This window comes from Salmo salar, chromosome 19, assembly GCF_965601325.2.
Source record: "Salmo salar chromosome 19, fSalSal1, whole genome shotgun sequence".
Classification (NCBI taxonomy): domain Eukaryota; kingdom Metazoa; phylum Chordata; class Actinopteri; order Salmoniformes; family Salmonidae; genus Salmo; species Salmo salar.
In genome coordinates, this window is record NC_138309.1 from 50176747 (window position 1) to 50248112 (window position 71366).

Genomic DNA, 71366 nt, shown 5'->3' on the forward strand with positions numbered 1-71366 from the left:
AGCGTCTCAGTATGCCTGCGTCTCAGTATGCCTGCATCTCAGTTTGCCTGCGTCTCAGTATGCCTGCGTCTCAGTTTGCCTGCGTCTCAGTTTGCCTGCGTCTCAGTATGCATGTGTCTCAGTATACCTGCGTCTCAGTATGCAATCGTCTCAGTATACGTGCGTCTCAGTATACCTGCGTCTCAGTATGCCTGCGTCTCAGTAGTCTGCCTGCGTCTCAGTATACCTGCGTCTCAGTATACCTGCGTCTCAGTATGCTGCCTGCGTCTCAGTATACCTGTGCCTCAGTATACCTGCGTCTCAGTTTGCCTGCATCTCAGTATTCTGCCTGTGTCTCAGTATGCCAGCGTCTCAGTTTGCCTGCATCTCAGTATGCCTATGTCTCAGTATGCCTGTGTCTCAGTATGCCTGCGTCTCAGTATGCCTACGTCTCAGTATGCAAGCGTCTCAGTATGCCTGCGTCTCAGTATGCCTGCGTCTCAGTTTGCCTGCGTCTCAGTATGCCTGCGTCACAGTTTGCCTGCGTCTCAGTTTGCCTGCGTCTCAGTATGCATGTGTCTCAGTATACCTGCGTCTCAGTATGCAAGCGTCTCAGTATACATGCGTCTCACTATACCTGCGTCTCAGTATGCCTGCGTCTCAGTATCCTGCCTGCGTCTCAGTATACCTGCGTCTCAGTATGCTGCCTGCGTCTCAGTATACCTGCGTCTCAGTATACCTGCATCTCAGTATGCTGCCTGCGTCTCAGTATACCTGCGTCTCAGTATACCTGCGTCTCAGTTTGCCTGCGTCTCAATATGCTGCCTGTGTCTCAGTATGTCTGCGTCTCAGTTTGCCTGCGTCTCAGTATGCCTATGTCTCAGTATGCCTGTGTCTCAGTATGCCTGCGTCTCAGTATGCCTACGTCTCACTATGCAAGCGTCTCAGTATGCCTGCGTCTCAGTATGCCTGCGTCTCAGTTTGCCTGCGTCTCAGTATGCCTGCGTCTCAGTTTGCCTGCGTCTCAGTATGCATGTGTCTCAGTATACCTGCGTCTCAGTATGCAAGCGTCTCAGTATATGTGCGTCTCAGTATACCTGCGTCTCAGTATGCCTGCGTCTCAGTATCCTGCCTGCGTCTCAGTATACCTGCGTCTCAGTATACCTGCGTCTCAGTTTGCCTATGTCTCAGTATGCTGCCTGCGTCTCAGTATGCTGCCTGCGTCTCAGTATACCTGCGTCTCAGTATACCTGCGTCTCAGTTTGCCTGCGTCTCAGTATGCTGCCTGCGTCTCAGTATGCTGCCTGCGTCTCAGTATGCCTGCGTCTCAGTATGCATGTGTCTCAGTATGCATGTGTCTCAGTATACCTGCATCTCAGTATGCTGCCTGCGTCTCAGTATGCCTGCATCTCAGTATACCTACGTCTCAGTATGCATGCGTCTCAGTTTGCCTGCGTCTCAGTATGCCTGCGTCTCAGTTTGCCTGCGTCTCAGTATGCCTGCGTCTCAGTATGCCTGCGTCTCAGTATGCTGCCTGCGTCTCAGTATACCTGCGTCTCAGTATACCTGCGTCTCAGTATGCCTGCGTCTCAGTTTGCCTGTGTCTCAGTATGCCTGCGTCTCAGTTTGCCTGCGTCTCAGTATGCATGTGTCTCAGTTTGCCTTCGTCTCTGTATGCCTGTGTCTCAGTATGCCTGCGTCTCAGTATGTCTACGTCTCAGTATGCCTGCGTGTCAGTATGCCTGCGTCTCAGTTTGCCTGCGTCTCAGTATGCCTGCGTCTCAGTTTGCCTGCGTCTCAGTTTGCCTGCGACTCAGTATGCATGTGTCTCAGTATACCTGCGTCTCAGTATGCAATCGTCTCAGTATACGTGCGTCTCAGTATACCTGCGTCTCAGTATGCCTGCGTCTCAGTAGTCTGCCTGCGTCTCAGTATACCTGCATCTCAGTATACCTGCGTCTCAGTATTCTGCCTGTGTCTCATTATACCTGCGCCTCAGTATACCTGCGTCTCAGTTTGCCTGCGTCTCAGTATGCTGCCTGTGTCTCAGTACGCCTGCGTCTCAGTATGCATGTGTCTCAGTATGCATGTGTCTCAGTATACCTGCGTTTCAGTATGCTGCCTGCGTCTCAGTATGCCTGCATCTCAGTATACCTGCGTCTCAGTATGCCTGCGTCTCAGTTTGCCTGCGTCTCAGTATGCCTGCGTTTCAGTTTGCCTGCGTCTCAGTATGCCTGCGTCTCAGTATACCTGCGTCTCAGTATGCCTGCGTCTCAGTATGCCTGTGTCTCAGTATGCCTGCGTCTCAGTATGCCTACGTCTCACTATGCAAGCGTCTCAGTATGCCTGCGTCTCAGTATGCCTGCGTCTCAGTTTGCCTGCGTCTCAGTATGCCTGCGTCTCAGTTTGCCTGCGTCTCAGTTTGCCTGCGTCTCAGTATGCATGTGTCTCAGTATACCTGCGTCTCAGTATGCAAGCGTCTCAGTATACGTGCGTCTCAGTATACCTGCGTCTCAGTATGCCTGCGTCTCAGTATCCTGCCTGCGTCTCAGTATACCTGCGTCTCAGTATACCTGCGTCTCAGTTTGCCTATGTCTCAGTATGCTGCCTGCGTCTCAGTATGCTGCCTGCGTCTCAGTATACCTGCGTCTCAGTATACCTGCGTCTCAGTATGCCTGCGTCTCAGTATCCTGCCTGCGTCTCAGTATACCTGCGTCTCAGTATGCTGCCTGCGTCTCAGTATACCTGCGTCTCAGTATACCTGCATCTCAGTATGCTGCCTGCGTCTCAGTATACCTGCGTCTCAGTATGCAAGCGTCTCAGTATACATGCGTCTCACTATACCTGCGTCTCAGTATGCCTGCGTCTCAGTATCCTGCCTGCGTCTCAGTATACCTGCGTCTCAGTATGCTGCCTGCGTCTCAGTATACCTGCGTCTCAGTATACCTGCATCTCAGTATGCTGCCTGCGTCTCAGTATACCTGCGTCTCAGTATACCTGCGTCTCAGTTTGCCTGCGTCTCAATATGCTGCCTGTGTCTCAGTATGTCTGCGTCTCAGTTTGCCTGCGTCTCAGTATGCCTATGTCTCAGTATGCCTGTGTCTCAGTATGCCTGCGTCTCAGTATGCCTACGTCTCACTATGCAAGCGTCTCAGTATGCCTGCGTCTCAGTATGCCTGCGTCTCAGTTTGCCTGCGTCTCAGTATGCCTGCGTCTCAGTTTGCCTGCGTCTCAGTATGCTTGTGTCTCAGTATACCTGCGTCTCAGTATGCAAGCGTCTCAGTATATGTGCGTCTCAGTATACCTGCGTCTCAGTATGCCTGCGTCTCAGTATCCTGCCTGCGTCTCAGTATACCTGCGTCTCAGTATACCTGCGTCTCAGTTTGCCTATGTCTCAGTATGCTGCCTGCGTCTCAGTATGCTGCCTGCGTCTCAGTATACCTGCGTCTCAGTATACCTGCGTCTCAGTTTGCCTGCGTCTCAGTATGCTGCCTGCGTCTCAGTATGCTGCCTGCGTCTCAGTATGCCTGCGTCTCAGTATGCATGTGTCTCAGTATGCATGTGTCTCAGTATACCTGCATCTCAGTATGCTGCCTGCGTCTCAGTATGCCTGCATCTCAGTATACCTGCGTCTCAGTATGCCTGCGTCTCAGTTTGCCTGCGTCTCAGTATGCCTGCGTCTCAGTTTGCCTGCGTCTCAGTATGCCTGCGTCTCAGTATGCCTGCGTCTCAGTATGCTGCCTGCGTCTCAGTATACCTGCGTCTCAGTATACCTGCGTCTCAGTATGCCTGCGTCTCAGTTTGCCTGTGTCTCAGTATGCCTGCGTCTCAGTTTGCCTGCGTCTCAGTATGCATGTGTCTCAGTTTGCCTTCGTCTCTGTATGCCTGTGTCTCAGTATGCCTGCGTCTCAGTATGTCTACGTCTCAGTATGCAAGCGTCTCAGTATGCCTGCGTCTCAGTTTGCCTGCGTCTCAGTATGCCTGCGTCTGTTTTCCTGCGTCTCAGTATACGTGCGTCTCAGTATACCTGCGTCTCAGTATGCCTACGTCTCAGTATGCCTGTGTCTCAGTATGCCTGCGTCTCAGTATGCCTACGTCTCAGTATGCAAGCGTCTCAGTATGCCTGCGTGTCAGTATGCCTGCGTCTCAGTTTGCCTGCGTCTCAGTATGCCTGCGTCTCAGTTTGCCTGCGTCTCACTTTGCCTGCGACTCAGTATGCATGTGTCTCAGTATACCTGCGTCTCAGTATGCAATCGTCTCAGTATACGTGCGTCTCAGTATACCTGCGTCTCAGTATGCCTGCGTCTCAGTAGTCTGCCTGCGTCTCAGTATACCTGCATCTCAGTATACCTGCGTCTCAGTATTCTGCCTGCGTCTCAGTATACCTGCGCCTCAGTATACCTGCGTCTCAGTTTGCCTGCGTCTCAGTATGCTGCCTGTGTCTCAGTACGCCTGCGTCTCAGTATGCATGTGTCTCAGTATGCATGTGTCTCAGTATACCTGCGTTTCAGTATGCTGCCTGCGTCTCAGTATGCCTGCATCTCAGTATACCTGCGTCTCAGTATGCCTGCGTCTCAGTTTGCCTGCGTCTCAGTATGCCTGCGTTTCAGTTTGCCTGCGTCTCAGTATGCCTGCGTCTCAGTATACCTGCGTCTCAGTATGCCTGCGTCTCAGTATGCCTGTGTCTCAGTATGCCTGCGTCTCAGTATGCCTACGTCTCACTATGCAAGCGTCTCAGTATGCCTGCGTCTCAGTATGCCTGCGTCTCAGTTTGCCTGCGTCTCAGTATGCCTGCGTCTCAGTTTGCCTGCGTCTCAGTTTGCCTGCGTCTCAGTATGCATGTGTCTCAGTATACCTGCGTCTCAGTATGCAAGCGTCTCAGTATACGTGCGTCTCAGTATACCTGCGTCTCAGTATGCCTGCGTCTCAGTATCCTGCCTGCGTCTCAGTATACCTGCGTCTCAGTATACCTGCGTCTCAGTTTGCCTATGTCTCAGTATGCTGCCTGCGTCTCAGTATGCTGCCTGCGTCTCAGTATACCTGCGTCTCAGTATACCTGCGTCTCAGTATGCCTGCGTCTCAGTATCCTGCCTGCGTCTCAGTATACCTGCGTCTCAGTATGCTGCCTGCGTCTCAGTATACCTGTGTCTCAGTATACCTGCATCTCAGTATGCTGCCTGCGTCTCAGTATACCTGCGTCTCAGTATGCAAGCGTCTCAGTATACATGAGTCTCACTATACCTGCGTCTCAGTATGCCTGCGTCTCAGTATCCTGCCTGCGTCTCAGTATACCTGCGTCTCAGTATGCTGCCTGCGTCTCAGTATACCTGCGTCTCAGTATACCTGCATCTCAGTATGCTGCCTGCGTCTCAGTATACCTGCGTCTCAGTATACCTGCGTCTCAGTTTGCCTGCGTCTCAATATGCTGCCTGTGTCTCAGTATGTCTGCGTCTCAGTTTGCCTGCGTCTCAGTATGCCTATGTCTCAGTATGCCTGTGTCTCAGTATGCCTGCGTCTCAGTATGCCTACGTCTCACTATGCAAGCGTCTCAGTATGCCTGCGTCTCAGTATGCCTGCGTCTCAGTTTTCCTGCGTCTCAGTATACGTGCGTCTCAGTATACCTGCGTCTCAGTATGCCTACGTCTCAGTATGCCTGTGTCTCAGTATGCCTGCGTCTCAGTATGCCTACGTCTCAGTATGCAAGCGTCTCAGTATGCCTGCGTCTCAGTATGCCTGCATCTCAGTTTGCCTGCGTCTCAGTATGCCTGCGTCTCAGTTTGCCTGCGTCTCAGTTTGCCTGCGTCTCAGTATACATGTGTCTCAGTATACCTGCGTCTCAGTATGCAATCGTCTCAGTATACGTGCGTCTCAGTATACCTGCGTCTCAGTATGCCTGCGTCTCAGTAGTCTGCCTGCGTCTCAGTATACCTGCGTCTCAGTATACCTGCGTCTCAGTATGCTGCCTGCGTCTCAGTATACCTGTGCCTTAGTATACCTGCGTCTCAGTTTGCCTGCATCTCAGTATTCTGCCTGTGTCTCAGTATGCCAGCGTCTCAGTTTGCCTGCATCTCAGTATGCCTATGTCTCAGTATGCCTGTGTCTCAGTATGCCTGCGTCTCAGTATGCCTACGTCTCAGTATGCAAGCGTCTCAGTATGCCTGCGTCTCAGTATGCCTGCGTCTCAGTTTGCCTGCGTCTCAGTATGCCTGCGTCACAGTTTGCCTGCGTCTCAGTTTGCCTGCGTCTCAGTATGCATGTGTCTCAGTATACCTGCGTCTCAGTATGCAAGCGTCTCAGTATACATGCGTCTCACTATACCTGCGTCTCAGTATGCCTGCGTCTCAGTATCCTGCCTGCGTCTCAGTATACCTGCGTCTCAGTATGCTGCCTGCGTCTCAGTATACCTGCGTCTCAGTATACCTGCATCTCAGTATGCTGCCTGCGTCTCAGTATACCTGCGTCTCAGTATACCTGCGTCTCAGTTTGCCTGCGTCTCAATATGCTGCCTGTGTCTCAGTATGTCTGCGTCTCAGTTTGCCTGCGTCTCAGTATGCCTATGTCTCAGTATGCCTGTGTCTCAGTATGCCTGCGTCTCAGTATGCCTACGTCTCACTATGCAAGCGTCTCAGTATGCCTGCGTCTCAGTATGCCTGCGTCTCAGTTTGCCTGCGTCTCAGTATGCCTGCGTCTCAGTTTGCCTGCGTCTCAGTATGCATGTGTCTCAGTATACCTGCGTCTCAGTATGCAAGCGTCTCAGTATATGTGCGTCTCAGTATACCTGCGTCTCAGTATGCCTGCGTCTCAGTATCCTGCCTGCGTCTCAGTATACCTGCGTCTCAGTATACCTGCGTCTCAGTTTGCCTATGTCTCAGTATGCTGCCTGCGTCTCAGTATGCTGCCTGCGTCTCAGTATACCTGCGTCTCAGTATACCTGCGTCTCAGTTTGCCTGCGTCTCAGTATGCTGCCTGCGTCTCAGTATGCTGCCTGCGTCTCAGTATGCCTGCGTCTCAGTATGCATGTGTCTCAGTATACCTGCGTTTCAGTATGCTGCCTGCGTCTCAGTATGCCTGCATCTCAGTATACCTGCGTCTCAGTATGCCTGCGTCTCAGTTTGCCTGCGTCTCAGTATGCCTGCGTTTCAGTTTGCATGCGTCTCAGTATGCCTGCGTCTCAGTATACCTGCGTCTCAGTATGCCTGCGTCTCAGTATGCCTGTGTCTCAGTATGCCTGCGTCTCAGTATGCCTACGTCTCACTATGCAAGCGTCTCAGTATGCCTGCGTCTCAGTATGCCTGCGTCTCAGTTTGCCTGCGTCTCAGTATGCCTGCGTCTCAGTTTGCCTGCGTCTCAGTTTGCCTGCGTCTCAGTATGCATGTGTCTCAGTATACCTGCGTCTCAGTATGCAAGCGTCTCAGTATACGTGCGTCTCAGTATACCTGCGTCTCAGTATGCCTGCGTCTCAGTATCCTGCCTGCGTCTCAGTATACCTGCGTCTCAGTATACCTGCGTCTCAGTTTGCCTATGTCTCAGTATGCTGCCTGCGTCTCAGTATGCTGCCTGCGTCTCAGTATACCTGCGTCTCAGTATACCTGCGTCTCAGTATGCCTGCGTCTCAGTATCCTGCCTGCGTCTCAGTATACCTGCGTCTCAGTATGCTGCCTGCGTCTCAGTATACCTGCGTCTCAGTATACCTGCATCTCAGTATGCTGCCTGCGTCTCAGTATACCTGCGTCTCAGTATGCAAGCGTCTCAGTATACATGAGTCTCACTATACCTGCGTCTCAGTATGCCTGCGTCTCAGTATCCTGCCTGCGTCTCAGTATACCTGCGTCTCAGTATGCTGCCTGCGTCTCAGTATACCTGCGTCTCAGTATACCTGCATCTCAGTATGCTGCCTGCGTCTCAGTATACCTGCGTCTCAGTATACCTGCGTCTCAGTTTGCCTGCGTCTCAATATGCTGCCTGTGTCTCAGTATGTCTGCGTCTCAGTTTGCCTGCGTCTCAGTATGCCTATGTCTCAGTATGCCTGTGTCTCAGTATGCCTGCGTCTCAGTATGCCTACGTCTCACTATGCAAGCGTCTCAGTATGCCTGCGTCTCAGTATGCCTGCGTCTCAGTTTTCCTGCGTCTCAGTATACGTGCGTCTCAGTATACCTGCGTCTCAGTATGCCTACGTCTCAGTATGCCTGTGTCTCAGTATGCCTGCGTCTCAGTATGCCTACGTCTCAGTATGCAAGCGTCTCAGTATGCCTGCGTCTCAGTATGCCTGCATCTCAGTTTGCCTGCGTCTCAGTATGCCTGCGTCTCAGTTTGCCTGCGTCTCAGTTTGCCTGCGTCTCAGTATACATGTGTCTCAGTATACCTGCGTCTCAGTATGCAATCGTCTCAGTATACGTGCGTCTCAGTATACCTGCGTCTCAGTATGCCTGCGTCTCAGTAGTCTGCCTGCGTCTCAGTATACCTGCGTCTCAGTATACCTGCGTCTCAGTATGCTGCCTGCGTCTCAGTATACCTGTGCCTTAGTATACCTGCGTCTCAGTTTGCCTGCATCTCAGTATTCTGCCTGTGTCTCAGTATACCTGCGTCTCAGTATGCAAGCGTCTCAGTATACATGCGTCTCACTATACCTGCGTCTCAGTATGCCTGCGTCTCAGTATCCTGCCTGCGTCTCAGTATACCTGCGTCTCAGTATGCTGCCTGCGTCTCAGTATACCTGCGTCTCAGTATACCTGCATCTCAGTATGCTGCCTGCGTCTCAGTATACCTGCGTCTCAGTATACCTGCGTCTCAGTTTGCCTGCGTCTCAATATGCTGCCTGTGTCTCAGTATGTCTGCGTCTCAGTTTGCCTGCGTCTCAGTATGCCTATGTCTCAGTATGCCTGTGTCTCAGTATGCCTGCGTCTCAGTATGCCTACGTCTCACTATGCAAGCGTCTCAGTATGCCTGCGTCTCAGTATGCCTGCGTCTCAGTTTGCCTGCGTCTCAGTATGCCTGCGTCTCAGTTTGCCTGCGTCTCAGTATGCATGTGTCTCAGTATACCTGCGTCTCAGTATGCAAGCGTCTCAGTATATGTGCGTCTCAGTATACCTGCGTCTCAGTATGCCTGCGTCTCAGTATCCTGCCTGCGTCTCAGTATACCTGCGTCTCAGTATACCTGCGTCTCAGTTTGCCTATGTCTCAGTATGCTGCCTGCGTCTCAGTATGCTGCCTGCGTCTCAGTATACCTGCGTCTCAGTATACCTGCGTCTCAGTTTGCCTGCGTCTCAGTATGCTGCCTGCGTCTCAGTATGCTGCCTGCGTCTCAGTATGCCTGCGTCTCAGTATGCATGTGTCTCAGTATGCATGTGTCTCAGTATACCTGCATCTCAGTATGCTGCCTGCGTCTCAGTATGCCTGCATCTCAGTATACCTACGTCTCAGTATGCATGCGTCTCAGTTTGCCTGCGTCTCAGTATGCCTGCGTCTCAGTTTGCCTGCGTCTCAGTATGCCTGCGTCTCAGTATGCCTGCGTCTCAGTATGCTGCCTGCGTCTCAGTATACCTGCGTCTCAGTATACCTGCGTCTCAGTATGCCTGCGTCTCAGTTTGCCTGTGTCTCAGTATGCCTGCGTCTCAGTTTGCCTGCGTCTCAGTATGCATGTGTCTCAGTTTGCCTTCGTCTCTGTATGCCTGTGTCTCAGTATGCCTGCGTCTCAGTATGTCTACGTCTCAGTATGCCTGCGTGTCAGTATGCCTGCGTCTCAGTTTGCCTGCGTCTCAGTATGCCTGCGTCTCAGTTTGCCTGCGTCTCAGTTTGCCTGCGACTCAGTATGCATGTGTCTCAGTATACCTGCGTCTCAGTATGCAATCGTCTCAGTATACGTGCGTCTCAGTATACCTGCGTCTCAGTATGCCTGCGTCTCAGTAGTCTGCCTGCGTCTCAGTATACCTGCATCTCAGTATACCTGCGTCTCAGTATTCTGCCTGCGTCTCAGTATACCTGCGCCTCAGTATACCTGCGTCTCAGTTTGCCTGCGTCTCAGTATGCTGCCTGTGTCTCAGTACGCCTGCGTCTCAGTATGCATGTGTCTCAGTATGCATGTGTCTCAGTATACCTGCGTTTCAGTATGCTGCCTGCGTCTCAGTATGCCTGCATCTCAGTATACCTGCGTCTCAGTATGCCTGCGTCTCAGTTTGCCTGCGTCTCAGTATGCCTGCGTTTCAGTTTGCCTGCGTCTCAGTATGCCTGCGTCTCAGTATACCTGCGTCTCAGTATGCCTGCGTCTCAGTATGCCTGTGTCTCAGTATGCCTGCGTCTCAGTATGCCTACGTCTCACTATGCAAGCGTCTCAGTATGCCTGCGTCTCAGTATGCCTGCGTCTCAGTTTGCCTGCGTCTCAGTATGCCTGCGTCTCAGTTTGCCTGCGTCTCAGTTTGCCTGCGTCTCAGTATGCATGTGTCTCAGTATACCTGCGTCTCAGTATGCAAGCGTCTCAGTATACGTGCGTCTCAGTATACCTGCGTCTCAGTATGCCTGCGTCTCAGTATCCTGCCTGCGTCTCAGTATACCTGCGTCTCAGTATACCTGCGTCTCAGTTTGCCTATGTCTCAGTATGCTGCCTGCGTCTCAGTATGCTGCCTGCGTCTCAGTATACCTGCGTCTCAGTATACCTGCGTCTCAGTATGCCTGCGTCTCAGTATCCTGCCTGCGTCTCAGTATACCTGCGTCTCAGTATGCTGCCTGCGTCTCAGTATACCTGCGTCTCAGTATACCTGCATCTCAGTATGCTGCCTGCGTCTCAGTATACCTGCGTCTCAGTATGCAAGCGTCTCAGTATACATGCGTCTCACTATACCTGCGTCTCAGTATGCCTGCGTCTCAGTATCCTGCCTGCGTCTCAGTATACCTGCGTCTCAGTATGCTGCCTGCGTCTCAGTATACCTGCGTCTCAGTATACCTGCATCTCAGTATGCTGCCTGCGTCTCAGTATACCTGCGTCTCAGTATACCTGCGTCTCAGTTTGCCTGCGTCTCAATATGCTGCCTGTGTCTCAGTATGTCTGCGTCTCAGTTTGCCTGCGTCTCAGTATGCCTATGTCTCAGTATGCCTGTGTCTCAGTATGCCTGCGTCTCAGTATGCCTACGTCTCACTATGCAAGCGTCTCAGTATGCCTGCGTCTCAGTATGCCTGCGTCTCAGTTTGCCTGCGTCTCAGTATGCCTGCGTCTCAGTTTGCCTGCGTCTCAGTATGCATGTGTCTCAGTATACCTGCGTCTCAGTATGCAAGCGTCTCAGTATACCTGCGTCTCAGTATGCTGCCTGCGTCTCAGTATACCTGCGTCTCAGTATGCTGCCTGCGTCTCAGTATACCTGCGTCTCAGTATACCTGCATCTCAGTATGCTGCCTGCGTCTCAGTATACCTGCGTCTCAGTATACCTGCGTCTCAGTTTGCCTGCGTCTCAATATGCTGCCTGTGTCTCAGTATGTCTGCGTCTCAGTTTGCCTGCGTCTCAGTATGCCTATGTCTCAGTATGCCTGTGTCTCAGTATGCCTGCGTCTCAGTATGCCTACGTCTCACTATGCAAGCGTCTCAGTATGCCTGCGTCTCAGTATGCCTGCGTCTCAGTTTTCCTGCGTCTCAGTATACGTGCGTCTCAGTATACCTGCGTCTCAGTATGCCTACGTCTCAGTATGCCTGTGTCTCAGTATGCCTGCGTCTCAGTATGCCTACGTCTCAGTATGCAAGCGTCTCAGTATGCCTGCGTCTCAGTATGCCTGCGTCTCAGTTTGCCTGCGTCTCAGTATGCCTGCGTCACAGTTTGCCTGCGTCTCAGTTTGCCTGCGTCTCAGTATGCATGTGTCTCAGTATACCTGCGTCTCAGTATGCAAGCGTCTCAGTATACATGCGTCTCACTATACCTGCGTCTCAGTATGCCTGCGTCTCAGTATCCTGCCTGCGTCTCAGTATACCTGCGTCTCAGTATGCTGCCTGCGTCTCAGTATACCTGCGTCTCAGTATACCTGCATCTCAGTATGCTGCCTGCGTCTCAGTATACCTGCGTCTCAGTATACCTGCGTCTCAGTTTGCCTGCGTCTCAATATGCTGCCTGTGTCTCAGTATGTCTGCGTCTCAGTTTGCCTGCGTCTCAGTATGCCTATGTCTCAGTATGCCTGTGTCTCAGTATGCCTGCGTCTCAGTATGTCTACGTCTCACTATGCAAGCGTCTCAGTATGCCTGCGTCTCAGTATGCCTGCGTCTCAGTTTGCCTGCGTCTCAGTATGCCTGCGTCTCAGTTTGCCTGCGTCTCAGTATGCATGTGTCTCAGTATACCTGCGTCTCAGTATGCAAGCGTCTCAGTATATGTGCGTCTCAGTATACCTGCGTCTCAGTATGCCTGCGTCTCAGTATCCTGCCTGCGTCTCAGTATACCTGCGTCTCAGTATACCTGCGTCTCAGTTTGCCTATGTCTCAGTATGCTGCCTGCGTCTCAGTATGCTGCCTGCGTCTCAGTATACCTGCGTCTCAGTATACCTGCGTCTCAGTTTGCCTGCGTCTCAGTATGCTGCCTGCGTCTCAGTATGCTGCCTGCGTCTCAGTATGCCTGCGTCTCAGTATGCATGTGTCTCAGTATGCATGTGTCTCAGTATACCTGCATCTCAGTATGCTGCCTGCGTCTCAGTATGCCTGCATCTCAGTATACCTACGTCTCAGTATGCATGCGTCTCAGTTTGCCTGCGTCTCAGTATGCCTGCGTCTCAGTTTGCCTGCGTCTCAGTATGCCTGCGTCTCAGTATGCCTGCGTCTCAGTATGCTGCCTGCGTCTCAGTATACCTGCGTCTCAGTATACCTGCGTCTCAGTATGCCTGCGTCTCAGTTTGCCTGTGTCTCAGTATGCCTGCGTCTCAGTTTGCCTGCGTCTCAGTATGCATGTGTCTCAGTTTGCCTTCGTCTCTGTATGCCTGTGTCTCAGTATGCCTGCGTCTCAGTATGTCTACGTCTCAGTATGCCTGCGTGTCAGTATGCCTGCGTCTCAGTTTGCCTGCGTCTCAGTATGCCTGCGTCTCAGTTTGCCTGCGTCTCAGTTTGCCTGCGACTCAGTATGCATGTGTCTCAGTATACCTGCGTCTCAGTATGCAATCGTCTCAGTATACGTGCGTCTCAGTATACCTGCGTCTCAGTATGCCTGCGTCTCAGTAGTCTGCCTGCGTCTCAGTATACCTGCATCTCAGTATACCTGCGTCTCAGTATTCTGCCTGCGTCTCAGTATACCTGCGCCTCAGTATACCTGCGTCTCAGTTTGCCTGCGTCTCAGTATGCTGCCTGTGTCTCAGTACGCCTGCGTCTCAGTATGCATGTGTCTCAGTATGCATGTGTCTCAGTATACCTGCGTTTCAGTATGCTGCCTGCGTCTCAGTATGCCTGCATCTCAGTATACCTGCGTCTCAGTATGCCTGCGTCTCAGTTTGCCTGCGTCTCAGTATGCCTGCGTTTCAGTTTGCCTGCGTCTCAGTATGCCTGCGTCTCAGTATACCTGCGTCTCAGTATGCCTGCGTCTCAGTATGCCTGTGTCTCAGTATGCCTGCGTCTCAGTATGCCTACGTCTCACTATGCAAGCGTCTCAGTATGCCTGCGTCTCAGTATGCCTGCGTCTCAGTTTGCCTGCGTCTCAGTATGCCTGCGTCTCAGTTTGCCTGCGTCTCAGTTTGCCTGCGTCTCAGTATGCATGTGTCTCAGTATACCTGCGTCTCAGTATGCAAGCGTCTCAGTATACGTGCGTCTCAGTATACCTGCGTCTCAGTATGCCTGCGTCTCAGTATCCTGCCTGCGTCTCAGTATACCTGCGTCTCAGTATACCTGCGTCTCAGTTTGCCTGTCTCAGTATGCTGCCTGCGTCTCAGTATGCTGCCTGCGTCTCAGTATACCTGCGTCTCAGTATACCTGCGTCTCAGTATGCCTGCGTCTCAGTATCCTGCCTGCGTCTCAGTATACCTGCGTCTCAGTATGCTGCCTGCGTCTCAGTATACCTGCGTCTCAGTATACCTGCATCTCAGTATGCTGCCTGCGTCTCAGTATACCTGCGTCTCAGTATGCAAGCGTCTCAGTATACATGCGTCTCACTATACCTGCGTCTCAGTATGCCTGCGTCTCAGTATCCTGCCTGCGTCTCAGTATACCTGCGTCTCAGTATGCTGCCTGCGTCTCAGTATACCTGCGTCTCAGTATACCTGCATCTCAGTATGCTGCCTGCGTCTCAGTATACCTGCGTCTCAGTATACCTGCGTCTCAGTTTGCCTGCGTCTCAATATGCTGCCTGTGTCTCAGTATGTCTGCGTCTCAGTTTGCCTGCGTCTCAGTATGCCTATGTCTCAGTATGCCTGTGTCTCAGTATGCCTGCGTCTCAGTATGCCTACGTCTCACTATGCAAGCGTCTCAGTATGCCTGCGTCTCAGTATGCCTGCGTCTCAGTTTGCCTGCGTCTCAGTATGCCTGCGTCTCAGTTTGCCTGCGTCTCAGTATGCATGTGTCTCAGTATACCTGCGTCTCAGTATGCAAGCGTCTCAGTATACCTGCGTCTCAGTATGCTGCCTGCGTCTCAGTATACCTGCGTCTCAGTATGCTGCCTGCGTCTCAGTATACCTGCGTCTCAGTATACCTGCATCTCAGTATGCTGCCTGCGTCTCAGTATACCTGCGTCTCAGTATACCTGCGTCTCAGTTTGCCTGCGTCTCAATATGCTGCCTGTGTCTCAGTATGTCTGCGTCTCAGTTTGCCTGCGTCTCAGTATGCCTATGTCTCAGTATGCCTGTGTCTCAGTATGCCTGCGTCTCAGTATGCCTACGTCTCACTATGCAAGCGTCTCAGTATGCCTGCGTCTCAGTATGCCTGCGTCTCAGTTTTCCTGCGTCTCAGTATACGTGCGTCTCAGTATACCTGCGTCTCAGTATGCCTACGTCTCAGTATGCCTGTGTCTCAGTATGCCTGCGTCTCAGTATGCCTACGTCTCAGTATGCAAGCGTCTCAGTATGCCTGCGTCTCAGTATGCCTGCATCTCAGTTTGCCTGCGTCTCAGTATGCCTGCGTCTCAGTTTGCCTGCGTCTCAGTTTGCCTGCGTCTCAGTATGCATGTGTCTCAGTATACCTGCGTCTCAGTATGCAATCGTCTCAGTATACGTGCGTCTCAGTATACCTGCGTCTCAGTATGCCTGCGTCTCAGTAGTCTGCCTGCGTCTCAGTATACCTGCGTCTCAGTATACCTGCGTCTCAGTATGCTGCCTGCGTCTCAGTATACCTGTGCCTCAGTATACCTGCGTCTCAGTTTGCCTGCATCTCAGTATTCTGCCTGTGTCTCAGTATGCCAGCGTCTCAGTTTGCCTGCATCTCAGTATGCCTATGTCTCAGTATGCCTGTGTCTCAGTATGCCTGCGTCTCAGTATGCCTACGTCTCAGTATGCAAGCGTCTCAGTATGCCTGCGTCTCAGTATGCCTGCGTCTCAGTTTGCCTGCGTCTCAGTATGCCTGCGTCACAGTTTGCCTGCGTCTCAGTTTGCCTGCGTCTCAGTATGCATGTGTCTCAGTATACCTGCGTCTCAGTATGCAAGCGTCTCAGTATACATGCGTCTCACTATACCTGCGTCTCAGTATGCCTGCGTCTCAGTATCCTGCCTGCGTCTCAGTATACCTGCGTCTCAGTATGCTGCCTGCGTCTCAGTATACCTGCGTCTCAGTATACCTGCATCTCAGTATGCTGCCTGCGTCTCAGTATACCTGCGTCTCAGTATACCTGCGTCTCAGTTTGCCTGCGTCTCAATATGCTGCCTGTGTCTCAGTATGTCTGCGTCTCAGTTTGCCTGCGTCTCAGTATGCCTATGTCTCAGTATGCCTGTGTCTCAGTATGCCTGCGTCTCAGTATGCCTACGTCTCACTATGCAAGCGTCTCAGTATGCCTGCGTCTCAGTATGCCTGCGTCTCAGTTTGCCTGCGTCTCAGTATGCCTGCGTCTCAGTTTGCCTGCGTCTCAGTATGCATGTGTCTCAGTATACCTGCGTCTCAGTATGCAAGCGTCTCAGTATATGTGCGTCTCAGTATACCTGCGTCTCAGTATGCCTGCGTCTCAGTATCCTGCCTGCGTCTCAGTATACCTGCGTCTCAGTATACCTGCGTCTCAGTTTGCCTATGTCTCAGTATGCTGCCTGCGTCTCAGTATGCTGCCTGCGTCTCAGTATACCTGCGTCTCAGTATACCTGCGTCTCAGTTTGCCTGCGTCTCAGTATGCTGCCTGCGTCTCAGTATGCTGCCTGCGTCTCAGTATGCCTGCGTCTCAGTATGCATGTGTCTCAGTATGCATGTGTCTCAGTATACCTGCATCTCAGTATGCTGCCTGCGTCTCAGTATGCCTGCATCTCAGTATACCTACGTCTCAGTATGCATGCGTCTCAGTTTGCCTGCGTCTCAGTATGCCTGCGTCTCAGTTTGCCTGCGTCTCAGTATGCCTGCGTCTCAGTATGCCTGCGTCTCAGTATGCTGCCTGCGTCTCAGTATACCTGCGTCTCAGTATACCTGCGTCTCAGTATGCCTGCGTCTCAGTTTGCCTGTGTCTCAGTATGCCTGCGTCTCAGTTTGCCTGCGTCTCAGTATGCATGTGTCTCAGTTTGCCTTCGTCTCTGTATGCCTGTGTCTCAGTATGCCTGCGTCTCAGTATGTCTACGTCTCAGTATGCCTGCGTGTCAGTATGCCTGCGTCTCAGTTTGCCTGCGTCTCAGTATGCCTGCGTCTCAGTTTGCCTGCGTCTCAGTTTGCCTGCGACTCAGTATGCATGTGTCTCAGTATACCTGCGTCTCAGTATGCAATCGTCTCAGTATACGTGCGTCTCAGTATACCTGCGTCTCAGTATGCCTGCGTCTCAGTAGTCTGCCTGCGTCTCAGTATACCTGCATCTCAGTATACCTGCGTCTCAGTATTCTGCCTGCGTCTCAGTATACCTGCGCCTCAGTATACCTGCGTCTCAGTTTGCCTGCGTCTCAGTATGCTGCCTGTGTCTCAGTACGCCTGCGTCTCAGTATGCATGTGTCTCAGTATGCATGTGTCTCAGTATACCTGCGTTTCAGTATGCTGCCTGCGTCTCAGTATGCCTGCATCTCAGTATACCTGCGTCTCAGTATGCCTGCGTCTCAGTTTGCCTGCGTCTCAGTATGCCTGCGTTTCAGTTTGCCTGCGTCTCAGTATGCCTGCGTCTCAGTATACCTGCGTCTCAGTATGCCTGCGTCTCAGTATGCCTGTGTCTCAGTATGCCTGCGTCTCAGTATGCCTACGTCTCACTATGCAAGCGTCTCAGTATGCCTGCGTCTCAGTATGCCTGCGTCTCAGTTTGCCTGCGTCTCAGTATGCCTGCGTCTCAGTTTGCCTGCGTCTCAGTTTGCCTGCGTCTCAGTATGCATGTGTCTCAGTATACCTGCGTCTCAGTATGCAAGCGTCTCAGTATACGTGCGTCTCAGTATACCTGCGTCTCAGTATGCCTGCGTCTCAGTATCCTGCCTGCGTCTCAGTATACCTGCGTCTCAGTATACCTGCGTCTCAGTTTGCCTATGTCTCAGTATGCTGCCTGCGTCTCAGTATGCTGCCTGCGTCTCAGTATACCTGCGTCTCAGTATACCTGCGTCTCAGTATGCCTGCGTCTCAGTATCCTGCCTGCGTCTCAGTATACCTGCGTCTCAGTATGCTGCCTGCGTCTCAGTATACCTGCGTCTCAGTATACCTGCATCTCAGTATGCTGCCTGCGTCTCAGTATACCTGCGTCTCAGTATGCAAGCGTCTCAGTATACATGCGTCTCACTATACCTGCGTCTCAGTATGCCTGCGTCTCAGTATCCTGCCTGCGTCTCAGTATACCTGCGTCTCAGTATGCTGCCTGCGTCTCAGTATACCTGCGTCTCAGTATACCTGCATCTCAGTATGCTGCCTGCGTCTCAGTATACCTGCGTCTCAGTATACCTGCGTCTCAGTTTGCCTGCGTCTCAATATGCTGCCTGTGTCTCAGTATGTCTGCGTCTCAGTTTGCCTGCGTCTCAGTATGCCTATGTCTCAGTATGCCTGTGTCTCAGTATGCCTGCGTCTCAGTATGCCTACGTCTCACTATGCAAGCGTCTCAGTATGCCTGCGTCTCAGTATGCCTGCGTCTCAGTTTGCCTGCGTCTCAGTATGCCTGCGTCTCAGTTTGCCTGCGTCTCAGTATGCATGTGTCTCAGTATACCTGCGTCTCAGTATGCAAGCGTCTCAGTATATGTGCGTCTCAGTATACCTGCGTCTCAGTATGCCTGCGTCTCAGTATCCTGCCTGCGTCTCAGTATACCTGCATATCAGTATACCTGCGTCTCAGTTTGCCTATGTCTCAGTATGCTGCCTGCGTCTCAGTATGCTGCCTGCGTCTCAGTATACCTGCGTCTCAGTATACCTGCGTCTCAGTTTGCCTGCGTCTCAGTATGCTGCCTGCGTCTCAGTATGCTGCCTGCGTCTCAGTATGCCTGCGTCTCAGTATGCATGTGTCTCAGTATGCATGTGTCTCAGTATACCTGCATCTCAGTATGCTGCCTGCGTCTCAGTATGCCTGCATCTCAGTATACCTGCGTCTCAGTATGCCTGCGTCTCAGTTTGCCTGCGTCTCAGTATGCCTGCGTCTCAGTTTGCCTGCGTCTCAGTATGCCTGCGTCTCAGTATGCCTGCGTCTCAGTATGCTGCCTGCGTCTCAGTATACCTGCGTCTCAGTATACCTGCGTCTCAGTATGCCTGCGTCTCAGTTTGCCTGTGTCTCAGTATGCCTGCGTCTCAGTTTGCCTGCGTCTCAGTATGCATGTGTCTCAGTTTGCCTTCGTCTCTGTATGCCTGTGTCTCAGTATGCCTGCGTCTCAGTATGTCTACGTCTCAGTATGCAAGCGTCTCAGTATGCCTGCGTCTCAGTTTGCCTGCGTCTCAGTATGCCTGCGTCTGTTTTCCTGCGTCTCAGTATACGTGCGTCTCAGTATACCTGCGTCTCAGTATGCCTACGTCTCAGTATGCCTGTGTCTCAGTATGCCTGCGTCTCAGTATGCCTACGTCTCAGTATGCAAGCGTCTCAGTATGCCTGCGTGTCAGTATGCCTGCGTCTCAGTTTGCCTGCGTCTCAGTATGCCTGCGTCTCAGTTTGCCTGCGTCTCACTTTGCCTGCGACTCAGTATGCATGTGTCTCAGTATACCTGCGTCTCAGTATGCAATCGTCTCAGTATACGTGCGTCTCAGTATACCTGCGTCTCAGTATGCCTGCGTCTCAGTAGTCTGCCTGCGTCTCAGTATACCTGCATCTCAGTATACCTGCGTCTCAGTATTCTGCCTGCGTCTCAGTATACCTGCGCCTCAGTATACCTGCGTCTCAGTTTGCCTGCAACTCAGTATGCTGCCTGTGTCTCAGTACGCCTGCGTCTCAGTATGCATGTGTCTCAGTATGAATGTGTCTCAGTATACCTGCGTTTCAGTATGCTGCCTGCGTCTCAGTATGCCTGCATCTCAGTATACCTGCGTCTCAGTATGCCTGCGTCTCAGTTTGCCTGCGTCTCAGTATGCCTGCGTTTCAGTTTGCCTGCGTCTCAGTATGCCTGCGTCTCAGTATACCTGCGTCTCAGTATGCCTGCGTCTCAGTATGCCTGTGTCTCAGTATGCCTGCGTCTCAGTATGCCTACGTCTCACTATGCAAGCGTGTCAGTATGCCTGCGTCTCAGTATGCCTGCGTCTCAGTTTGCCTGCGTCTCAGTATGCCTGCGTCTCAGTTTGCCTGCGTCTCAGTTTGCCTGCGTCTCAGTATGCATGTGTCTCAGTATACCTGCGTCTCAGTATGCAAGCGTCTCAGTATACGTGCGTCTCAGTATACCTGCGTCTCAGTATGCCTGCGTCTCAGTATCCTGCCTGCGTCTCAGTATACCTGCGTCTCAGTATACCTGCGTCTCAGTTTGCCTATGTCTCAGTATGCTGCCTGCGTCTCAGTATGCTGCCTGCGTCTCAGTATACCTGCGTCTCAGTATACCTGCGTCTCAGTATGCCTGCGTCTCAGTATCCTGCCTGCGTCTCAGTATACCTGCGTCTCAGTATGCTGCCTGCGTCTCAGTATACCTGCGTCTCAGTATACCTGCATCTCAGTATGCTGCCTGCGTCTCAGTATACCTGCGTCTCAGTATACCTGCGTCTCAGTTTGCCTGCGTCTCAATATGCTGCCTGTGTCTCAGTATGTCTGCGTCTCAGTTTGCCTGCGTCTCAGTATGCCTATGTCTCAGTATGCCTGTGTCTCAGTATGCCTGCATCTCAGTATGCCTACGTCTCACTATGCAAGCGTCTCAGTATACCTGCGTCTCAGTATGCATGCGTCTCAGTTTGCCTGCGTCTCAGTATGCCTGCGTCTCAGTTTGCCTGCGTCTCAGTTTGCCTGCGTCTCAGTATGCATGTGTCTCAGTATACCTGCGTCTCAGTATGCAAGCGTCTCAGTATACGTGCGTCTCAGTATACCTGCGTCTCAGTATGCCTGCGTCTCAGTATCCTGCCTGCGTCTCAGTATACCTGCGTCTCAGTATACCTGCGTCTCAGTTTGCCTATGTCTCAGTATGCTGCCTGCGTCTCAGTATCCTGCCTGCGTCTCAGTATACCTGCGTCTCAGTATACCTGCGTCTCAGTTTGCCTGCGTCTCACTATGCTGCCTGCGTCTCAGTATGCTGCCTGCGTCTCAGTATGCCTGCGTCTCAGTATGCATGTGTCTCAGTATGCATGTGTCTCAGTATACCTGCATCTCAGTATGCTGCCTGCGTCTCAGTATGCCTGCATCTCAGTATACCTGCGTCTCAGTATGCCTGCGTCTCAGTTTGCCTGCGTCTCAGTATGCCTGCGTCTCAGTTTGCCTGCGTCTCAGTATGCCTGCGTCTCAGTATGCCTGCGTCTCAGTATGCTGCCTGCGTCTCAGTATACCTGCGTCTCAGTATACCTGCGTCTCAGTATGCCTGCGTCTCAGTTTGCCTGCGTCTCAGTATGCCTGCGTCTCAGTTTGCCTGCGTCTCAGTATGCATGTGTCTCAGTTTGCCTTCGTCTCTGTATGCCTGTGTCTCAGTATGCCTGCGTCTCAGTATGTCTACGTCTCAGTATGCAAGCGTCTCAGTATGCCTGCGTCTCAGTTTGCCTGCGTCTCAGTATGCCTGCGTCTGTTTTCCTGCGTCTCAGTATACGTGCGTCTCAGTATACCTGCGTCTCAGTATGCCTACGTCTCAGTATGCCTGTGCCTCAGTATGCCTGCGTCTCAGTATGCCTACGTCTCAGTATGCAAGCGTCTCAGTATGCCTGCGTGTCAGTATGCCTGCGTCTCAGTTTGCCTGCGTCTCAGTATGCCTGCGTCTCAGTTTGCCTGCTTCTCAGTTTGCCTGCGACTCAGTATGCATGTGTCTCAGTATACCTGCGTCTCAGTATGCAATCGTCTCAGTATACGTGCGTCTCAGTATACCTGCGTCTCAGTATGCCTGCGTCTCAGTAGTCTGCCTGCGTCTCAGTATACCTGCATCTCAGTATACCTGCGTCTCAGTATTCTGCCTGCGTCTCAGTATACCTGCGCCTCAGTATACCTGCGTCTCAGTTTGCCTGCGTCTCAGTATGCTGCCTGTGTCTCAGTATGCCTGCGTCTCAGTATGCATGTGTCTCAGTATGTATGTGTCTCAGTATACCTGCGTTTCAGTATGCTGCCTGCGTCTCAGTATGCCTGCATCTCAGTATACCTGCGTCTCAGTATGCCTGCGTCTCAGTTTGCCTGCGTCTCAGTATGCCTGCGTTTCAGTTTGCCTGCGTCTCAGTATGCCTGCGTCTCAGTATACCTGCGTCTCAGTATGCCTGCGTCTCAGTATGCCTGTGTCTCAGTATGCCTGCGTCTCAGTATGCCTACGTCTCACTATGCAAGCGTCTCAGTTTGCCTGCGTCTCAGTATGCCTGCGTCTCAGTTTGCCTGCGTCTCAGTATGCCTATGTCTCAGTATGCCTGTGTCTCAGTATGCCTGCGTCTCAGTATGCCTACGTCTCACTATGCAAGCGTCTCAGTATGCCTGCGTCTCAGTATGCATGCGTCTCAGTTTGCCTGCGTCTCAGTGTGCCTGCGTCTCAGTTTGCCTGCGTCTCAGTTTGCCTGCGTCTCAGTATGCATGTGTCTCAGTATACCTGCGTCTCAGTATGCAAGCGTCTCAGTATACGTGCGTCTCAGTATACCTGCGTCTCAGTATGCCTGCGTCTCAGTATCCTGCCTGCGTCTCAGTATACCTGCGTCTCAGTATACCTGCGTCTCAGTTTGCCTATGTCTCAGTATGCTGCCTGCGTCTCAGTATGCTGCCTGCGTCTCAGTATACCTGCGTCTCAGTATACCTGCGTCTCAGTTTGCCTGCGTCTCACTATGCTGCCTGCGTCTCAGTATGCTGCCTGCGTCTCAGTATGCCTGCGTCTCAGTATGCATGTGTCTCAGTATGCATGTGTCTCAGTATACCTGCATCTCAGTATGCTGCCTGCGTCTCAGTATGCCTGCATCTCAGTATACCTGCGTCTCAGTATGCCTGCGTCTCAGTTTGCCTGCGTCTCAGTATGCCTGCGTCTCAGTTTGCCTGCGTCTCAGTATGCCTGCGTCTCAGTATGCCTGCGTCTCAGTATGCTGCCTGCGTCTCAGTATACCTGCGTCTCAGTATACCTGCGTCTCAGTATGCCTGCGTCTCAGTTTGCCTGCGTCTCAGTATGCCTGCGTCTCAGTTTGCCTGCGTCTCAGTATGCATGTGTCTCAGTTTGCCTTCGTCTCTGTATGCCTGTGTCTCAGTATGCCTGCGTCTCAGTATGTCTACGTCTCAGTATGCAAGCGTCTCAGTATGCCTGCGTCTCAGTTTGCCTGCGTCTCAGTATGCCTGCGTCTGTTTTCCTGCGTCTCAGTATACGTGCGTCTCAGTATACCTGCGTCTCAGTATGCCTACGTCTCAGTATGCCTGTGTCTCAGTATGCCTGCGTCTCAGTATGACTACGTCTCAGTATGCAAGCGTCTCAGTATGCCTGCGTGTCAGTATGCCTGCGTCTCAGTTTGCCTGCGTCTCAGTATGCCTGCGTCTCAGTTTGCCTGCGTCTCAGTTTGCCTGCGACTCAGTATGCATGTGTCTCAGTATACCTGCATCTCAGTATGCAATCGTCTCAGTATACGTGCGTCTCAGTATACCTGCGTCTCAGTATGCCTGCGTCTCAGTAGTCTGCCTGCGTCTCAGTATACCTGCATCTCAGTATACCTGCGTCTCAGTATTCTGCCTGCGTCTCAGTATACCTGCGCCTCAGTATACCTGCGTCTCAGTTTGCCTGCGTCTCAGTATGCTGCCTGTGTCTCAGTATGCCTGCGTCTCAGTATGCATGTGTCTCAGTATGCATGTGTCTCAGTATACCTGCGTTTCAGTATGCTGCCTGCGTCTCAGTATGCCTGCATCTCAGTATACCTGCGTCTCAGTATGCCTGCGTCTCAGTTTGCCTGCGTCTCAGTATGCCTGCGTTTCAGTTTGCCTGCGTCTCAGTATGCCTGCGTCTCAGTATACCTGCGTCTCAGTATGCCTGCGTCTCAGTATGCCTGTGTCTCAGTATGCCTGCGTCTCAGTATGCCTACGTCTCACTATGCAAGCGTCTCAGTTTGCCTGCGTCTCAGTATGCCTGCGTCTCAGTTTGCCTGCGTCTCAGTATGCCTATGTCTCAGTATGCCTGTGTCTCAGTATGCCTGCGTCTCAGTATGCCTACGTCTCACTATGCAAGCGTCTCAGTATGCCTGCGTCTCAGTATGCATGCGTCTCAGTATACCTGCGCCTCAGTATACCTGCGTCTCAGTTTGCCTGCGTCTCAGTATGCTGCCTGTGTCTCAGTATGCCTGCGTCTCAGTATGCATGTGTCTCAGTATGCATGTGTCTCAGTATACCTGCGTTTCAGTATGCTGCCTGCGTCTCAGTATGCCTGCATCTCAGTATACCTGCGTCTCAGTATGCCTGCGTCTCAGTTTGCCTGCGTCTCAGTATGCCTGCGTTTCAGTTTGCCTGCGTCTCAGTATGCCTGCGTCTCAGTATACCTGCGTCTCAGTATGCCTGCGTCTCAGTATGCCTGTGTCTCAGTATGCCTGCGTCTCAGTATGCCTACGTCTCACTATGCAAGCGTCTCAGTTTGCCTGCGTCTCAGTATGCCTGCGTCTCAGTTTGCCTGCGTCTCAGTATGCCTATGTCTCAGTATGCCTGTGTCTCAGTATGCCTGCGTCTCAGTATGCCTACGTCTCACTATGCAAGCGTCTCAGTATGCCTGCGTCTCAGTATGCATGCGTCTCAGTTTGCCTGCGTCTCAGTATGCCTGCGTCTCAGTTTGCCTGCGTCTCAGTTTGCCTGCGTCTCAGTATGCATGTGTCTCAGTATACCTGCGTCTCAGTATGCAAGCGTCTCAGTATACGTGCGTCTCAGTATACCTGCGTCTCAGTATGCCTGCGTCTCAGTATCCTGCCTGCGTCTCAGTATACCTGCGTCTCAGTATACCTGCGTCTCAGTTTGCCTATGTCTCAGTATGCTGCCTGCGTCTCAGTATGCTGCCTGCGTCTCAGTATACCTGCGTCTCAGTATACCTGCGTCTCAGTTTGCCTGCGTCTCACTATGCTGCCTGCGTCTCAGTATGCTGCCTGCGTCTCAGTATGCCTGCGTCTCAGTATGCATGTGTCTCAGTATGCATGTGTCTCAGTATACCTGCATCTCAGTATGCTGCCTGCGTCTCAGTATGCCTGCATCTCAGTATACCTGCGTCTCAGTATGCCTGCGTCTCAGTTTGCCTGCGTCTCAGTATGCCTGCGTCTCAGTTTGCCTGCGTCTCAGTATGCCTGCGTCTCAGTATGCCTGCGTCTCAGTATGCTGCCTGCGTCTCAGTATACCTGCGTCTCAGTATACCTGCGTCTCAGTATGCCTGCGTCTCAGTTTGCCTGCGTCTCAGTATGCCTGCGTCTCAGTTTGCCTGCGTCTCAGTATGCATGTGTCTCAGTTTGCCTTCGTCTCTGTATGCCTGTGTCTCAGTATGCCTGCGTCTCAGTATGTCTACGTCTCAGTATGCAAGCGTCTCAGTATGCCTGCGTCTCAGTTTGCCTGCGTCTCAGTATGCCTGCGTCTGTTTTCCTGCGTCTCAGTATACGTGCGTCTCAGTATACCTGCGTCTCAGTATGCCTACGTCTCAGTATGCCTGTGTCTCAGTATGCCTGCGTCTCAGTATGACTACGTCTCAGTATGCAAGCGTCTCAGTATGCCTGCGTGTCAGTATGCCTGCGTCTCAGTTTGCCTGCGTCTCAGTATGCCTGCGTCTCAGTTTGCCTGCGTCTCAGTTTGCCTGCGACTCAGTATGCATGTGTCTCAGTATACCTGCATCTCAGTATGCAATCGTCTCAGTATACGTGCGTCTCAGTATACCTGCGTCTCAGTATGCCTGCGTCTCAGTAGTCTGCCTGCGTCTCAGTATACCTGCATCTCAGTATACCTGCGTCTCAGTTTGCCTGCGTCTCAGTATGCTGCCTGTGTCTCAGTATGCCTGCGTCTCAGTATGCATGTGTCTCAGTATGCATGTGTCTCAGTATACCTGCGTTTCAGTATGCTGCCTGCGTCTCAGTATGCCTGCATCTCAGTATACCTGCGTCTCAGTATGCCTGCGTCTCAGTTTGCCTGCGTCTCAGTATGCCTGCGTTTCAGTTTGCCTGCGTCTCAGTATGCCTGCGTCTCAGTATACCTGCGTCTCAGTATGCCTGCGTCTCAGTATGCCTGCGTCTCAGTATGCCTGTGTCTCAGTATGCCTGCGTCTCAGTATGCCTACGTCTCAGTATGCCTGCGTCTCAGTATGCCTGCGTCTCAGTATGCCTGCGTCTCAGTTTGCCTGCGTCTCAGTATGCCTGCGTCTCAGTTTGCCTGCGTCTCAGTTTGCCTGCGTCTCAGTATGCATGTGTCTCAGTATACCTGCGTCTCAGTATGCAAGCATCTCAGTATACGTGCGTCTCAGTATACCTGCGTCTCAGTATGCCTGCGTCTCAGTATCCTGCCTGCGTCTCAGTATACCTGCGTCTCAGTATACCTGCGTCTCAGTTTGCCTATGTCTCAGTATGCTGCCTGCGTCTCAGTATGCTGCCTGCGTCTCAGTATACCTGCGTCTCAGTATACCTGCGTCTCAGTTTGCCTGCGTCTCAGTATGCTGCCTGCGTCTCAGTATGCTGCCTGCGTCTCAGTATGCCTGCGTCTCAGTATGCATGTGTCTCAGTATGCATGTGTCTCAGTATACCTGCATCTCAGTATGCTGCCTGCGTCTCAGTATGCCTGCATCTCAGTATACCTGCGTCTCAGTATGCCTGCGTCTCAGTTTGCCTGCGTCTCAGTATGCCTGCGTCTCAGTTTGCCTGCGTCTCAGTATGCCTGCGTCTCAGTATGCCTGCGTCTCAGTATGCTGCCTGCGTCTCAGTATACCTGCGTCTCAGTATACCTGCGTCTCAGTATGCCTGCGTCTCAGTTTGCCTGCGTCTCAGTATGCCTGCGTCTCAGTTTGCCTGCGTCTCAGTATGCATGTGTCTCAGTTTGCCTTCGTCTCTGTATGCCTGTGTCTCAGTATGCCTGCGTCTCAGTATGTCTACGTCTCAGTATGCAAGCGTCTCAGTATGCCTGCGTCTCAGTTTGCCTGCGTCTCAGTATGCCTGCGTCTGTTTTCCTGCGTCTCAGTATACGTGCGTCTCAGTATACCTGCGTCTCAGTATGCCTACGTCTCAGTATACCTGTGTCTCAGTATGCCTGCGTCTCAGTATGCCTACGTCTCAGTATGCAAGCGTCTCAGTATGCCTGCGTGTCAGTATGCCTGCGTCTCAGTTTGCCTGCGTCTCAGTATGCCTGCGTCTCAGTTTGCCTGCGTCTCAGTTTGCCTGCGACTCAGTATGCATGTGTCTCAGTATACCTGCGTCTCAGTATGCAATCGTCTCAGTATACGTGCGTCTCAGTATACCTGCGTCTCAGTATGCCTGCGTCTCAGTAGTCTGCCTGCGTCTCAGTATACCTGCGTCTCAGTATACCTGCGTCTCAGTATTCTGCCTGCGTCTCAGTATACCTGCGCCTCAGTATACCTGCGTTTCAGTTTGCCTGCGTCTCAGTATGCTGCCTGTGTCTCAGTATGCCTGCGTCTCAGTATGCATGTGTCTCAGTATGCATGTGTCTCAGTATACCTGCGTTTCAGTATGCTGCCTGCGTCTCAGTATGCCTGCATCTCAGTATACCTGCGTCTCAGTATGCCTGTGTCTCAGTTTGCCTGCGTCTCAGTATGCCTGCGTCTCAGTTTGCCTGCGTCTCAGTATGCCTGCGTCTCAGTTTGCCTGCGTCTCAGTATGCCTGCGTCTCAGTATGCCTGCGTCTCAGTATGCTGCCTGCGTCTCAGTATACATGCGTCTCAGTGTACCTGCGTCTCAGTGTGCCTGCGTCTCAGTTTGCCTGCGTCTCAGTATGCCTGCGTCTCAGTTTGCCTGCGTCTCAGTATGCCTGTGTCTCAGTATGCCTGCGTCTCAGTATGTCTACGTCTCAGTATGCAAGCGTCTCAGTATGCCTTTGTCTCTGTTTGCCTGCGTCTCAGTATGCCTGCGTCTCAGTTTTCCTGCGTCTCAGTATACGTGCGTCTCAGTATACCTGCGTCTCAGTATGCCTACGTCTCAGTATGCCTGTGTCTCAGTATGCCTGCGTCTCAGTATGCCTACGTCTCAGTATGCAAGCGTCTCAGTATGCCTGCGTCTCAGTATGCCTGCATCTCAGTTTGCCTGCGTCTCAGTATGCCTGCGTCTCAGTTTGCCTGCGTCTCAGTTTGCCTGCGTCTCAGTATGCATGTGTCTCAGTATACCTGCGTCTCAGTATGCAATCGTCTCAGTATACGTGCGTCTCAGTATACCTGCGTCTCAGTATGCCTGCGTCTCAGTAGTCTGCCTGCGTCTCAGTATACCTGCGTCTCAGTATACCTGCGTCTCAGTATCCTGTCTGCGTCTCAGTATACCTGCGCCTCAGTATACCTGCGTCTCAGTTTGCCTGCGTCTCAGTATTCTGCCTGTGTCTCAGTATGCCTGCGTCTCAGTTTGCCTGCATCTCAGTATGCCTATGTCTCAGTATGCCTGTGTCTCAGTATGCCTGCGTCTCAGTATGCCTACGTCTCAGTATGCAAGCGTCTCAGTATGCCTGCGTCACAGTATGCTGCCTGCATCTCAGTATACCTGCGTCTCAGTATGCTGCCTGCGTCTCAGTATGCGTGCGTCTCAGTTTGCCTGCGTCTCAGTTTGCCTGCGTCTCAGTATGCATGTGTCTCAGTATACCTGCGTCTCAGTATGCTGCCTGCGTCTCAGTATGCCTGCATCTCAGTATACCTGCATCTCAGTATACCTGCGTCTCAGTATGCCTGCGTCTCAGTTTGCCTGCGTCTCAGTATGCCTGCGTCTCAGTTTGCAAGCGTCTCAGTATACGTGCGTCTCACTATACCTGCGTCTCAGTATGCCTGCGTCTCAGTATCCTGCCTGCGTGTCAGTATACCTGCGTCTCAGTATGCTGCCTGCGTCTCAGTATACCTGCGTATCAGTATACCTGCGTCTCAGTTTGCCTGCGTCTCAGTATGCTGCCTGCGTCTCAGTATGCTGCCTGCGTCTCAGTATGCCTGCGTCTCAGTATGCATGTGTCTCAGTATGCATGTGTCTCAGTATACCTGCGCCTCAGTATGCTGCCTGCGTCTCAGTATGCCTGCATCTCAGTATACCTGCGTCTCAGTATGCCTGCGTCTCAGTTTGCCTGCATCTCAGTATGCCTGCGTCTCAGTTTGCCTGCGTCTCAGTATGCCTGCGTCTCAGTATGCCTGCGTCTCAGTATGCTGCCTGCGTCTCAGTATGCCTGCGTCTCAGTATGCCTGCGTCTCAGTTTGCCTGCGTCTCAGTATGCCTGCGTCTCAGTTTGCCTGCGTCTCAGTATGCCTGCGTCTCAGTTTGCCTGCGTCTCAGTATGCCTGCGTCTCAGTATGCCTGCGTCTCAGTATGCTGCCTGCGTCTCAGTATACCTGCGTCTCAGTGTACCTGCGTCTCAGTATGCCTGCGTCTCAGTTTGCCTGCGTCTCAGTATGCCTGCGTCTCAGTTTGCCTGCGTCTCAGTATGCCTGTGTCTCAGTATGCTGCCTGCGTCTCAGTATGCTGCCTGCGTCTCAGTATGCCTGCGTCACAGTATGCTGCCTGCGTCTCAGTATGCCTGCGTCTCAGTATGCTGCCTGCGTCTCAGTATGCCTGCGTCTCAGTTTGCCTGCGTCTCAGTTTGCCTGCGTCTCAGTATGCATGTGTCTCAGTTTGCCTGCGTCTCAGTATGCCTGTGTCTCAGTATGCCTGCGTCTCAGTATGCCTACGCCTCAGTATGCCTGCTTCTCAGTATGCCTGCGTCTCAGTATGCCTGCGTCTCAGTATGCATGCATCTCAGTATGCCTGCGTCTCAGTATGCATGCGTCTCAGAATGCATGTGTCTCCTGCATGTATTTTTATCTTGTGCTCAGCGCTTCAGGTGACGTAAATCTGAACGCACTACCAGCGCTTTGAAAAGTTGATGTAATTCTACTTTCCTCTGGATATAAAGTCTCACATTCCTACCTCCAAAAGGACCAACCACACAGACAACCAGTAAAGTAGGTTAAAATATGATTTTATTCAATATTCTGGCTTGTAGTGGTCATGAGAGGAAACTTTCCTGATTTAAACGCTAATTTCTTCCCGACATAGAATTCAATGCAATTCAAGTCAGGTTTCCAGGCAAGAATGGAAGCAAATGTAAGTAATTACAACTTCCTAACAAATCATGCAAAAAAATTACAGTTAAGAGGAATATGTTAGTTAATGTAGAGAAACGATTATACATATTTTTGGTCATATGAAAATTGCTATTTAACAGCCTAGCTAACATTAGCAAGCTATTTATCTTGCCATATGGGCATTTCACATTTTTATGAATTAGTGATATTTTGTTGTGTTTTATGGACTCTTGAGCAAACCAGCAAATCATGATGTCATCGTGTGAAACTTAGTGGGTGTAAATAATCTAGCTAGCTAGTTTAGCTAAAGCATTTACTTCAATTTGAATGTACACTCTTATCAGCTTGCCTTGCAGTTCATTGAAACATATACTGCTCAAAAAAATAAAGGAAACACTTAAACAACACATCCTAGATCTGAATGAAAGAAATAATCTTATTAAATACTTTTTTCTTTACATAGTTGAATGTTCTGACAACAAAATCACACAAAAATAATCAATGGAAATCCAATGTATCAACCCATGGAGGTCTGGATTTGGAGTCACACTCAAAATTAAAGTGGAAAACCACACTACAGGCTGATCCAACTTTGATGTAATGTCATTAAAACAAGTCAAAATGAGGCTCAGTAGTGTGTGTGGCCTCCACGTGCCTGTATGACCTCCCTACAACGCCTGGGCATGCTCCTGATGAGGTGGCGGATGGTCTCCTGAGGGATCTCCTCCCAGACCTGGACTAAAGCATCCGCCAACACCTGGACAGTCTGTGGTGCAACGTGGCGTTGGTGGATGGAGCGAGACATGATGTTCCAGATGTGCTCAATTGGATTCAGGTCTGGGGAACGGGCGGGACAGTCCATAGCATCAATGCCTTCCTCTTGCAGGAACTGCTGACACACTCCATCCACATGAGGTCTAGCATTGTCTTGCATTAGGAGGAACCCAGGGCCAACCGCACCAGCATATGGTCTCACAAGGGGTCTGAGGATCTCATCTCGGTACCTAATGGCAGTCAGGCTACCTCTGGCGAGCACATGGAGGGCTGTGCGTCCCCCCAAAGAAATGCCACCCCACACCATGACTGACCCACCGCCAAACCGGTCATGCTGGAGGATGTTGCAGGCAGCAGAACGTTCTCCACGGCGTCTCCAGACTCTGTCACGTCTGTCACGTGCCCAGTGTGAACCTGCTTTCATCTGTGAAGAGCACAGGGCGCCAGTGGCGAATTTGCCAATCTTGGTGTTCTCTGGCAAATGCCAAACGTCCTGCATGGTGTTGGGCTGTAAGCACAACCCCCACCTGTGGACGTCGGGCCCTCATACCACCCTCATGGAGTCTGTTTCTGACCGTTTGAGCAGACACATGCACATTTGTGGCCTGCTGGAGGTCAATTTGCAGGGCTCTGGCAGTGCTTCTCCTGCTCCTCCTTGCACAAAGGTGGAGGTAGCGGTCCTGCTGCTGGGTTGTTGCCCTCCTACAGCCTCCTCCACGTCTCCTGATGTACTGGCCTGTCTCCTGGTAGCGCCTCCATGCTCTGGACACTACGCTGACAGACACAGCAAACCTTCTTGCCACAGCTCGCATTGATGTGCCATCCTGGATGAGCTGCACTACCTGAGCCACTTGTGTGGGTTGTAGACTCCGTCTCATGCTACCACTAGAGTGAAAGCACCGCCAGCATTCAAAAGTGACCAAAACATCAGCCAGGAAGCATAGGAACTGAGAAGTGGTCTGTGGTCCCCACCTGCAGAACAACTCCTTTATTGGGGGTGTCTTGCTAATTGCCTATAATTTCCACCTGTTGTCTATTCCATTTGCACAACAGCATGTGAAATGTATTGTCAATCAGTGTTGCTTCCTAAGTGGACAGTTTGATTTCACAGAAGTGTGATTGACTTGGAGTTACATTGTGTTGTTTAAGTGTTCCCTTTATTTTTTTGAGCAGTGTATTTCTAAGTGAAATCATATTTATTCATTCTGGAATTTTGAACAATATGAACATTCCACCCATGAGGCCACCAGGTAATTTGACTTCAGGAAAGTGTTTAATATGGAATCTACAAGGTGCCGAAAGCATTCCACAGGGATACTGTTCCATGTTGACTCCAATGCTTCCCACAGTTGTGTCAAGTTGGCTAGATGTCCTTGGGTGGTGGACCATTCTTGTTACACACAGGAAACGGTTGAGCATGAAAAACCCAGCAGCGTTGCAGTTCCTGACAGACTCAAACTGTTGTGCCTGGCACCTACTACTATACCTTTTCAAAGGCACTTAACTCTTTTGTCTTGCCCTTTCACCCTTTGAATGGCACACACACAGTCAATGTCTCAATTGTCTCAAGGCTTAAAAATCCTTCTTTAACCTGTCTCCTCCCCTTCATCTACACTGATTGAAGTTGATTTAACAGGTGACATCAATAAGGGACCATAGCTTTCACCTGGATTCACCTGGTCAGTTAATGTCATGGAAAGAGCAATCTAGGTCATGCAATGTTTTGTGCGCTCAGTAATATATGCATCTTCTGACAAGATACAAACATCTCATCTAGCTTGAACAAGTCCTCTTGACTGAATGAATGACTGTATGATTGGTGGCTGTAACTCTCTTTGTGGAGTAAGGTTTGTTGCAGAGGAAGGTGTGAGACTGGATCCTCTCAAGGAATCCTTCTCCCTGTTGAGTTTTTCCACGATGCTTCTGCTTCTGATCCAGGCTTCTGGAGATTCTGATCAACATTGTCCATGGTACTGAATATGTGTTACTAGTGCCATTTGGTTGGTTGTTCACCTTTACCATTCTTCACATGATAGTCACCACATGGGCTGCCAATTGTGTCAAATATACTGAACAAGAATATAAGCACAACATGCAACAATTTCAAAGATTTTACTGAGTCAGTCGGTCGCCGTCGCGGGTGACCACTATTTGTCTCATGCAGCACGACACATCTCCTTCACATAGAGTTGATCAGGCTGTTGATTGTGGCCTGTGGAATGCTGTCTCACTCCTCTTCAATGGCTGTGCAATGTTGCTGGATATTGCCGGAAACTGGAACACGCTGTCGTACACGTCAATCCAGAGCATCCCAAACGTGCTCAATGGGTGACATGTCTGGTGAGTATGCAGGCCATGGAAGAACTGGGACATTATCTGCTTCCAGGAATTGTGTACAGATCCTTGTGACATGGGGCAGTGCATTATCATGCGGAAACATGAGGTGAAGGTGGTGGATGAATGGTACGACAATGGGCCTCAGGATCTCATCACGATATCTCTGTGTATTCAAATTGCCATCGATAAAATGTAATTGTGTTTGTTGTCTGTAGCTTATATCTTCTCATACCATAACCACACCGCCACCATGGGGAGCTCTGTACACAAGGTTGACATCAACAAATCGCTCGCCCACACTACGCCATACACGTGGTCTGCAGTTGTGAGGCCAGTTGGACGCACTGCCAAATTATCTAAAATGAGGAAGCTTATGGAAGAGAAATGAACATTCAATTCTCTGGCAACAGCTCTGGTGGACATTCCTCCAGTCAGCATGCCAATTGCACAATCTCTCAGAACTTGAGGCATCTGTGGCATTGTGTTGTGTGACAAAACTGCACATTTTAGAGTGGTCTTTTATTGTAATGATCATGCTGTTTAATCAGCTTCTTGATATGCCACACCTGTCAGGTGGATGGATTATCTTGGCAAAGGATGTAAACAAATTTGTGCACAACGTTTGAGAGAAATAAGCTTTTTGTGCATATGGAACATTTCTGGGATCTTTTATTTCAGCTCATGAAACATGGGACCAAAACTTCACATGTTGCGTTTATATTTTTGTTAAGTGTTATTAGTTAAAATATATTTACGGGAAAACCATAGCTTTTATAGCTGTAGTACATTAGCTTGTCTTCAACCATGAAACATGCAGAGAACTCCACCTAGTGGAGGTTGTGCATCCTCACCACTGCCCAGAAGACATACAGTATATAATGCCATACATTGTCAGTCAGTCTAGTTACACACAGGGGCGCAACTCTAGTTTTAGAAGTGGGGGAGACACAATTATTATTATTTAAAAAATGTATACAGGCGGATAAACACTCCAAACAGCCTACCCGACCGCTCGGAGGCGTCTGTATGGTCCTAAAGCACACCGTTGCCTTGTTTTGTATCACATTCCAATGATAAAACTAGGGGGGGGGGGCAGAAATGCTATTTCAGAATGTGGACATGTCCCCTCCCCGTCCCCAGTGAAAGTTGTGACCCTGGTTACACACATAGATTAATTTACTCCTCACCCTGTTACAGTCATGTTTAGTCATTTATTGAGGCACTTACACAAGAAATCATACAATACTGTTCACGTGTCACATTCTGGTCTCTGTAAACACATTAAAGGTAGAGGGTAAAATACATTCTGTTAGTTAACTCACTGCACTGTCCATTAGGAAAGACACCATGGAAAAACATCACTTAACCCCTAAAGATTAAGACAAAGGCTATCCAACAGGGGTCTGTATGAAACAGTGATTTAGGCAAGTCAGTAAACCTTGAGTCCAAGTCACTTGATAGTGTTAAAAGTTGCTGTCCAAACATTTTAAAGTTTAATTTCATTACAGTGTGGCACATTTGTAAGGCTATTCAAATAGACAATACAGTTATCTAAGACGTATGTTGAATTATGCAAAAGAGAGAGATTGTCTGACAACAAAGTTACAACTTGTCAAGTCCAAGTCTGAGTCAACACTGGTCGAGTCCAAGTCTAAGTCACCACTGGTCGAGTCCGAGTCTGAGTCACCACTGGTCGAGTCCGAGTCTGAGTCAACACTGGTCGAGTCCAAGTCTGAGTCAACACTGGTCGAGTCCAAGTCTGAGTCAACACTGGTCGAGTCCAAGTCTGAGTCAACACTGGTCGAGTCCAAGTCTGAGTCAACACTGGTCGAGTCCGAGTCGAGTCACGAGCTATGTAAATCGTGACCTGTGTCCGAGTCAAGTCCAAGTCACCACTGGTCGAGTCAAGTCTGAGTCCTGGACTAGAGTACTACAACACTACATAAAACAGCAGAGAAGCCACACGCAAAACTGTACAGAGCAGCAGCATGGTGGAGACACACTGTAGACCTAACGTCAGAAAAGTAAACAGAGTTTAACTCACTAGAATATTTAGAAATATGTACTGTACATTTTTGAGAGGTGTTGTGTAAACTCCCAGTAAACTCATAGAATCTGTGTTGATATCAGTGGGCAACGTTCAGCTAGCTTTGACTAGCTTCTGCTACTTCTGAATGTCCAGAGCATTGATGTATGAACTGAATTACCGTCATCTGATAGGTGCGAGAGAGCGATCAGTTTGGTTAAATTAAGGATTACGGTAAGGATTCAGCTGTGTCCGTGTGTGTCCATCTCTGTGTGTGTTGTGCATTCGTGCGTGAATGTGTGTGTGTGTTTGTTACCCGGCCCCCTCATGAGGTGTCACACTCTCCCAGGGACAGATGATCTCCTTCACCTGCCCTCCTCCTCCTCCTCCCCTTCTCGACGCACCCCCACTCTCCTCCTCATCCTCGGAGTCGATGGGGTAGATGCGACACTCTGGAGGGATGTCCACCTTGATCTGGAAAAAACTGAAGGAACGAGGAAAGAGGAATGAGGAGGGAATGAAGGGATGAGGATGCATAAAGGTGTAAGTAAAGGTGTGTGAGCTTACTCTCTGTGACTCACTTGGCAATGCGTCTGGGTGGGGCTTGGCTGGGCTGCTCCGTGCTGATAGGCTGAACGCGGCTGCTGGTCCCGGCGGGGGCAGGACATTTGGGTGACAGGCTGGCGAATACCGTGGAGGAAGTACAGCCCCGCCTCAACAGACGGCCCAATGAGAGAGCCATACGGGAACGAGAAGTGACAGCTGTCCCCCAGCCCTCAGGGCCTGCCTCTCCCCCCTCCAGCCCACCTCCTCTTCCTTCCTCCCACCTGCGTTCTGAGGCGGGGGTGCTGTCTATGGTTACGCTGATGGGTGAAGGGCAGGCGGGGGTGTGGGGGAGACGGAAGGGGAAAGGGGGTGAGGCGGGGGAGGAGGAGGGGGGGCCGGAGTAGACCGCGAGGTGGGGGACGGGTGCTGTAAAGCGACACAGCTGTAGGGGTTAAAGGTCAGAGGTCAGATATAGGGTCAGGGGTGGGAAAGATCACTGAGAGTTCATACTAATACATCGCACACAGGGATGGAGTGGTAAAAATGATGAGTAAACGCTGAACACTGGTAAACTGTAGATGAAGGGCAGCATGGATTGGTCTGGCCCTGTGACAGGAATGACTGAGTTATCTGTGAGTTCTGCTATGGCATTATGGTCCAATGGACAGTGACGGGCACAGTGACTGGATGACACAGTGAAGATGAGATGACAGACAGATATGAATGGTAATTGATGCTTTATTGGACAGATGGTGCAGACATGTAGGTTACAGTAATGACATACAACATATGTGCCATTCCACAAATAGACTGCCTTTAGGGGACCAGCTTTTTGTCTTCATTTTATTCCACCAAATTTGAACATTCTATCATTAATTGCACACGTTCCAACTTCTCAATAAACATGTTACATCTAAAGAGGTCAAATTAAGAAAACATGACTACAAAAGTGACTATTGACAGGGTTGACTGTAACAGGGTTGACGATTTCATCTTAAATCAGCCATAACTCCCATTGTTACAGTCTGAATGGATGCTTGCTGTGTGCAACCGGGAGGAACAATCACAAAAAAATTGAATATTTTTTAAACAGTTCTAGTCTATCTACAATATATATACAAAAGTATGTGGACACCCCTTCAAATTAGTGGATTTGGCTAAATCAGCCACACCCGTTGCTGACAGGTGTATAAAATCGAGCATGCCATGCAATCTCCATAGACAAAGATTGGCAGTAGAATGGCATTACTGAAGAGCTCAGTGACTTTTAATGTGGCACCGTTATAGGATACCACCTTTCCAATAAGTCAGTTCGTCAAATTTCTGCCCTGCTAGAGCTGCCCTGGTCAACTGTAAGTGCTGTTATTGTGAACTGGAAACGTCTAGGAGCATCAACGGCTCAGCCGCGAAGTGGTAGGCCACACAAGCTCACAGAATGGGACCGCCGAGTACTGAAGCGCGTAAAAATCGTCTGTCCTCGGTTGCAACACTCACTACTGAGTTCTAAACTGCTGCTGGAAGCAACGTCAGCACAAGAACTGTTCTTCAGGAGCTTCATGAAATGGGTTTCCATGGTCGAACAAGCCTAAGATTACCATGCACAATGCCAAGCGTCAGCTGGAGTGGTGTAAAGCTCGCCGCCATTGGACTCTGGAGCAGTGAAAACACATTCTCTGGAGTGATGAATCACGGTTCACCATCTGGCAGTCCGACGGACTAATCTGGGTTTGGCAGATGCCAGGAGAATGCTGCCTGCCCGAATGCATAGTGCCAACTGTAAAGTTTGGTGGATGAGGAATAATGGTTAAGGCCCCTTAGTTCCAGTGAAGGGAAATCTTAACATTTACTTACTGACTTTATTGTCCCCACGGGGAAATTGTGTTGCAGTGTCACGTACACATTTAAAGTGGCGTTTAAATACAAAACAAAATTTACAATATAACTTTCATAACAGTTACATACCAATTAAACTTATTTTTTTAAAGACTAGCCTGCTGGCCTTACTGAGTCGATAGGAACATTAGGCTGAGCTATTTAGGAGGGATATCACACCTGGCACAAATGATTGTCTAGTTCCGTTTTTCCTGCTGAGGGGTGCCCTATATCTGCGCCCAGAGGAGAGTAGTTCAACGTCCGGGTACAGGGGGTGGCTTGGGTCTAATTAAAAACATAAAAGAACGCCACACCAAACGTCACACACACTGCAGGATGCAACAGAGCCGCGCCCACTGTCATCATAACACTACAGCATACAATGACATTCTAGACAATTCTGTGGTTCCAACTTTGTGGCAACAGTTTGGGGCCCTTTCCTATTTCAGCATGACAATGCCCCCGTGCACAAAGCCGAGGTCCATACAGAAATGGTTTGTCGAGATCAGCGTGGAAGAACTTGACTGGCCGGCACAGAGCCCTGACTTCAACCCGATCGAACACCTTTGGGATCAATTGGAACGCCAACTGCAAGCCAGGCCTAATCACCCAACATCTGTGCCCGACCTCACTAATGCTCTTGTGGCTGAATGGAAGCAAGTCCCCACAGCAATGTTCCAACATCTAGTGGAAAGCCTTCCCAGAAGAGTGGAGGCTGTTATAGCAGCAACGGGGGAGTCAACTCCATATTAATGGCCATGACTTTGGAATGAGATGTTCAACAAGGTGTCCACATACACTACATGACAGAAGAGTATCTATGGGTAACAGGGTTGACGTGTTATGCTCGATGTTCTCAGTTTTCCACCACAAAACACCAGAAAATGGCCAGAAAAAGTAGAGCCATCTCAACTTCTATTAAATGTTCAATGTTTCTTAAAAAAAGGAATAGTGTTAACATATTAACACAAGAGTTGAGTTCACGTTACAGGGTTAACCCTGAGGGACAAATTAAGAGTTTATTTCCAAAATGCTATATATATCCATAACAGAAATGTTGGTAAATTAGCTTTTACTGTTTGAAGAACTTATGGAAGAGATTAGTGGAAAAACACACCATCTAATCATGGCATGGGGTTGTTCAATGACAGGCATGTATTTGTTTATAATCTGTCACTTGATGGTTTCATTTCAGAGACAAATAATCATGTTTTTTGCTAAACGCTATATATCCGCCTCACTCTCAGAGAAATAAGTAGTACTGCTAGGTTTTACATAAAACAATTATTCAATACAGTAATATGAGATCTGTATGTAAAACATTTGACATTTTAGTTATTTAGCAGATGCTCTTATTCAGAGCGATTGACAGTTAGTCAATTTATCTTAAGATATCTAGGTGAGACAACCACCTATCACAGTCAAATACAGAATACGAACATTTCATTCCAGCTAAATAATGGATTTATAGTGAATGGCAAAACCTTTTTTTAATCTATTAATTAAACAACTTAGAACAGTAATATTGTACACACAGGAAGGCTCCCATAAGCAACCATTTCTGATGAAACAAAAACACAAAATGTGAAAAATTGGTGGATATAGCATTTTGGAAATAAACCCTTCAAATGTAAATTAAATGAATCACATTAAATAAGATCGTTCCCTAAGCAACAAAAGAACTAGGACTGATGGTGAAAACTTTGGGAAGATCTTGGGGTTAAGTGGGTTAAAATCTTCCTAGAAGTTGGACAAACATGACTTGCGACATGCCAAAATGGGAATTTTCAGTTAAAACACAATTTATTTGAATGAGAAAACATTGCTATTGGCATTGTTTACCGTGGTTTATGTACACACAATGTCTGAGGGACATAAAAGGCACTCTATTGGTGGAACAACCCAGATATGTCCCTATTGGTGGAACATCCCAGATATGTCCCTATTGGTGGAACAACCCAGATATGTCCCTATAGGTGGAACATGAAGCTGATGACATTGAAAGAGAGGTGAGAGACGCAGAAACCGGTGAGACGCAGGTGAACATACCATCAAGACTAAAACACTATCAACTGTGACATTTACTATGATTTTCTAGAATAATGTGAACAGAAAACACTTAATAACTTTACATGTAACAGTCTGTGGTTGTACTGCGTTAGACTGAGTCAGACATTACTGTTCTTCTAGTATACAGTTCATAGAAATTCAAAATTGCACATTTCATTTCAAATCTTCACAAATTATCAGCACTGCTGTCCTCCAAACTATTTTTAAAGATAGCAACAACGTTGCTTCGTTTTCATTGGGTGTGTAGCCTATGTGTGTGTGTGTGTGTGTAGTTGTGCTTCTAGAAGTGTGTGTATTTATGTCAATGCATGTGAGTATGTCTGTGGTCTATTTTTTGGGTGGGGGCACCTCCTTGCCCTTGTTGCTGAGTTTACTCATGACCTGTGTGATGTCCACAGGTCCACTGGTGGCCATCCTGGCTCTCTCCTCCTTCTCCTGCTGGCGGACGATGATGGGACTGATGCTGGGACGACGCTTCCTCGCATTGGCCTCCAACTGGGACACACTGGAGAAGGGAGGTGGCGGAGAAAGAGTTATTAACGTCCTTACAGCTACAAAGTCTTTATATCTCTGCATTGACGGAGATAGACATGACAGTCCAGACAATATGTCAACTGTACTGACACACAGCACTGACCTGAACCTGTGTTGATCAGGACCGATGGCCCTCTTCTGAGTGTCCTTAAACACTGGAGACTTCAGGTACCGCCCATAAGAGTCCTATAACAACACACTTAGATACCTCCTATACGTGTACTGAAAGTTTTACTCCAAAATAAGTTAGTCAGGAATGTTACATCATGGCAGCCATTTTGTGTTTGATTTCTCCAGTTACAGCAGGCAGAGGGCCAGTAGTATTAATGCGGTGAAACTGACCTTCTTCATCAGCATGAAGATGTGTGTCTGAGCTGCGTCCAGTACGTATCTGTGAGGGTGTTTCAGCCCTTTAACCGTCACTTCCATGGTCTTCCCGTCAATGTTGATCCACCGGGGGGCGCCACGCGCCAAGAAAGTCCTGACCAGAGACATGAGTGAGTGTGAGTTTGTGTGTGTGTGTGTGTGTGTGTGTCTGTGTGTGTATGTGTGTGTCTTACTTGTAGACCTGCTGGGCCTTCTCGTTCATGGTAGCAGCCGTTCCCCACTTCAGATCCTCACATGCCTCCCAGAATGCCAGGTTCTCACCTGTCAATCAATCAGTCAACCAATCAAACTTGACTTTTATAATATCAACCCCTAATAGAACAAGTAGATGCACCTTCAGAAGAGCCAGATGGTTGGGTGTCAAAGGGACTGGTACGTTACTGCCTAGAATTCTCTATTAGGTGTTTATATAATATGTATTTAATCAGGTTAGTCTCGCTGAGATGAAAATCTATTTTTCAAGAGAGACCTGGACCAACATATAATACCATTGTTGTAATGTTTTCCCAATGTTGTCATAACATTGCATCAACATACCGCTGAACTCCTTCTTGAGGAAGAGTCTGAAGTCATCTCTGCCTCGAGGGTCAGAGAGCAACTCCCCAAAACTGAACGTCCACCTCTCCACACGCATCTTAGTAGGAATATCCACACTGACAGACATACACACACACAGACACACACACATGAATGTCCATGTATTGATACTGTATAAGTTAAAATGATACATTCTATAACAACAGGTAGGACAGAAAGAGTAAGTTGAACAGTTGGGGATCAGACTCACTTGGCCATGTTGAGCAACCAGTAGGTGACATCATCGGTGACCCAGGGGTTGCTAGGGAGACAGGGGGCTAGGAAAGGGTCGTGCTTATTACAGGTGACGGAGTATTTCACCAGACTGGAGAAGAGAGAGAACACGCACACACAAACAACTACTACTATGTTGGAGAGAACGGAGAATGATGCTTTTCAGCACCTAGTCATACAAATGTTTTCACCATTTATTACGACACAGTGCCTAGTATGTGAGTTCAGTTTTTAACCCTGGGTGTGTCAAATGTGACGAAATGTAAACTAGACGTACGCTCCGATAGAGACAGACGACTTGACCCTCGGCCTCATGATGGACTGCTGGGTAAAAATCATCTACAGGAAAAAGGAAGTGGTCATCAACACAGACAAAAGGAAGGAGGAACTGGTCATATGTAAATGAGCTAATTATGTTAGGATATAAAATGTTGTTACTAACAATTCTTCTGAAGAAGTCTGAAGTTTCTTTCTGGAAAATAAAACAATGATTTGGTTATCTCAAAGCAGAATGGCCAGCTACAGTCAACTTTGTTCCATTAGACATAAAGTAATAATGTGGTATTTATCACTACACTTAATGGTTTGTGTGTGTGTGCATGTGTGTGTGTGTGTGTGAGTGAGTGTGTGTGTGCAGACGGAAGTACTCTTAAAAGTTGAAACAGTAAAAGAGAAGAGAACCTGCAGAGAGAAAAGAGAAGAGAAGGGGGATATCCTGTCAATTCAATCAAATAGAAATCAAATGAAGGGTGCAATCTGCAATATCTTCAGTTGAAGTCTGAGATTGGATTTGGCTAACAGAGTAGACAGGTGTGGTGTGATTGGTTGACAGAGTGTCCAGATGTAATGTGGGGGCAAGTAGAAGGGTGTGTACCTGTATCTAATGTCAGATTACCACAGTTGAAATCCTCTTATCAAATATAAGCAGCTTGAATAGAGCCGTGCTAGGTCACAATGACGAACCTGTAGTTACAATACACCCTCAGCATAAGCAGGCTAATCCACACACACACACACACACACACACACACACACACACACACACACACACACACACACACACACACACACACACACACACACACACACACACACACACACACACACACACACACACACACACACACACACACACTGACCTGTTACCTCCTCTGCGTTGGGGTCTACCATGCGTTCTAGTCCGTAGTCCATTGCACTGACAGTCCCTGGCTCCAGACAGACAGACAGACAGGGTAATGTGCACGGTATGATAATATAATTTGAGAGCATGGTGTGTTGTTCTGTTGATTGGTATAAGACTGAGAAATTAGCTAGGCCCCCTACCCCTCCGCCCCTAATGAGAATATCCAGCATGCATCATTCTCTACCCATGATTCCTTATTAGCAGCCTGTCTGTCTAGACAGAGGTAAAGGCCAAAACTCCTACCTGCAGAGACACACATCATCTCACCCAAAGATATATTCACCTGTCAGCAGAATAATGTATGATAATCAATCTGATCATATTTACTGTCTGATAAGTTCAGTTTGAAGACAGGATTAACCATTTACTGCAGTGGGCTAAATCAGGGCCACACAGAGTGATTATTGGTGGTCTTAAACAAATCTACTCTGATACAAAAGTATACACCTCACACACACATGGTTATGGGTTTAAAGAAAGAAGACACCTGGACCATGTCAGATATAGAGTTTAAATGTATTACATTTTGAGTTGCATCTCAATATTACACTTTAAATACATCACTGAAGACTGAAATATAACAAAACCGTTAGAAACATAGAAACACTGGATATTTTCTTTTTAAATAATGTTAATTAATTATGAAATTATGAAAACTATTAATAACATTCCACCCATGAAGACACTAGGTAATTTGACTGCAGGAAAAGGCTACCATACAACAGTTTACTGGGTCTCTCATTGGCACCAGTGTATGATAAAGGTACAGTGACACATTTTTTTTAACATGACTTAAAAAACGTAAGCCTATGCAACATTAACCAATTAAAAACAGTTCTGTAGCGATGAGGTTTGTACAGTAAGCTAAAGGCCCAATACATTATCACTGCATATTGGCTACGCTTCAATTGCCCTGCCATTGTTCTTCTCAGACCATTTTGAAATTTATTTCAAACTTTTAGGTATATGAAAGGAGAAAGGGGATACCTAGTAATTTGCACAACTGAATGCATTCAACCAATAGATCATTTGTTGTATTACTTGTGAGGCACAGCTTAGTGAGCATCATAATTTGCTTTTTTTTTTTTTTTTTACTGGACTGATGGCCTGCGTTTGATGGTCAGTCTGAGGGGAGGGAGCAGCGGTGAGGCTGCCTCTCACCCGACTCACCGTCCCTCCTCTCTCCCTCCCTCTGCTGAGAAAGGGGGACACAGTCTTCCAGCTGATAGTGAAACTTAAGTCGCACTGCATTATGTCTGCACCAATTCATGTTGTTACTCCTATGACCAGAGAAAGGTAAATATTCCTCGATAGAAAAGAAAAGACACAAGCCGTTAATAATGACAACGCAAGCTTATCGGAAAACGTTGCTATACGCATTCATCACAGTGCTGGTTGTAGCGTGAGTGGAAGTAGGGAGAACGCACATTTTATGGCTTACAAGTGTTTAACAAAGTGTTGACAGTGCTCAATAAGAACTTAATGTGAGATTTCAAAACTTTTAAAAGCATGATTAGAGAGAGACTGAATGAATATGGCAAAAAGCTGCTGTTTTTATGAGTAAGTTCATGTTTAAGTTCGTATTCATTCAGTCTGAATGAATACGAACTTAAACATGAACTTACTCATAAAAACAGCAGATTTTTGCCATATTCATTCAGTCTCTCTCTAATCACGGTTTTAAAAGTTTTGAAATCTCACATGATCAACTTTGCTGTGCATTCAAAGTTTATTTTTACAGTCTATGGAGCGAGGAAACAGTGCAGACACGGTGATCTGAGCTATCTGATTGGTCAGCGATAGGCCTATAAGTGCACTTGATTTGTTCTCGGGGCCTGCCAGGTAAGGAGAGTTCTACCTTCAGACACATGCGCTAGGGCTGCTGAATCAAGTGCACCTATCGCCAACAGTACTAGCGCTGCTGAATCAAGTGGGCTTCTGAATCAAGTGGGCTGCTGAATCAAGTGGGCTGCTGAATCAAGTACACCTATTGCCAATAAAAATAAATGCAAGGCTTTATCGTTGGGTTTTTTACAGAAATGTTTGGTGATCGACTAGGAATGCTTTGGAGATTGTCCAGTCGATTGCAATTGACCGGTTGGAGACCACATACAGTTTGATGTAGTGTGTGCGGTGTGTGTGTGTGTGTGTGTGTGTGTGTGTGTGTGTGTGTGTGTGTGTGTGTGTGTGTCTCACCGGAGGTCTGTGTACAACCCAGTAGGCTCTCTCCTGGCAGTCAAATACCGCTCGATCAGGCTTCTTCCTCTCCTTCCCCGCCCTGCGCGCACACACACACACACACACACACACACACACACACACACACACACACACACACACACACACACACACACACACACACACACACACACACACACACACACACACACACAGCTGTTAGTTAACTCACACAGCTGTGAGTTAGAGGCCTGATAAACAATCTATGTTCCCACGTAAACAGTCTGTGGATGAATGGATGTTAGTGTAGTCTGTTTCTGCCAGACTAACCTGTACTGTTCTTTAGCCTGCATCACAATGAAGTCCCACTTATGGTTCATCCACTTGTGAAGGCTGCTATACTGCTCCTGAAGAGAAAACACAGATGTGTGTTACCACTTAGACAGATGTGGGCCTGTGTGTGTGTGTGTGTGTGAGAGAGAATGTCTCTCACCTGTTCATGCATCTCTAGTACTCCTTTCTTGCGGATGTTTCTCTTGGCCAGGTAGATTGCTGAAAAATAAACATGATTTTATTAGTTGTTTTTTTTACTTATTCATGTGTGGCATATTGCGCCACAATATTGTTTTGAACGTTCGTTTTAGGACTGAGCATTCTACTTGATGCATCGTCATTGAGCGCTGATAAAGATTTATTCCAAAGTGCAGTACTGTGGCTTGAAAACACGATGACATTTCTAAAGAAGGCGAATAATTCGTAGGAAAACCTTTTGTCATCATTTCGATGTCGCCAGATTGACTTTAGTTGCAGTATAACATTAGCTTGCTAGCTAAGATTGAGGGGAGACTTCCAGATTTTAGCTAGCTAACGTTAGCACTGCTAGCAATTTTTTATTAACTTTGCTAGCTAATGACAATATTTCCATCTGTCTAAAGTAAATTCGACAACATGATGATTGTTTCCTACTAAATATGTGCCTACTTTAGCAACGTCATCGTATTCCCAAGCCCCTATAGTGTAATTTGGACTAAACAGTCATTAGCCCTGGTTTAGAGTCCTTAGCTCCCGTTCTACTTTTGAGCATCAATATGGCTGCTCCATCTGTAGAACATTGATTAAAAATGGCAACGACGCGACCGAGTGATGGAGGTGCAACACACGAATATGTCCACAATGTAGGTGACCTAACAATAAAGAAAGCTTTAAAGCTGCAACATGTAACTTTTTGGGCGACCCGACCAAATTCACATAGAAATGTTAGTTATAGATCTGTAATTCTCATTGAAAGAAAGTCTAAGAAGCGGTAGACCTGTTCTATGTGTGCTACTTCTATGCTTCAAATGTAGTTTTTGCATATTTTATTTTCAGTTTTGTACACCAGCTTCATTAGCTGAAAATGCAATATTTTTTGTTATGGAAAATAGATTTCACCGCGGTTTAGATGGAACAATGATTCTCTACACTATACTTAGTTGTTTTGTCACATAAACTGAAATTAGGCAAACTATTAGAATTTTATCAACCAGGAAAGTGCACCTTTAACTATGTTTGTCTCGTTGTGTGTATCTCACCATAGTCTGTGTCCTCTACAGGCCACTGCTGGGCCGGCCAAAAGTATGGTGTCTGAGAGAAGACAAAAAGCACAGAGGTTTGGCATAGAGTTAGGCGTATGGGGTTGGTTAAGGTTTATAAGGTGTTGTCGCGGTTACCTGAAAGCGGTAGAGGGCTGTGTCTGGTTTGATGACTAGTCGTTTATGATCCTGGAGGGGATAGATGTACCCAAACGCCACCAACATGGTGCCCAGAGCCCACGCTTCTACACAGACAGAGAGAGAGAGAGAGGGGAAGATGGAGATAAGGAGCGAGAGACAGAGAGAGAGGGAGAGGGAGAATATGAGAGAGAAAGAGAACCGTAATTCAAGAATGTTCTGTGTATGTCTGAGAAGAAAGCTCTCTTACCTTCTGCCTCTATAGTGTAACGGTTGGCTAGCCATGTCACGACATCCTCACCTGAAGAAGGTTGCAAAAAACATCACAACTATTATAGAGATATGACATCACATGTATGACATCAGATGGACACTTTCATTGATGTTACTCTGTAATATAAAGAGGGTGTGGAAAGTAGATGAGAGAGAGAGAGAAAAAGGAAGAGGAGGAGGATATTAGAGCGACCGAGAGAGAGATAGAGACACAGAAAGAGAGAGAGGGAGAGAGAAAAAGGGAGAGTAGAAAGAGAAAAAGGGAGAGTAGAAAGAGAGACTGCCCACAGAACATTACATGTGGAGTCTGTAAATGCCAGAGGCCTCCCTCTGAGAGAAACTACTGCTGAAACAGTCAATATACTGAGAGGGGATGATGAGAGGGGAGGGGAGCTTCTATTTTGCAAACCAAATTTCCATAAGGGATTCTGGGAGATCTATTCTATTCCAGTCTGTTCTGTTCTATTATTTACCAATGATAGAATACCAGAAATGGGCCAGGCTGAAGTGGCGTCATTAAAACTCAAGAGTATAGGTTCTTTATCAATCTCTCTCTCTTCTTTCTTCTCTCACCCTCCTTCACACTCTATTCTCTCTCTCCCTCCTTCATCATCTCTCTCTCCATCCTTCTCGCTCTCTATCTTTCTCTCACTCTATCATTCACTCTCTCATTGTCTCTCCCTCCATCATCTCTCTCTCATCCTTCTCTCTCTCCATCCTCTCTCTCCATCCTTCTCTCTCTATAGCCTTCATTCTCTCTCCCTCCATAATCTCTCTCATCCTTCTCTCTCTATCCTTCCTTCTCTCCCTCTCCTCTCTTTTGCCTTCCTTCTCACCCTCCTACACTCTCTCCCTCTCAGTAAGAGGTTGTCATGGAGATAGAATATTGAGCTCAAGACATGGGAAAAAATAGGAGTTACCTAACCTATGGCAACCACTATCAATCCACTAAGTGTGTTTTTCTGTGTGCTTCTTTGTGTGTGTGTGTGTGTGTGTGTGTGTGTGTGTGTGTGTGTGTGTGTGTGTGTGTGTGTGTGTGTGTGTGTGTGTGTGTGTGTGTGTGTGTGTGTGTGTGTGTGTGTGTGTGTGTGTTTACCTGTGATAGCGTGTGGTATAGTAGTGATAACCAGTTTCTGGGGTTGTGACTTGACTCCAGTCTTTGGATCCTGCATCTCCAGCATCACAGCCTCCACCTGGAAGACAACAGGAACACAACACATCACTAACGGCGTACACCACTACAGAGGCAGGTCACCAAGACAACAGGTTGTCAAAATAATAGGTTACCATGACAGTAGGACAGACAGTCAACAGGTTACTATGACGAGACAGGTCAGAGCCATATATGCATATAATTACAGAATTCTATTACTTTTAAGTAGTACTATTACTATTAAATAATAGGATGTCTGTGCCTTGTAGTTCTGAGACAGGTTATTGGGAGGACTGTGAGGAAGGAGACAGGGAACACAAACATGCATATACACGCTATGTGGAGGAAGGACATTGTTCCTCTTAATGTTTGGAGAACCAGTGTGTTTCAGCAAGTAGGGTTCTGTCTGCCTGCCTGTTTTGAACCCGGCTACCAGTGTGTCTCAGTCAGTCTTGCGTGTAGAGCTATATCCCAGTCTGTTTTAAACCTTCCTGTTCTGGCCTGTCTCTGACTGATATGAAGGGGCTTTCTGCCAGAGGCTTTGATGTCATGTGACAGTAACACCATCCAGCTAGGTTCAGCCAACCACAGGGACTCTCAGCACCCTCTGGGCACTAACTGTCACTGGGCCAAACGAAGCTTGTAAATAGGCTAAACATCATAGTATTGAGTTACACAGAGAACCCAGTTTTAGTACCCTGTTGGTAACAGAAGCAAGTACAACAAGCATAGTCCCAGCTGGAAAAGCACTAGGATCTGTCCTCTCCATACTGCTACTGTCTGGATTAACCGGCTGATGGTGGTGCGGTTAATACTAATCAGACTAATGCTGATCATGCTCACTGACCGCATCAATGAGTAGCAATACAATGCTAAAGAGAACACCGTGTCAATCAAAGTCAAAATAAAGATACCAGTAAGTGAAAGGCTGTCATTTACTTGAACACATTGAGAATAGGTGGTCTCGCTCTCATTTTACTGCGTAGCTTTCGAGATCTTGCAGTCTTCACCTGTGAAACAACTAAACATGACCGGTTATAATTCCCAGGCTTTCCTGTGAATTATGTTTTCTGATAACTGAGTTTTCAAATTGGCCATTGTAAGAGAAAATGGCATGTTAGGAAAATATATGTGTATGTATTATTATCATATAGGTGCATTGGGTTGACAGACATTGATCGAATAATAGCAGAAAAACAGAACTGCCCACCAACGTCTATTTTTTATTTTTTTGTACATTTAGTGAAATTGTCGACGAACGTAAATTGAACGTGAAATCAACAAAAAACGTCCTCATGCCATTGGATTTAGGTTAAAAATTGGATGAAAATAATGCGCCATTCCACTACGTTTAAGACTTTTTTGCGAATCCAATTAGTTTTCAACGTTGATGAATGTTATGACATTTGGGGTTTGAAATTAAGTGGAAACAACGTTGATTCAACCAGTCTTTGCCCAGTGTATGAAGTACACACAGACGATTTTATTTTAAGAACTAAATATAGCAAGACAGCCTAGATGTATGCGTCTGCGGTGTGTATCATAACCGTATCATAATGTCTGATAAAGCTAACCGACCTTTTTGAGACATGCCATCCTCGGTCGGAACCTCTGTCCATGATCCCGTACATTTCTGATGGTCATGTTGTTTCCTTTCCTCCCCTCTTATTCGCTATGATAACGCCAATACTGAATTAATTTAGTCTAATATTTCTCCAGCCAAAGCGAAGATGCTGGATGCGAGTGAATAAGCAAGCAGTTTATCAATACAATGACCAGCAGCAAGCATCCATAGAGATGGAGAGGGATTGCGTATCAGCCAATCAGGGCACTGTTCTATATTACCGCCAGTGATTTTACCTGCCTGTCACTGCCTGGGTTTCCGCTAGCTTCTATAGCTGCAAAGTCACATTCCACAGCCACCTGCCTGTCACTGCCTGGGTTTCCACTAGCTTCTATAGCTGCAAAGTCACATTCCACAGCCACAAAGTCAAAATTGGCCACAATGGCGGAATTTGTTGTCTTAATTTAAGGTTAGGGTTTGGCATTAAGTTAACAGTGTGGTCAAGGTTATGTTTAAAATGCAATTTTAAGTAGATAAATTGTAGAAATGGGCGAGGTTTATGACTTTGTGGCTATAAAAGCTAGTGATGACCCACAGACTGTGTTATAACAGTTACCGGTCACGCTCTGCGTTTACGCAACTGTGACCACTAGGTGATGACGTTGGGTTATAAATCTCAGTTTACATATTTCATGATTAAATTATGATTGTAATTTGGCAGTGTTGAATTGTTCTGTTAAATGTTAAATGATGCATTTAATGTGATGTGAATAATAAGGTGTTTCAATGCTATAATTTTAGGCACAGCTATTTTCTTTCATTTGGTCAACTTTGGTAAAACATTTGGTTTAATTGAGGATTTAAAAACGTTTTATCAGGGCAAAACTACATGTTTTATTGAAAATACAAAATCACATGGTTGAGTGATGAGATACGGTATTCATTTAGCATAGCAAGAAAGGCATTATATACAAGATTTGTTTACTGTATACTACAGTGGAGGCTGCCGAGGGGAGGATGGCTCATAATAATGGCTGGAACGGAGCAAATGGAATGCTATCAAACTATGTGTTTGATGTATTTGATACTATTCTACTAATTCCGCTCCAGCCATTACCACGAGCCCGTCCTCCCAATTAAGGTGCCACCAACCTCCTGTAGTATACTTAAGCAATAAGGCACCTCGGGGGGTTGTGGTATATGGCTAATATACCACAGCTAAGGGCTGTATCCACGCACGATGCAACGCGGACTGCCTGGATACAGCCCTTAGCCGTGGTATATTGGCCATATACCACAAACCCCCGAGGTGCCTTATTGTGAATATAAACTGGTTACCAACGTAATTAGAGCAGTAAAAATACATGTTGTCATACCCGTGGTATATGGTCTGATATACCACACCTGTCAACCAATCAGCAGTCAGGGCTCGAACCACCCAGTTTATAATATATTGTCAAAGCACACTTCCTGGTTGTAAAAGAGGGATGGGCTTGGCCCTCTGTGTGTGTTTATTTGTATCTCCATTTGCTTTTTCAGAAGCAGCAGCTACTCTTCCTGGAGTCCACAAAAAAACATGACAAGATAAAAACACTCATACACTGATAGTCACACAAATAATGTGCGTTTGTGTGTGAACGAGCTGCCTAGCGAAAGCGGTGTGTGTCACATATAGTACATAGAATTGGAATCATTATATTTCTATAGTGTAGTCGCGTTTCCGCGCGCCTCACATGAACGAGCAAACACTCTCCCGTGTATCGATGAAGCTGGTTGAAACATGGCGGACTTCCTGCCGACCCGATCCGTGCTAAACCAGTGCTTCCCAGTTTGCCTGCTTACCAGCACCGAGGTTGAACAGCTGAGGAAATCTAAGGAGATTGACAAAAGTCTTTCCCGAGACAAAACCTACGCGGAACGACTAGTAAAGATACTTTTACTGGGCGCGGGCGAAAGCGGCAAGTCCACTTTCCTCAAACAGATGAGGATCATCCACGGGCAGGACTTCGACCAGCAAGATCGTGAAGAGTTCCGGGCAACAATTTACAGCAATGTTATCAAAGGTAACTAGGGAGAACGACTACGGGACTAAAAAACTACGAGTTAACATTCTGGAAGCTTCTTTCGAGCCCTAGTGAAAGTTGAGTGGTAAAAAAAACGTTTGGGCGAAGTTTACATTCTGTGTATGCGTGGAGCTGCTCGCTGTAGTTAGCAGCTAAATTAGTTAACTATGGGTTTAACGTTAGCTTCAGAACTACAATTAAACAGTCACAGTTTAGTGGATGAACGCCAGTGTTGTTTATGACTAACGTTGTCGGCTAGTATGAGAGTGTCTCAGCTTTTAATGTAAAAGGGCCATTTTATGTTATAACTAGTTAAATCCGATGCAAAAAGGGTCATTAGGACGCATCCTTTAGAAAGTGTTAACCTACTTCCTGCTGTCAACTCTTCAATGGCGAAGCTGCATAAAGATGTCGGCATTCAGATGACATCATTGTTTTACCATATGTCGGCATTCAGATGACATCATTGTTTTACCATATGTCGGTATTCAGATGACATCATTGTTTTACCTTATGTCGGTATTCAGATGACATCATTGTTTTACCTTATGTCGTATTCAGATGACATAATTGTTTTACCTTATGTCGGTATTCATGTCATAAGAAGAAATTCCCCTCGACCACGCCCACAAATTGGGGAAAACAAACCCACATTGACCCCCCATTGTAAAACATAAATAAAATAAAAAGCCTGCTTAGTCATCCATATTTAATTCTACAGAAATGTCAGCCTGCGAGAAGAGCCCTGTGGCTTTCAGCTTAAATCATGGTCAACAGATGCTGACTTAGACACAATATTTTGCAGTCCCTCCAGGATTTTGCGATAAAAAAATAAAAATAAAATGTATTTATGCGGCCAAAAATGCTTGATTTTTGCAGCAGCATTTCTGAAATTCTACGATACATTTTGCGATGTTTTTTTCTCGCGTTAATTTCATATAAAGCAATAAAGTCATATGTGCTCAGTTTTAGGACGATTTTAAGCACAATACATAATACAAAAACAATTAAACATTTGAAGTGCTCAATTTTGTTTATTTTCCTGAACAGCAATTTCTCTGAACAAAAAAGGTGTGGAAGCTAGCTCAGATTTCCAACATATAAAAAAAAAAAAAACGCATGGCCCCTTAATCTGTAGATAGTATAAAAGATTAAACTACAACAAAAGAAACACCTGGGGTCCAATCTGCAATTAAGACATATTATATCTCAAGTTCATCTTCCATGAAAACAATTAGAGACAAATTTATATTTTCGTCTGTTTCTTTTTTTGAACAAACACAGCTCTTTTTCTGAACATAAGAGCTAGCGAGGGCCTAGCTCATCTAGGCCTATATCGCAATGTAATCCTCCATTTCATCCTCTCTATCCTCCTCCATATCAGTTGCTCCACTGCGGACTCGTTGGTTGTGGTACAGTACGTTTTACAGAGATTTTAAAACGGAAAAGCTGTCAAATTTCTCTGTGCTTTGAGCAGCACTCTCCATAGACAGACTGGGGAAAGCAGAGTGCCGACCACCCTACTAAAGCCAAGGTTAGCGGAGTAAAAGTTTGAGTAATACGCCGCTCACCTTGATTCTTTCAGCGCTCATCACAGTCTTCCCTGCTACCACTTTAGTCATGGTGATCTGTCGCTGCTGTGCGAACTGTTCTGACATTCTCATATGCTTTGCTGATTCCAAGTGACTGTTGATTGTCGACTTTCTCTTGTGTTCCAGCACAATGTTGCACGGAGTGCAAAACAATTTCCCCCCACTTTCATGTAAAACGTTTGGATTTTTTTTTTGCAAGGTCTTTAGCTGTTATTTTTGTTGGCAAATGAGATTGATTTCTGTTCATTGTACTGCCTGTCAGCCATCTTTGCACGTGAATACGTTGACAGGCCAGGGGGAAAAACTTTGTTGATTTGGTTGGATTGGGCCATTTTCCACGGTAACAATGCAGTAATTGGTCAAAATTACTAACCCGCTTTTGATTAATGCGCTAAAAGTACAAGCATTTGTCAAAATTGCGAGCTCTCACATAATATGCACTGATTTGTTGATTTTTGCATTGAATTATGCGATCGCGGGATCCTGGCGAGACTGATTTTGGCTTCCCATTGTGACCTAGCTAAGCGGTTCTGATACCACCATCTGTGGGGGACGCACAGCCCGAAAGTGCACCTCCACACAATTCCCAAACAGCACGTCCTCTATTCATTTAAATGTGTTGACAGTTGGAGAAATTGCTTGCGCTGTGCTCAGAATTAGTAAAGTATGTCCAATATAGGTCCAATATTCTAGAACACTGCTGTGCGTATGTGTACTTGTTTGATACTCTGATAGACCCTTAAGGCTATTCTGAGTGGGAAATTGTGGGGACCCTGGTGTCCAAGTACAAGTAGCTGTGTGTGTGGAAAACATTTCTTCACAGGTAAGACATTTAACCCATTTAGTATTATCCTTTTGTACAGTGCATTCAGAAAGTTTTCAGACCCCTTCACTTTTTCCACATTGTTACATTCCAGCCTTATTCTAAACTGGATTTTTTATTTTTTTTATCCCCCCCATTCAAACTACTCACAATACCCAATCATCACAAGGCAAAAACAGGTTTTTAGGAGAGAGAGAACTAATTTATAATAAAAAAATAAAAAAACGGAAATATCACATTTACATAAGTATTCAGACCCTTTCCTCAGAACTTTGTTGAAACGCCTTTGGCACCAATTACAGCCTCGAGTTTTACTGAATATGATGCTACAACCTTGGCACACCTGTATTTGGGGAGTATTCTTCTCTGCAGTTCGATAGGGTTCAAGTCTGGGCCACTCAAGAACATTCAGAGACTTGTCCCAAAGCCACTCCTGCGTTGTCTTGGTTGTGTGCTTAGGGTCGTTGTCCTGTTGGAAGGTGAACCTTTGCCCCAGTCTGAGGTTCTGGGTGCTCTGGAGAAGGTTTTCATCAAGGATCTCTCTGTACTTTGCTTCGTTCATCTTTCCCTCGATCCTGAGTAGTCTCCCAGTCCCTGCCGCTGAAAAACATCCCCTCAGCATGATGCTGCCTCCACCATTCTTCACCGTAGGGACGGTATTGGCAGTGGTGGAAAAAGTACTAAATTCTCATACTTTAATAAAAGTAAAGATACCTTTTAATAGAAAATAACTCAAGTAAAAGTGAGTCACCCAGTACAATACTACTTGAGTAAAAGTATTTAGTTTTAAATATACTTAAGTATCAAAAGTACAAATAATAAAAAAAAATCCTTATTAAGTAAACCAGACAGCACAATTTTCTTGTTTTTCTTATTTACGGATAGCCAGGGTCACACTCCAACACTCGGACATTGTTTAAAAGCAAAGCATTTGTGTTTAGGGAGTCTGTCAGATCAGACTCAGTAGGGATGACCAGGGACGTTCTCTTGATACGTGTGCGAATTGGACCATTTTCTTGTCCTGCTAAACATTCAAAATGTAACAAGTACTTTTGAATGTCAGGAAAATGTATGAAGTAAAAAGTATATACTTTGTTTTAGGAATGTAGTAAAGTGAAAGTTGTCAAACATATAAATAGTAAAGTACAGAGAGACCCCAAAAAACGACTTAAGTAGTACTTTAAAGTATTTTTTATTTAAGTACTTTACAACACTGGGTATTGGCCAGGTTATGAACGGTGCCTGGTTTCTTCTAGATGTGATGCTTGGTATTCAGGCAAAAGAGTTCCATCTTGGTTTCATCAGCCCAGAGAATGTTTCTCATGGTCAGTCTGTTAGGTGCCTTTTGGCGAACTCCGAGCAGGCAGACATGTTCCTTTTACTGAGGAGTGGCTTTCATCTGGCCACTACCATAAAGGCCTGATTGGTGGAGTGCTGCAGAGAAGTTGTCCTTCTGAAAGGCTCTCCCATCTCCACAGAGAAGCTCTAGAGCTCTTTCACAGTGACCATCGGGTTCTTGTTCACCTCCCTGACCAAGGCCCTTCTCCCCCGATTGCTCAGTTTGGCCAGACATGCAGCTCTAGGAAGTGTCTTGGTGGTTATGAACTTCTTCCATTTAAGTATGATGCAGGCCACAGTGTTCTTGGGGGCCTTCAATGTTACATAAATGTTTTGGTACCCTTTCCCAGATCTGTGCCTCGACAAAATCCTGTCTCGGAGCTCTACGGACAATTCCTTCAACCTCATGGCTTGGTTTTTGCTCTGACATGCACTGTCAACTGTGGGACTTTATATAGACAGGTGTGTGCCTTTCCAAATCTTGTCAAATCAATTGAATTTACCACAGGTGGGCTCCAATCAAGTTGTAGAAACATCTCAAGGATGATCAAAGGATACAGGATGCACCTGAGCTCAATTTCGAGTCTCGTAGCAAAGGATCTGAATACTTATGTAAAAAAATAAGATTTTCACTTTGTTGTTATGGGGTATTGTGTGTAGATTGATGAGGAAAAACATTCATTTAATCCATTTTAGAATAAGGCTGTAACATAACAAAATGTGGAAAAAGTGAAGCAGTCTGAATACTTTCCGAATGCACTGTAACTCCACTCCTTGTATCTGTGTAGTCTGTTTGTTTGTGTGGTCTTGGCTAGCCTAATGTCCGGTCAGTGCCTAGATAGCAATCACTGACGTGACTAACGTTAGCACTGTCATGAAAAGGGGCATGAGGGAAGCCCTACAATACTATGTTTTTCCATGTAGTGGGAATGTTTGATAGAAGGCAATGTTGAAAAGTTATCTTTAGACGTGTTTTCCTTATATGTAGTTTTGAAATTAATGTAAACAAATTTGGGCACAAAATCTAAGAACTTGGAACTTTTTATTTCAGCTCATGAGAAATGGGACCAACAATTTACATGTTTTATTTTTGTTCAGTGTATTTAATACCAACTGGTTTTTAAGCTACGGCATGCAACATGGTTCAATACCGACTGGCACTATCCGCTGAGTTTTTAAACTACGGCTCGCGACATGGTTCAACGAGCCAATATATCACCACGAGAGGTAAGTTGAGCCACCCCTTGTTTCTAGGAAACCGCACTCGAGCAGTAAGGCACTCAAGGCAGTGCTGTATCATGAATACAGTCACAGGTAAATTGCATTGTCAACACGTTTACCTGCGACAGTATTCGTGATGCAGCACTGCCTCGCGTGCCTTACGCCTCGATCACACCTACAGCATCATACCGTTCTGGTACACCAGAAGTACGTAGCTACATTTGCCTTGCAGCATTGCGTTGCAGAGGCAGTTTCAGTGTGTTCAGTGTGGTGCATACTTTGGATTTGCACCACACGTGTAGACGGCTTGACAGAAATGGTAGCAGAGAGTAAATGTAGGCAGACAGCAAGGCGTATATTAACTGCCGCTGTACCAAACCAAATGCTAGGCTGGAAAAGAGGTGAAATAATGTGCGAGTTAAGATCAATACAAGAGATGATTGGGTCAGCAACATGAACATGATATTCTGATGGAACTTTTAGCAGGCATAAGTGTGTTTCTGACGGCCAATACAGAACGGCTTGGAATGCTGCTTGTCCAATGAGGATCCAAGCAACCAGTTTTTTGAACAAAATGAATCATGTGACCAAATATTTAGGAATAGGTCATCATTTCAAGGAGTCTGTAAAGGAAGAAACCACATGGAAAAGTTGGTACGCAAGTTAGGTCCAAATAACTATTTTTCACAAAGTCAAATTAATTTGTGTTTATAGAAATCATTATGCTTTTATCTAAACCAAAGTAGATCGTTTTTTAAAGATTTGTTTTATACATCAGTTGGGGTCTCTAAGCTACAATGACGTCCCAAACCTAGCATGAAAGTCCATCTTTGTAGCTGTGTGGGTTAATATAGTCACAATGTTTGCCTTGGGGTAAGTTGTGCCAATGGCATTTCAACAGGTGTAGAAACAGTGAAATGCTTACTTACAGGTCCTTTTACAACAATGTAGAGATATAAAATAGAAATAGTGACACAAGGAATAAATACAGTGAATAACAATAACTAATAAAAATAACGTCTATATACAGGGATTAACAGTACCAAGTCGATGTGCAGCGTTACGAGGTAATTGAGGAAGCTATGTACATATAGGTAATGTTAACGTGACTAGGCAACAGGATTGATAATAGACAGTAGCAGAAGCGTATGTTGTGAGTGTGTGTGCCGTCAGTATGCATGTGTGCTGGTGTAAGTGTGTGCGAGTCCAGTGTGTGTGTGCATAGTCAATGTAGGAGAGTTGGTGCAAAAAAGTGTATGCGTGTGTGTTGTGGTGGCAAGGTGTGTACTATGTGTGTTGTGATGGAAAGGTGTGTGTTGTGATGGAAAGGTGTGTGTGTTGTGATGGAAAGGTGTGTGTGTTGTGATGGAAAGGTGTGTGTGTTGTGATGGAAAGGTGTGTGTGTTGTGATGGAAAGGTGTGTGTGTTGTGATGGAAAGGTGTGTGTGTTGTGATGGAAAGGTGTGTGTGTTGTGATGGAAAGGTGTGTGTGTTGTGATGGAAAGGTGTGTGTGTTGTGATGGAAAGGTGTGTGTGTTGTGATGGAAAGGTGTGTGTGTTGTGATGGAAAGGTGTGTGTGTTGTGATGGAAAGGTGTGTGTGTGTTGTGATGGAAAGGTGTGTGTTGTGGTGGCAAGGTGTGTGTTGTGGTGGCAAGGTGTGTACTGTGTGTTGTGGTGGAAAGGTGTGTGTTGTGTGTGTTGTGGTGGCAAGGTGTGTGTTGTGGTGGCAAGGTGTGTATACATAGTATTTTTGAACTTTAATGTTTATGTGAATTTTTATTGTTACAGAGCAGACACCATTATGCCCTGTCTATACAAAGGTAAAACAAGCAGGGGTCTAGCCCCCCCTTGAGGTTCTTGAGAGAGCAACCAAGGAAGTGAGAGAAGGGAAGAAGACAATTGGAGCAGCAGCAAGGGATGAAAAAATAGACTGAATGACACTGAAGAGGTACAGAAAACAAACATGTACCTGTTTGAAAGAGAGGCTATGACAAAGTAGCAGAGGAACACCAGGTCTTATCTGATGACATGGAGTCTGAACTTGATAAAGAGAGGCTATGACAGAGTAGCAGAGGAACACCAGGTCTTATCTGATGACATGGAGTCTGAACTTGATAAAGAGAGGCGGTGACAGAGTAGCAGAGGAACACCAGGTCTTATCTGATGACATGGAGTCTGAACTTGATAAAGAGAGGCTATGACAGAGTAGCAGAGGAACACCAGGTCTTATCTGATGACATGGAGTCTGAACTTGATAAAGAGAGGCTATGACAGAGTAGCAGAGGAACACCAGGTCTTATCTGATGACATGGAGTCTGAACTTGATAAAGAGAGGCTATGACAGAGTAGCAGAGGAACACCAGGTCTTATCTGATGACATGGAGTCTGAACTTGATAAAGAGAGGCTATGACAGAGTAGCAGAGGAACACCAGGTCTTATCTGATGACATGGAGTCTGAACTTGATAAAGAGAGGCTATGACAGAGTAGCAGAGGAACACCAGGTCTTATCTGATGACATGGAGTCTGAACTTGATAAAGAGAGGCGGTGACAGAGTAGCAGAGGAACACCAGGTCTTATCTGATGACATGGAGTCTGAACTTGATAAAGAGAGGCTATGACAGAGTAGCAGAGGAACACCAGGTCTTATCTGATGACATGGAGTCTGAACTTGATAAAGAGAGGCGGTGACAGAGTAGCAGAGGAACACCAGGTCTTATCTGATGACATGGAGTCTGAACTTGATAAAGAGAGGCTATGACAGAGTAGCAGAGGAACACCAGGTCTTATCTGATGACATGGAGTCTGAACTTGATAAAGAGAGGCGGTGACAGAGTAGCAGAGGAACACCAGGTCTTATCTGATGACATGGAGTCTGAACTTGATAAAGAGAGGCTATGACAGAGTAGCAAATTTTATTTGTCACATGCGCCAAAAACAACAGGTGTAGACCTTACAGTGAAATGCTTACTTACAAGCCCTTAACCAACAATGCTTTAAGTTTAAGATTCTTTTTTTTTAATAAGTGTTAAGTAAAAAAATTGAAAATAAAAGTAACAAATAATTAAACAGCAGTAGTGAAATAAGCGAGGCTATATACAGGGGGTACTGGTACAGAGTCAATGTGTGGGGGCACCTGTTAGTTGAGGTAATATGTACATGTAGGTAGAGTCAGTGACTATGCATACAGTCATGACCAAAAGTTTTGAGAAGGACACAAGTATTAATTTTCACAAAGTCTGCTGCCTCAGTTTGTATGATGGCAATTTGCATATACTCCAGAATGTTATGATGAGTGATAAGATGAATTGCAATTAATTGCAAAGTCCCTCTTTGCCATGCAATGAACTGAATCCCCCCAAAACATTTCCACTGCATTTCAGCCCTGCCACAAAAGGACCAGCTGACATCATGTCAGTGATTCTCTCGTTAACACAGGTGAGTGTTGACGAGGACAGGGCTGGGAATCACTCTGTCATGCTGATTGAGTTTGAATAACAGACTGGAAGCTTCAAAAGGAGGGTGGTGCTTGGAATCATTGTTCTTCCTCTGTCAAACATGGTTACCTGCAAGGAAACGCGTGCCGTCATCATTGCTTTGCACAAAAAGGGCTTCACAGGCAAGGATATTGGTGCCAGTAAGATTGCACCTAAATCAATCATTTATCGGATCATCAAGAACTTCAAGGAGAGCGGTTCAATTGTTGTGAAGAAGGCTTCAGGGCGCCCAAGAAATTCCAGCAAGAGCCAAGACCGTCTCCAAAAGTTGATTCAGCTGCGGGATCGGGGCACCACCAGTACAGAGCTTGCTCAGGAATGGCAGCAGGCAGGTGTGAGTGCATCTGCATGCACGGTGAGGCGAAGACTTTTGGAGGATGGCCTGGTGTCAAGAAGGGCAGCAAAGAAGCCACTTCTCTCCAGGAAAAACATCAGAGACAGACTGATATTCTGCAAAAGGTACAGGGATTGGACTGCTGAGGACTGGGGTGAAGTCATTTTCTCTGATGAATCCCCTTTCCAATTGTTTGGGGCACCCAGAAAAAAGCTTGTCTGGAGAAGACAAGGTGACCGCTACCATCAGTCCTGTGTCATGCCAACAGTAAAGCATCCTGAGACCATTCACGTGTGGGGTTGCTTCTCAGCCAAGGGAGTGGGCTCACTCAATTTTTCCTAAGAACACAGCCATGAATAAAGAATGGTACCAACACATCCTCCAAGAGCAATTTCTCCCAACCATCCAGGAACAGTTTGGTGACGAACAATGCCTTTTCCAGCATGATGGAGCACCTTGCCATAAGGCAGAAGTGATAACTAAGTTGCTCGGGGAACAAAACATCAATATTTTGGGTCCATGGTCAGGAAACTCCGCAGACCTTAATCCCATTGAGAACTTGTGGTCAATCCTCAAGAGGCGGGTGGACAAACACAAACCCACAAATTCTGACAAACTCCAAGCATTGATAATACAAGAATGGGCTGCCATCACTCTGGATGTGGCCCAGAAGTTAATTGACAGCATGCCAGGGTGGATTGCAGAGGTCTTGAAAAAGAAGGGTCAACACTGCAAATATTGACTCTTTGCGTGAACTTCATGTAATTGTCAATAAAAGCCTTTGACACTTATGAAATGCTTGTAATTATTCTTCAGTATTCCATAGTAACATCTGACAAAAATATCTAAAGACATTGAAGCAGCAAACTTTGTGGAAATTAATGTGTCATTCTCCAAACTTTTGGCCACGACTGTAGATTATAAACAGAGAGAGGCAGCAGTGTAAAATAGGGGTCTGGGTAGCCCTTTGATTAGCTGTTCAGGGGTCTTATGGCTTGGAGGTAGAAGCTGTTAAGCCTTTTAGACCTAGACTTGGCGCTCCAGTACCGCTTGCCGTGCGGTAGCAGAGAGAACAGTCTATGACTACGTTGACTGGAGTCTTTGACAATTTGTAGGGCCTTCCTCTGACACTGCCTGGTGTAGAGGTCCTGGATGGCAGGAAGCTTGGCCCTAGTGAAGTACTGGGCCGTACGCACTGCCCTCTGTAGTGCCTTGCAGTTGGAGGCCGAGCAGTTGCCATACCAGGCAGTGATGCAACCAGTCAGGATGCTCTCGATGGTGCGGCTGTAGAACCTTTTGAGGATCTGAGGACCCATGCCAAATCTTTTCAGTCTCCTGAGGGGGAATAAGCTTTGTCGTGTCCTTTTCACGACTGTCTTATTGTGTTTGGACCATAATAGTTTGTTGGTGACGTGGACACCAAGGAACTTGAAGCTTTCAACCTGTTCCACTACAGCCCTGTCGATGAGAATGGGGGCGTGCTTGGTCTACCTTCTCCTGTAGTCCACAATCATCTCCTTTGTCTTGATCACGTTGAGGGAGAGGTTGTTGTCCTGGCACCACACGGCCAGGTCTCTGACCTCCCTATAGGCTGTCTCATTGTGGTTGGTAATCAGGCCTACCACTGTTGTCATCAGCAATCTTGATGATGGTGTTGGAGTCGTGCCTGGCCATGCAGTCATGCGTGAACAGGGAGTAAAGGAGGGGACTGAGCACGCACCCCTGAGGGGCCCTGTGTTGAGGATTAGCATGGCGGATGTGTTGTTCCCTACTGTCACCACCTGGGGGCGGCCCGCCAGGAAGTCCAGGATCCAGTTGCAGAGGGAGGTGTTTAGTCCCAGGGTCCTTAGCTTAGTGATGAGCTTTCAGGACTCTATAGTGTTGAACGCTGAGCTGTAGTCAATGTATAGCATTCTCACATAGGTGTTCCTTTTGTCCAGGTGGGAAAGAGCAGTGTGGAGTGCAATAGAGTGCATCATCTGTGGATCTGTTGGGGTGGTATGAAAATTGGAGTGGGTCTAGGGTTTCTGGGATAATGGTGTTGATGTGAGCCATGACCAGCCTTTCAAAGCACTTCATGGCTACAGACGTGAGTCCTACGGGTCGGTAGTCATTTAGGCAGGTTACCTTAGTGTTCTTGGGCACAGGGACTATGGTGGTCTGCTTGAAACATTGGTATTACAGACTCAGACAGGGAGAGGTTGAAAATGAACGTGATCGCACAGTTGTCTGGAACAGCTGGTGCTCTCATGCATGTTTCAGTGTTACTTGCCTCAAAGCGAGCGGCTGTGCTTCCCTTTGTAGTCTGTAATAGTTTGCAAGCCCTGCCACATCCGACGAGCTTCAGAGCCGGTGTAGTACGATTCGATCTTAGTCCTGTATTGATTCTTTGCCTGTTTGATGGTTCGTCGGAGGGTATAGCGGGATTTCTTATAAGCTTCCAGGTTAGAGTCCCGCTCCTTGAAAGCAGCAGCTCTACCCTTTAGCTCATTGCGGATGTTGCCTCTGTAATCCATGGCTTCTGGTTGGGGTATGTACTTACAGTCACTGTGGGGACAACGTCATCGATGCACTTATTGATGTAGCCAGTGACTGATGTGGTGTACTCCTCAATGCCATCAGAAGAATCCCGGAACTTATTCCAGTCTGTGCTAGCAAAACAGTCCTGTAACTTATCTGATGACATGTAGTCTGAACTTGATAAACATATGAAGAATTTTGCAGACCAGTTTAGTAGCCTCAAATGCAGAGAACTTGCCTACGAATTGGCACATAGAAACAACATCCCTGTCCCAGACAGCTGTTCAGGACTTATTCCACATTTTGCAGCCTGAATTTTCTCACTGATCTACACACAATACCCCATAATGACGAAGTGAAAACATGTTTTTTGGAAATGTTTGCAAAATTATTGAAATTCAAATACAGAAATATCTAATTTACATAAGTATTTACACCCCTGAGTCAATACTTTGTAAATGCACCTTTTGGCAGTGATTATAGCTGTGAGTCTTTCTGGGTAAGTCTCTAAGAGCTTTCGACACTTGGATTGTGCAACATTTGCCCATTTATTATTTAAAAAAATCTTCAAGCAAAAACCTAGCCATGAAGTCCGAGAACTCAGAGATAAAATTGTGTCGAGGCACAGGTCTGGGGAAGGGTACCAAAAAACTTCTGCAGCATTGAAGGTCCCCAAGAACACAGTGGCCTCCATCATTCGTAAATGGAATAAGTTTGGAACCACCAAGACTCTTCCTAGAGCAGGCTGCCTGGCCAAACTGAGCAATCGGGGGAGAAGGGCCTTGTTAAGGGAGGTAACCAAGAACCCGATGGTCTGGAAGAAACCTGGAACCATCCCTACATTGAAGAGTGGTGGCAGTATCATGCTGTGGGGATGTTTTTCAGTGGCAGGGACTGGGACACAACTCAGGATCAAGGGGAATGATGAACAGAGCGATGTTCAGAGAGATCCTTGATACATTTGCAAACATTTCTAAAAACCTGTTTTTGTTTTTGTTATTGTGTGTAGATTGAGTGGGGGGAAATATTTTTTTATCCATTTTAGAAAAAGTCTGTAAAGTAACAAAATATCATCGACCCCCATCAGAGAGTTTCTGTGTATGGTCATTGTTGTTAACTATCAACTCTATCTGTCCTCTTCAGGTGTGCGTGTGTTGGTGGACGCCCGGGAGAAGCTTCACATCCCCTGGGGTTCCCCTGACAACCAGGTGCATGGAGACAATGTGATGTCATTCGACACACGGTCTGCGATGATGGCGAACGGCCAGGTGGAGACGAGCGTGTTTCTCAAGTACCTGCCCTCCATCCAGGTCCTTTGGGCCGACAGCGGAATACAACAGGCCTACGACAGACGCAGGGAGTTCCAACTGGTTAGTACACACACCCCGGGGTTTCCGTTATCCGTCAATTGCCGGTTTATTCATTGCTGGAAATACCAGTCAATGGAAATATATTTGACTGTCATGCTTATCGGGCTACAGGTTAATTTGCATTATTTAGTGGAATTAAATTGGCCTGTGTGTTTTCGTTAGTCATCATGTATCTTATTTATCCAACACAACTATCACACGCGCACAGCATACAGAGCCTATTTTGAGCGAGATTTTTCCAGCAGCTCCTCAGCTGATTGCCTTTAGTTTCGCAATGAATGTGTTTTACTCCATTCTAAATGCAATTGCGTATTAAATAGTTTTGGTGCATGATGAAAGAGTTACTATTTTCTTTTTCAACTGGTAATTGAAGCACGCCTCCCATTCACCATTCAAGTGCGGGCAACAGGCTATCAGTGCGTCACCACCACTTTACAAATGGAAGCTGGAGGCGTGTCTTACCTTGCTTCAAAGTAGGCTATAGGCAAAATCAGATCATGGAAATGTGGAGCCATTTCTTTTTTTAAAGACTTCATAGGCCGCTCAGCATTAAAGAGCGAGATTAGGGGGTAAGGCCCTGAGATAGACTAGCGTCCTGTCCAGGGGGTGTGCTTGTACATCAAGCTGCCTCGCTACGACGGAGATAGGAGCAGGAGCCTATGAGCTGTTCCAGCTCGCACAAACCAAGGCTCATGCAAGGCTACTTATCCAGCGACTGGGATCAGCGACTCTGCAAACGGCACCGACTCAGACGAGGCAGAAAAGCTAACACAAGTTTTGGAAAACACCTGTTACATCTTTGCCCGTTGTAGGAAAGACATATTGTTAAAACATTTAACTGCTTGAAGTTCTGAGGGTAATCGACTTGTACCAACAGCTTTATGCTATGGAGAAACAACATACTCCATCGTAGAAAGATCCGGCTACCTCACAAAAGAACTCTAACCTAACGATTTACTTATCATTGAAGTAGAGGCTAGTGCTCTTGCTGGAATCCATGCAACACTTAAAGTTTTGTGAGGAGGTAGCAGGGTTGAGGGGGAGCTTGGAGTTTAGTCAGAGTGAAATTCTCACGTTCCAAGGAGAGAAAAAGGCACTCACAGCCAAGGTAAAAACCCTCAATTCCAACCTGTATTGTCTACTCAGGGAAAACAAGAGTGATGAGGGAGTTGCTACTAGACATACAAACCTGAAGCATGCAGGAAAATCTAATATTGTGTGGGATTCCTGAGGACGGATCCAATAATTCAGAGGGGGCGATCAGAGAGTTCATGCAATCCGCCTTGAAACTTGCTCTAGAGACTGTAAACGAGGTGGCTTTCCACCGAGTGCAGAGACTTGGAGCTCAGAGCGACATGACCAACATTTGAACGCTACCAACAAAAGGAGCTGATCAAAAGCAGGCGACTAGAGCTTAAAGGGACCAAATTCTGTCTCAATTACCAATTTCCCAGAGCGATAAACGAACGTCGCAAGAGGCTGTATCCTGTACAGAGGCATCAGAGGGAGAGGGGTAAGCATGCCTTTCTCGTTGTGGACAAACTCTTCCAAGACAACTCCATAACACCATGGCGGTACTAAATTCTACAGGGACAGAAAATGGGGACAAAAAATATCTGAACACTATGAAGTTGATACGCGCACACACTCAATTACACACTCGCGCACACTCAATTACACACTCGCTTACACATACGGAGACAGACAGTCTCTCGCTCTCTCACTGAAAATGTTCTATCACTTATGTTTTTTGTTTGTATGTCTTTGTTTACATGTTTATTTGTTTACAACAAGCAATGGGAAGATATCAGAACAGGGACGTTGAGGAATAATAACATTGTACGGAATACATTTGTAATGTAGTGAAGCCATCTCTACAGTAATGCAAGGTCTCTTAATCATGTGAAATTTCAATTGCTATGGAAATGCTGGGATGTGTTTTTCCATGAACATGTTTAATTTAATTATTTTGCAACTATGATGGTGATAAGATATGGATTTACAATTATCATCCAGAATATTAAGTCTATACTCCATGTTACACACACACACAGTGCTGAACTTTCTCCATTTATAGACTATTTGTCTTACCGTGGACTGATGAACGTCAAGGCTTTTAGACATACTTTTGTAACCCTTTCCAGCCTTATGCAAGTCAACAATTCTTAATCCTAGGTCTTCTGAGATCTATTTTTGTTCGAGGCATGGTTCACATCAGGCAATGCTTCTTGTGAATAGCAAACTCAAATTTTGTGATTTTTTTTTTTTTTATAGGGCATGGCAGCTCTAACCAACATCTCCAATCGTGTCTCATTGATTGGACTCCATGTTAGCTGACTCATTATTCCAATTAGCTTTTGGAGAAGTCATTAGTCTAGGAGTTCACATACTTTTCCCAACCTACACTGTGAATGTTTAAATGATGTATTCAATATAGACAAATACAATCATTTGTGTGTTACTAGTTTAAGCATACTATGTTTGTCTATTGTTATGCAGGAATCCAGGTAATTCCAAAGGGTTCACATACTTTTTCTTGCCACTGTACACTCACTAAATCACATCCAATATCACACACATCAACCTACTCAAATCTACTACACACACACACACACACACACATCTTGACTCAATTGTCTAACGTCTGTTGCATTGGCAAACAGGCAAGGGAATAAAATAAAAATTGCTAAAACCTGTTTCTTGAATTCTAAACATCAGACATTCTGTAGCGGTCTTTATATTTACCACAGAAGAACCAAGAAATTAAGAGCGACACAACGGCTGTCTTTTTGGCTTTAATGTCGAACTGTAATAGTATTATGAAAAGACAGGACAGGAACACATCAGTCTCCAATGCACCATCTGACAAGTTGTTCTATACAGGAGCATGAAGAAAGGTAAAACACACATCCTGTCTCACATCCCCAATACATTGCTAGGTGCTTTCAGTGTTGACAGTATTAAAATACAACAACTCATGTACAAAAACGCTAATACAAACAAGCTACAATGTGAAATTGCCTTTATCCCATTCAGACCTTAGTGCTAAAACTACATCTCCCATAATGCACCGCTAGCATCAGTCGGCAGCTCAGCTAACCGTTTGCATCACAAAGGCATGCTAGCTAGCAACAGCAGTACTTTTTAGCGCTCTATAAACTATATCAACAACAATAAAACTCAGAAAATTACGTTTCAATAGTCTCTCACTCCCTTATAACAATATCTACAGCATCAACCTTGGGATGTTTTATTTATTTTACATTATGGACTTCTACAAAGGAGTAATCTGCAGCACATACCTTTCTCTGTGTTTTCTCGGACTGAGCAGAACGGGAGCTACGGGTAGTACCAGGGTGTTAGTAGGTGACGTAAGCACCCAGATGAAATAAAATGCATTTAATGAAATAAAACCCGAAGATGTTAATATCATTCAGCTACTGTAGCTGCCTACTTCAACAGGCAGCACTAGTAGCGCAACAATTAAAAATAGAAGCCAAAAGTAAAGTTCCTGGCGATCATAGCGATCTGACTCCCCCCTTCTGTCTGAACTTGGAATATTCCTGTTTGCGGGCTTGGGCCACTGACCCTTAACCTGGTTGTTCTGTTCTGCATTGTGTACTATTCTAATCATTTGAAGTTTGATGGAATAACCATTTTAACTATCCTGCAATTTGAAATCTCTATTTCTGACTGTCATAGTACCTCTTTACAAGCACTAATTATGGTAAATTTAGACTGAGAATAGTACCTAGTTATGGTAAGGGGTGAAATAAGGATAGCCAGTTATAATTGTAACGGTTTAGCAGATTATAAGAAAAGATCAGTCTTACGAGGCTAAAAGGAATATATATATTGTTTACAGGAAACTCACTCTACATCCTTAGATGAAGTTGCGTAGGAAAGGGAATGGGATGATGAAATCATTTTCTGTCATGGACAAAGGAACCCGAAAGGTGTGATATTAACAAAAATGTTGATCTGAATGTGCAAATAGTCAGGAATGATTCAGTAGGAAAGTGCTTCCTTGTGAATATGAAAGTGGATTTTTTTTTTTAAACTGATTTGGCTCAACACAATGTAACTCCAAGTCAATCACACTTCTGTGAAATCAAACTGTCCACTTAGGAAGCAACACTGATTGACAATACATTTCACATGCTGTTGTGCAAATGGAATAGACAACAGGTGGAAATTATAGGCAATTAGCAAGACACCCCCAATAAAGGAGTGGTTCTGCAGGTGGGGACCACAGACCACTTCTCAGTTCCTATGCTTCCTGGCTGATGTTTTGGTCACTTTTGAATGCTGGCGGTGCTTTCACTCTAGTGGTAGCATGAGACGGAGTCTACAACCCACACAAGTGGCTCAGGTAGTGCAGCTCATCCAGGATGGCACATCAATGCGAGCTGTGGCAAGAAGGTTTGCTGTGTCTGTCAGCGTAGTGTCCAGAGCATGGAGGCGCTACCAGGAGACAGGCCAGTACATCAGGAGATGTGGAGGAGGCCGTAGGAGTGCAACAACCCAGCAGCAGGACCGCTACCTCCGCCTTTGTGCAAGGAGGAGCAGGAGAAGCACTGCCAGAGCCCTGCAAAATGACCTCCAGCAGGCCACAAATGTGCATGTGTCTGCTCAAATGGTCAGAAACAGACTCCATGAGGGTGGTATGAGGGCCCGACGTCCACAGGTGGGGGTTGTGCTTACAGCCCAACACCGTGCAGGACGTTTGGCATTTGCCAGAGAACACCAAGATTGGCAAATTCGCCACGGGCGCCCTGTGCTCTTCACAGATGAAAGCAGGTTCACACTGAGCACGTGACAGACGTGACAGAGTCTGGAGACACCGTGGAGAACGTTCTGCTGCCTGCAACATCCTCCAGCATGACCGGTTTGTCGGTGGGTCAGTCATGGTGTGGGATGGCATTTCTTTGGGGGGCCGCACAGCCCTCCATTTGCTAGCCAGAGGTAGCCTGACTGCCATTAGGTACCGAGATGAGATCCTCAGAACCCTTGTGAGACCATATGCTGGTGCGGTTGGCCCTGGGTTCCTCCTAATGCAAGACAATGCTAGACCTCATGTGGCTGGAGTGTGTCAGCAGTTCCTGCAAGAGGAAGGCATTGATGCTATGGACTGGCCCGCCCGTTTCCCAGACCTGAATCCAATTGAGCACATCTGGGACATCATGTCTCGCTCCATCCACCAACGCCACGTTGCACCACAGACTGTCCAGGAGTTGGCGGATGCTTTAGTCCAGGTCTGGGAGGAGATCCCTCAGGAGACCATCCGCCACCTCATCAGGAGCATGCCCAGGCGTTGTAGGGAGGTCATACAGGCACGTGGAGGCCACACACACTACTGAGCCTCATTTTGACTTGTTTTAAGGACATTACATCAAAGTTGGATCAGCCTGTAGTGTGGTTTTCCACTTTAATTTTGAGTGTGACTCCAAATCCAGACCTCCATGGGTTGATAAATTGGATTTCCATTGATTATTTTTGTGTGATTTTGTTGTCAGCACATTCAACTATGTAAAGAAAGAAGTATTTAAGATTATTTCTTTCATTCAGATCTAGGATGTGTTGTGTAAGTGTTCCTTTTATTTTTTTGAGCAGTATATAATATGGTCCAAATCAGGATGATCCATACTACTTCAAAAATATTTATACTAATGTATTGAACTTACAGGCAACAAACGATCAAATCATCATGGTGGGAGACTATAACACAGTGTTAAGTACCTCAATGGACCGTAAAGGTAATCACTCTACATACTATCATCACCGTGCTCTTAAGGAAATCACAAATATTATGGACACATTAAAACATTATGGATATTTGGAGACTAAAAAACCCTGACCTAGTGAGATATACATGGAGACTTAATCAAGCTAGTTGTCTGGACTACTTTCTTGTCTCTTTCTCTCTTGCATCAAAGGTTGAAGTATTGATAGGAGATGGAATGTGATCGGATCATCTAATTGGCCTTCACATAACTCTTACAGAATTTCCACGTAGACAGGGATATTGGAAATTTAATCAGTCTACTTCAGGACAATCTATTCTTAACTAAGACATAATTTGTAACTGAATTTTACCAGTACAATATAGGTTCAGCAAATCCCCTTATTGTTTGGGATACATTTTAATGTACCTTCAGAGGTCGTTCAATATTCATCAATAAAACAAAAATGCGGTTTCTGCCTGAAGAGACAAGGCTAACAAGGGAAATACATGAACTAATAGTACAGGTAGATAGCAATAAAAACAGTACAACAGAGAGACTAAGTTAGAGGGAAAAGAACTGGAGGAACTTATTCAAGAACGATCGAATGTAATCTATTACAAAAATAAAGCAAACTGGATGGAATATGGAGAAAAATGCACCAAATTCTTCCTGAATCTCCAACACAGGAATGCTACCAAAAATAATTTGCAGAAACTCTGCAGGAGAGTTATCTTTGATTCTCCAAATGTGACTCAACACCTGGATTCAGTCTTATGTAGCACAATTTGAAATAGTTTTTTTTACATAATATAATAAGTAGATGCTTAGAGCTACACAATGGTATGTCATACATTGCATTTGAGGAACAATGGGAAAGTAATTCTGCTTTGAAAGTTGATCAACTTGTAAACTCACTTTTGAGAAAATTGCCTTTGAATGTTTTGCTATCTAGTGAAGAGCTCTTCTTTGTCTATACCCATTCAGCATCGTTCACACCCTCACCCTAAGCTTTAGCCCCACCCATCTCGTTTCGCTCTCGAAGCGCACACTTGACGCTCTGGCCGATGATTTGTTTACCTCTGGATAACATGAAAACAGCCTAACCAGCTCTGCTGTCAACAATTTCATTGCACTTTTTTACAGACGTTTACTGACACCGGCCATATTCAACGGGTGTTGTACACACGTCATGTAACTTTAGCTAACGAGCCAGCCAGCCAACATTAGCTAGCTAAACAATGAACAGTGCCAACAATGCCACAGTGCTGGGAGCTAACCACCCATGTTCAATGTTAGCTAGCTAACATTAGGCTTTAACTATAATAGCAAACGGCTCTGGGAAATGAATAATACGTCAGCTAGGGAGCCAGCCAGCTAACGTTAGCTAGCTGGCTAACCGTACACTTTCGCTTAAGACATATAGCTTGCTAGCTAGGTAAGGCTATTAAATACTTTGTCTGGAAAAAACCCCAGGGCTTAATGGCATACCGGAAGAGGTATATAAAGACCTTTGTTTATACACTCAAAGCTCAATTTATTAACTTGTTTTAACTACTCCTATTGAAATGGTTGTCTGTCAGGTACTCAGCAGGAAGGTCTGATTTCACTATTATTAAAATAAGAGTCCTTTTACACTTCAATGTTGTGTAGAAAAAATACTAGCGA

General features: G+C 46.8%; 2 protein-coding genes across 3 annotated transcripts; one reads left to right on the plus strand and one right to left on the minus strand.

Annotated features, from left to right (window-relative positions):
- Window positions 1-34101: 34101 nt before the first annotated feature.
- Window positions 34102-49459, minus strand: rgs9b (regulator of G protein signaling 9b). 2 transcript variants are annotated; one of them, XM_014158151.3, is made up of 19 exons: window positions 49230-49459; window positions 47595-47691; window positions 46476-46526; window positions 46226-46332; window positions 46088-46139; window positions 45010-45068; window positions 44847-44923; window positions 44535-44616; window positions 42302-42364; window positions 41598-41627; window positions 41433-41494; window positions 41133-41246; window positions 40883-40998; window positions 40519-40606; window positions 40301-40439; window positions 40062-40144; window positions 39806-39929; window positions 35518-35924; window positions 34102-35420 (listed from the first exon to the last, which is right to left on the minus strand). In XM_014158151.3, the coding sequence occupies exons 1-19, from the start codon at window positions 49293-49295 to the stop codon at window positions 35249-35251; spliced, it is 1989 nt and encodes a 662-aa protein (XP_014013626.1). In that variant the 5' UTR covers window positions 49296-49459; the 3' UTR covers window positions 34102-35248. The 2 variants fall into 2 exon arrangements, with proteins under 2 accessions (XP_014013626.1, XP_045558332.1); XM_045702376.2 differs by lacking the exons at window positions 34102-35420; window positions 35518-35924 and having other exon boundaries at window positions 36203-39929; window positions 49230-49458.
- A 1513-nt stretch (window positions 49460-50972) lies between these two features.
- On the plus strand, window positions 50973-52103 carry gna13 (Guanine nucleotide-binding protein alpha-13 subunit). Its single transcript, NM_001141356.1, is given in 1 exon segment — window positions 50973-52103. A coding segment is annotated over 1 exon segment (291 nt). The 5' UTR covers window positions 50973-50995; the 3' UTR covers window positions 51287-52103.
- The last annotated feature ends 19263 nt before the right edge of the window (window positions 52104-71366 follow it).

Coding starts and splice junctions, on each gene's coding strand:
- rgs9b (XM_014158151.3), bottom strand. CDS start 49,295: ATGACCATCAGAAATGTACGGGATCATGGACAGAGGTTCCGACCGAGG. Junction 41,628..42,301: donor TAGACCCCAACGCAGAGGAG/GTAACAGGTCAG, acceptor TTTATTTTCCAG/AAAGAAACTTCAGACTTCTT. Junction 40,145..40,300: donor TCTTCATGCTGATGAAGAAG/GTCAGTTTCACC, acceptor GTGTTGTTATAG/GACTCTTATGGGCGGTACCT.